This window comes from Syngnathus typhle, linkage group LG8 (assembly GCF_033458585.1).
Source record: "Syngnathus typhle isolate RoL2023-S1 ecotype Sweden linkage group LG8, RoL_Styp_1.0, whole genome shotgun sequence".
Classification (NCBI taxonomy): domain Eukaryota; kingdom Metazoa; phylum Chordata; class Actinopteri; order Syngnathiformes; family Syngnathidae; genus Syngnathus; species Syngnathus typhle.
In genome coordinates this window covers 14,622,038-14,693,659 of record NC_083745.1, presented here as the reverse complement: position 1 = coordinate 14,693,659, position 71,622 = coordinate 14,622,038, and the positions used below count along the sequence as shown (strand labels likewise).

At 46.1% G+C, this 71,622-nt stretch overlaps 2 protein-coding genes across 5 annotated transcripts; one reads left to right on the top strand and one right to left on the bottom strand.

Annotated features, from left to right (window-relative positions):
* Positions 1-38,760: 38,760 nt before the first annotated feature.
* On the top strand, positions 38,761-58,007 carry hectd2 (HECT domain containing 2). 4 transcript variants are annotated; one of them, XM_061284710.1, is made up of 22 exons: positions 38,764-39,172; positions 40,911-41,034; positions 42,050-42,188; positions 42,280-42,382; positions 42,445-42,534; positions 42,620-42,684; positions 42,774-42,819; positions 42,986-43,095; positions 43,188-43,336; positions 43,614-43,737; positions 43,802-43,898; positions 43,965-44,072; positions 44,199-44,331; positions 44,493-44,584; positions 45,456-45,520; positions 45,674-45,767; positions 46,832-46,906; positions 51,715-51,802; positions 53,210-53,316; positions 55,634-55,749; positions 56,343-56,486; positions 56,874-58,007. In XM_061284710.1, the coding sequence occupies exons 1-22, from the start codon at positions 39,107-39,109 to the stop codon at positions 56,992-56,994; spliced, it is 2,256 nt and encodes a 751-aa protein (XP_061140694.1). In that variant the 5' UTR covers positions 38,764-39,106; the 3' UTR covers positions 56,995-58,007. The 4 variants fall into 4 exon arrangements, with proteins under 4 accessions (XP_061140699.1, XP_061140695.1, XP_061140698.1 ...); XM_061284711.1 differs by lacking the exon at positions 46,832-46,906 and having other exon boundaries at positions 38,763-39,172; XM_061284714.1 differs by lacking the exon at positions 53,210-53,316 and having other exon boundaries at positions 38,763-39,172.
* Positions 58,008-59,857: 1,850 nt separating this feature from the next.
* LOC133157988 (protein phosphatase 1 regulatory subunit 3C-B-like) lies at positions 59,858-61,983 on the bottom strand. The gene is made up of 2 exons (XM_061284716.1): positions 61,811-61,983; positions 59,858-61,138 (listed from the first exon to the last, which is right to left on the bottom strand). The coding sequence occupies exons 1-2, from the start codon at positions 61,822-61,824 to the stop codon at positions 60,181-60,183; spliced, it is 972 nt and encodes a 323-aa protein (XP_061140700.1). The 5' UTR covers positions 61,825-61,983; the 3' UTR covers positions 59,858-60,180.
* Between the last annotated feature and the right edge of the window lie 9,639 nt (positions 61,984-71,622).

Here is a 71,622-nt window from a genome sequence, read left to right as displayed (position 1 = left end):
GATCTCTCCTCATACCCTTCTGGTTGTTCCATGTAGATCTTACAGTCTATGGGTGCGTTTAAATATGCGGTTTTCACATCCATTTGGTGTAAAATCACCTTTTCCTGCGCTGCTTTCTGCATCAGAACTCTAACACTGGTCATGTTAGCTGTAGGAGAAAATGTCTCCCCATAATCTACACCCATCTTCTGGCTATATCCCTTAGCAACATATCGGGCCTTGTACTTCTCAGAACCATCAACATCTGTTTTAATGGCATACACCCATCTACCCCCCACTGCTTTCTTGCCCTCTGGTCAGGGTAAATGTGTTGTTTTCTTTAAGTGAATGCATTTCCTCATCCATGGCTTTAACCCACTCTTTGGCCTTATCTGAGGCTACAGCTCCTAAAAATGACACAGGTATGTTAAACATTACACGATAACAGTAATCAATGTTACTCTGGACTTGATCAGTCTCTTCATCATCAGACACACATTTGGACACATAATCTGTGTATCTGTCTGGCTGCCTTCTCTCTCTGGTAGGGTAACGGCTCCCATCAGGCTCACGTTTGATCTCGGCTCTTTCTTGTTGTGGTTGGTGGTGGCTGACTTCAGGTTTTTGTTCTCCGAACACAAGATTTGGACTTCTTGGTTTGGTTCTTACAAAGTCATCATCCTCAGATGTGACAGTCTGTGTTTGTTGTTCTACACCTGATTTTGCCACAAACTTTACCAATCTGTGCTTTTGCACTTTCTTACTGACAGGGGAATACACAACGTATGCAGGACTGGTTTTATCATACCCAGTAAAAACACATTTTTCACACCTTGGATCAAGCTTTCTCTTGTCTTGTTTATAGGCATAACACTCTGAACCAAACCTCTGCATCCTAGACAAATTTGGTCTTCTTCCTGTCAACATCTGAATGGCTGTCTGCCCTGTTCTTTTGTTAAAACACCTGTTCCGGATCACAGCAGCAGTTTGGACTGCATAGGTCCATAGTTGTTTTGGCAAACCACTATCAATGAGCATACACCTTGCCATGTCAAAAAGTGTTCGCCAATTGCGCTCAGCAGTACCATTTTGATGAGGAGAGTACGGTGCTGATGTCTGATGTTTAATCACATTTTTAGTGAGCAAAGTCTGGTAATATTTACTTGTAAATTCAGTACCATTATCAGATCGGATACATTTTACTTTGCCATATGGGGCTACATCTGCCAGAAACCTTTCTGTAGCTTGGACAGTGTCACTTTTGTTCTTTAAGAAATACACAAAAACAGTGCTGGAAAAATCATCAGTAAATGAAACTGCATATCTGTAACCCTCTTTAGATTCTGGATGGATTGGCCCTGCCAAATCTGTGTGAACTAGTTCTAGAGGGGTCTTAGCCCTCACATCAGGATCTTTGTTCCTGGTTTGGAAAAACTTTCCTTTAGTACACACTTCACAATGTTGAGGTTTGCTTATTGACCCCTTAATTTTCATGCCATCAACAACATTTTGTAATTTCTGAATGTCTTTATAGTTGCAGTGTCCCAGTATCCAGTACCAGCGACAAACCTTTATCATCCAAAAACTGAATGAGTTCTGCATACGCTTCCTCATTCTTTCCAGCGTCTTGCTGTAGTTCGTCTTCTTCCTCGGTTGTGGGCTCGTTTAAGATAACGTCTTTCAAATCCTGCAATCGCAGGTGGCCCAAAAACTTTGCCTCCCATGATTCGTAATTCTTTTCATCACCGTCGAACATTAACTGCGACCAGCGGCTAGCAAAACTGTTCCTCTCTGCAGCCCGTCTGCTCATGGTGCTCACAGCGTGCTATCATCACCAGTACGTCGGTGGGAACATGCGGTGTTGGATTTACCTGGGCCCATAACCTGTTGGCAGAGTAGCCATACAGCAGCAGGTACTTGTGAGGAACCCAATCGCACCAAACTCAGTGGAATAAAATAAAGAAAGACGAGGAGGACGATCAACTCTGTTTGCACACCATTCTCTGCGACTACTGCGGCGACAGCTTGTAGGGACCCACTGTGCAGCATGCAGGAAGGCTTTTTATTAAACACGCCCACTTAACAGGTCATCACAGGTGGTTCCAATCACACAAAGCAAGATGCTGTCATAAGAAAATAACATGATTTAAACATGTTCTGACAAAACATACAATAGGAAAATGTATAATTGAGAGCATCTCTCAACATTTACGTTTAGCATCGATGCCAATAAATCGTAGAGCATTATATCGATTAATCGATGTGTATCGATGTATCGTTACACCCCTAGTCTTAACTAGGCTGGATGTAATTTTTTTTGTTGGCGTTGATTTCTCCGACTGCCGGGCAGAATAACATCCGGTTGTTCCCAAAGATGATATTTTTTCTGAAATAATCAAAGTCAAAGTCTGCTTTATTGTCAACGTCTTCACATGCCGAGACACACAAAGAGATCGAAATTACGTTTTCTCTATCCCACGGTGACAAGACATATTACACGATAGACATACAAGTAAACGACGCAATATAAAAAACAAGAAGGCACAAACAATAAATAATAAGAGTAATAATAAATAATAAATAAACAGATAACACAACAAATAAGAGCCAGTGTGCATACAGACATTAAAAGTACAGGACGCTACGCAGAACGGGGAAGCGAGTTCAGGATCCTGACAGCCTGGAGTATGAAGCTGTTTTAGAGTCTGGTGGTGCGGGAGCGCAGGCTTCTGTACCTCTTCCCAGAGGGCAGAAGCTCGAACAAAGAGTGAGCGGGGTGACTCACATCACTCACAATCGTGGTCGCCTTGCGGGTGAGATGGGAGGTGTAAATGTCCTTCAAGGAGGGGAGCGAAGCACCAATAATCTTACCAGCCGTGTTCACTATGCGCTGCAGGGTGTTAGGTCTAAATACCATCAGACATTTAACCACACGCTGGAAGGAAGAGGAGAAAAGAACCAGAACAGGTTTACTCGCGAGGAGAACGATAGAGAGAGGAAACTCAGTTACAATCTCCATCAATTATGAGTTCTCCCTCCACGTGCTCCTCTATTTAATGTTTTGGTTGCCCTGGTTACAGAGGCGTTGCTACACTAAAGGGAGGGAAGATTGTGTCTGTAGCAACGTTCATTAGCTAAGGAATGTAGTGTGGTGTGAATTAGCACTTCATTGTCTGCCCGTGACCCTCGCAGAGTTTGTCCATCTGTTCTTCTCCAGTTGTTGGCAGAGTAGTCCGCGAGTGAGATCAGATAACTTCAATTGCCGCTTTCCTGTGGAACAATGCAACTAAACCTTGGCTAGACTTTATCTACTTAGTAAATTAACACGCAATAACAATGAGTGACTTGTCCTAAACACTTGAACAAGACTTGAGTAAATATGGGATAACTTGTACGCAACCACTTCAAACTGTGTTTAACACTTAATAAAGAAAAACAGTTCTGATCAACAACAATCTATGAACCAAACCTACAGTTAACTAAAAGGAATGGAGTTTCTTTCAACCAAATAAGAACATTTCGCCGATGCAAATAAGCTCTGCTCATTGTTAGTGAAGGCCTCTTACAGGAACAAAAACACACAGATAACATGAGGACAGGAAGGACACATATGGCTGACAGGGATCAAAAGACATCCCTGTCATTAAAGAGAAAGAACCTAGATAAAAGGAAAGCCATAAACTCATAAATGACAAGGCTTTACTTAAATTATTCCAACAAGGGCCTTCAAGTTGTAGTCAGTGCAGCCGCCACCTCAAACAGCAATACAGCTGGAGAGGACGCTCTCAATGGTGCCACGGTAAAATGTAGTCATGACGGCCGGAGGAGCGCTCGCTCGCCTGAGTTTCCGCAGGAAGTACAGGTGGCGCTGGGCCTTCTTCGCCAGTGATGCGGTGTTGGTGGACCAGGAGAGATCCTCACTGATGTGCACCCCCAGGAACCTGGCGCTGCTCACTCTCTCCACCACAGCACCGTCGATGGTCAGCGGCAGGTGTCGGGTGAGACCCTTCCGGAAGTCAACAACAACCTCCTTGGTCTTGTCGACGTTCAGCAGGAGGTTGTTGTCCCTGCACCACGTGGTCAGAAGGTCAACCTCCAGCCTGTACTGAGTCTCGTCTCCCTTGGTGATGAGACCCACCAGAGTCGTGTCGTCAGCAAACTTCACTCTGCGGCTGTCGCTGTGGGTTGCAATGCAGTCATGCGTCAGGAGGGTGAAGAGTAGCGGACTGAGCACGCAGCCTTGGGGGGCCCCTGTGCTCAGCGTGATGCTGGCGGAGATCTTGTTGCCAACACGTACCACATGTGGCCTTTGACAGAGGAAGTCCAGTAGCCAGTTGCAGAGATAGGTACTGAGGCCCAGCTTGTCAAGTTTGCTGATGAGACGTTGTGGCACAATGGTGTTGAAGGCAGAACTGAAGTCCACTAACAGCAATGTCACATACGAGTCCCTTCTCTCCAGGTGGGTGAGGGCCGAGTGGAGGGCAGAGCAGATGGCATCATCAGAGCTTGGCTCGGTACGCAAACTTGAAGGGGTCAATGGTGGGGGGGAGAACGGAACGGATGTGCTCCATGACAAGCCGCTCAAAGCACTTAATGATGATGGGCGTAAGTGCCACGGGGCGGTAGTCATTGAAGCAGGACGGAGCAGGTTTCTTCGGCACAGGTACGATGGTGGCAGCTTTGAAACACGACGGGACAATGGCCTGCTGCAGGGAAGTGTTAAAGATGTCTGTGAAGACATTCGTCAGCTCACCAGCGCAGTCCTTCAGCGCTTGACCAGGGATGTTGTCAGGGCCCGCCGCCTTACGGATGTTGATAGCGGCAAGCGCCCTCCTCACGCTGTCGGCGGAGAGGCACAGGGGCAGCTCGTGTGAAGGGGGGGTGGCCTTCAGCGGGCAAGTGCTGTTCTGAGCGTCGAAGCGAGCAAAGAAGCAGTTAAGGTCATTGAGCAGACGGACGTCCCCTTCACAGCTCTGCGGTGCGGGCTTGTAGTCCGTGATGGTCTGAATGCCCTGCCAAAGTCCCTGCTGTCCTTGAAGTGGGCGGTAATTTTGCAAGAGAACGCCCTCTTTGCTCCTTTGATGCCCCGGGACAGGTCGGTCCTCGCAGTCCTCAAGCCAGCCTCATCCCCCGCTCCAAAGGCTTTGTCCCTGGCCCTCAGCAGCCTGAAGACAGTCCCCGTCAGCCATCGCTTCCGGTTAGCCCGAGTGACGATGGATTTTGAGTGAGTCACATCATCAATGCACTTCCTGATGTAGATGGAAACAGAGTCAGTATACTCCTCAATGTCTGTCCGATCGTCGCAAGTGGCAGCCCTCCTAAACATGTCCCAGTCAGTAGAGCCAAAGCAGTCACGAAGCGCATCAGAGGGACCCTCAGGCAACACCTGTACCCGCTTTCGAACCGGTCTGGATTCTCTCACCATTTGTCTGTATGCGGGCAAAAGCATAACAGTGATATGGTCAGAAAGGCCAAGATGGGGGAGGCCAAGTGTTTCCTTACTCAGTGCATCTGTGGCTTCCAAGGCGTACACAACTCTCTCGTCTCAAGGGTTCTCACTGAGATTGTCACTGTCATTGCTCACAGTGGCGCGTGAGAGCTTGTCCGCGATGTACATGTGTTTGCCTGGTGTGTATGTCACATTTAAATCATACCTCTGCAGTTGTAGAAGCATTCCTTGCACCCGTGCTGGTGCTTTGCTCAGTGGTTTGCGCATGATGACCTCCAAAGGTTTGTGATCAGACTGCACTGTTACTGTTCTGCCGTAGACATACTGGTGAATTCTCTTGGGAGCAAACACTATGGCAAGTACCGTTTTTTTCCATGTATAATGCGCCCCCGTGTATACTAATACGCACCCTAAAAATGGCATGTCGATGCTGGAAAAAAGCCTGTACCCATGTATAATACGCACCCAAATTTTGACTTTTTTTTTTTTTAAGTCCCAATGATCGTCACACACGCATCTGGGTGTGATGAAATTTGTCCTCTGCAATTTACCCATCCCCGTGTGATTTTGATCCATCCCTTGGGGGAGAGGGGAGCAGTGAGCAGCGCTCTGGAATCATTTGGTGATCTAACCCCCCAATTCCAAGTCAAGTCAAGTTTATTTGTATAGCCCCAAATCACAAGCAGTCTCAAAGGGCTTCACATAGACAGAAATTGACAATTATTCTCAAAGCATCCCCTGATCTTAAGCTCCCAAAAGGGCAAGGAAAAACTTAAAAACCCCTAGCAGGGGAAAATTCCAACCCTTAATACTGAGTGCCAAACAGGGAGGCAATGGGTCCCATTTTTATAGTCTTTGGTATGACCCGGCCGGGTTACTTAAGTCCGTAAACGTAAAATTATTTCAGAAAAAAGATCATCTTTGGGAACAACCGGATGTTATTCTGCCGGTCAGTATCACTGCGCATGCGCTAGCAAACTCGATAGCAAAGAAATGTTTCGGATTTGTGTAGGGTACATTGTGACAGCAAACGAGCAGGCGATCGAGCAAGCGTCTGATACGAGAGCATTGTGTTCGTATGGAGCGTGTTTGAAGTGAACAGCAGAGAAGAAAGCGCATCTGTAATGGTGGCCTCCGTATGATATCTGGATAAAAAAAATATATATATTGTACCCATGTATAATGAGCACCACAGATTTTAGGACAATAAATTAGTTAAATTTTGCGCATTATACATGAAAAAAAACGGTAATTTGGTCCACCTCTGCATTTACTCTGGACTTGATGAAACGCAGTGGACCAACACTAGCAGCTTACATGGCTCCCCAAACCATCGCTGACTTTGGGAACTTCACACTGGATTTCAAGCAACTTGGATTAAGCTCCTCTCCAGCCTTTCCCCAGACTCTGGCGCCTTGACTTCCAAATGAAATACAAAATTTCCTTTTGTGTGAAAAGAAGACTTTGGACCACTCTGCAACTGTCCAGTGCTTCTTTTTCATAGCCCAAATCAGACGTTTCTTCCGTTGTCTTGAGTTCAGAAGTGGCTTGACCATGGGAATACGCCTATTGTAGCCCATTTCTCAGACACGTCTGTGAACAGTGGCTTTTGATACCTTGACTCCAGCTTCAGTCCACTGTCTTTGAAGCTCCCCGAAATTCTGGAAGCGACTCTTCTTCACAATGCTCTTAAGGCAGCGGTCATCTCTCGTGGTTGTGCAGCGTTACCTGCCACATTTCCCCCTTCCAACAGACTTTTTGTGGATGTGTTTTGAAACGTCACTCTGTGAACAGTTTGCTCTTTGAGAAATTTGTGTGTTTTACCCTCCTGATGGTTAGGGACAATTTAGGGAGCGCGCTATCTGCGCCTCATGGCAAAAGCCATTGCCAATCACCTGTTATCCAATTTACTCACTGCGTGCTCGTTTGATTTCTTCAGATTTAAGAAAATGCTAAGACACTGAAGCAGAAATTAGACTTACACAGGTTGGTTGAGTTCAATCACAATTCTTGTTAAGAAAGCTCTGTTTTCAGGAAAGTACAATACAGCGCTGGGCCTTTCGTGCGACCATGCTCCAGAGCAGAAAGTCTCCATTCAGAAAAGGCAACGTTCAACGTTCTTTGCTCAGCTTATATTCAGTTGCACATGCCAGTGTGGGCCGAGTTTGATGGGTGATGAGTCAGGGTGTGTGGCAAGTTCGCATGAGATTTTGATTCCATGGGAGTGGGTGCTGGTTCGATGAGAGCTGGTTCCGTGGGGGTGGATGCTTATTATGGGCGATTCGGTGTGTGTGGGGGCTGTTGTCTTCCATCCCGTCTTTCGGCCTTGGCGATCACCTTTGGCCGGGTTCTTGGTTGTTTTTTCCTCCTGCCGCTCTTCCTCTGGCACCACTACTGGTTTTATCTCCAAGTGTCCTTCCTGTAAACCATCCTTGCACATACATCCACTTCGCCCACTGTCGCACACCGCCTATTCATCATTCTTTCAATTTTGTCATTTTGTACGGAATTATGTGAGCTTTTGGCTGTGACATCATCAATCTATTAATTTTCCCTGACTAGGCAAAGTTTGTACTCACCACTTACCATGTTTTTGTTTGTTTGTTCTTTTGATACTCCATGTATTTGCTTACGTCATCATATTCTTAGTTTAATCATACTTTCAACCATATATTTTCTTTGTTAGGCAAAATATTTCCCTCTGTCCAGAACGTTCAGTAGTAATCAAAAACTGGCGTCTAGCATTAGTCAAAACATAAGATACAATCAAGTACTGAACATTTTTAGACGACTTCGGCAGTGTCTGTGATTTAGAAATTCATCAGGCATGCATTAAACAGTTCCTTAAGGGTCATTAAGCTATTCAGGCAATGTATCAACAACATTTGTTATTTCAAAGTGCTCAGAAATATATATCAGATCATAAAGTTATAAAAACCTTTGTCATTACCACATAGACCAAAATGTCTAGTTATGTCTTCTTTATTGATTTGGTGTGTAGGTATAATTATATACATTTGATATAATTAGAAGTGTTTTTGTTTTTTTAATTGCATTACAGAAAATAAAGAACTTTATCACAACATTCTAATTTTCTGAGACAGTCCTGTATATGCAAAGAGCTCACGTAATTACATCGTTGCTTTTTGGTGAAGTGTATGAGTGTTCCGTCTGTACGGTTGGTCTTTGAACGCACCTGGCTTCAACGGCAGAACGCAAATGAACTTATAAATAAAATGAAATGAATCCTTTCTAAAACTTAAAATTGACTGACGTAAACGTGTGTCCATGTTTTTATTGAAAACAATATGGTGCTGACGCCGTACGGCATCTGTGTTTCACTTTCCAAACAAGGCGTGCGCGCTCCCGCAGCAGGGGAAACAAATCCTCGCGGGAGAAACAAATCTAGACACACACCGTGTGGCTTTATGCTCTGATGAACTATTGTAGTGTTGTCACTTATAGTGGGTTGCTTATTGATTGCTCTAACAATAACACACGGAGGCAAGGATGCAATACGAGCCGATCTTTACTGGGTGCTCCGTCACGACTACACACAAACCTCACCACACGATCCCTGAACCTCCATTACTGACAGACAAACACAGTCTAGCACTGAGTGCTCGATCCAATCTACCACACACCGGACCACACTCCTTCTAATCAGAAGGCATAGGGGCGTTGTTACTTAGCAGGTTCTGGGAGGAGTGATACAATTCTGCGTTCTTTTTTTTTTTTTTATTAACGCCTAACTAAACTATTTACTATGATGCTTTAAAACAAAATACCATCCTTCCAATGTACCGCTCTGTCCCCACGGGGGTCGCAGGCGTGCTGGGGCCTGTTAGGGTTTGCAGAATATCTTCATCGTATGATTATGTTGGAATGTAACCTTTAATAATTTAACTAGCTTGTCCTGTCTTAACAAAAGTAGTAGACCAAAGCGCTAAGATCTTTTCAACTTATTGACTAGCTGCAGAGGAAGCAATCAAAGTTGCTTTGTTTACAGAACGTCGTAAAAGGTCCCCTGCTATGCTTTGATCAGCAGGGGACCGTCTTCACCCTATCCTGTGTGTTCCCACACCCCCACTTTCAACCCCACTCTGTTTCTCTCAATAAATAAGCACCTGACGAGGCCTGAGTCAGACCTCCATTCGACCATCGCTGTAAGCACAGCTATGAATGGACTCTCCGCCTGCAGGTGTTTGAAATGACTTGCTTGACTCCAGTGTGGTTCTTGCAAAATAAGTTAGAGTGAGCACCACCCTAACATTTTGGTGCCGAAACCCGGGACCCTCATACCCGCCATCTTGCTGACGGAGGAGGACGTGCTGCATTGTCGACAAGCCAGCGTCCTTTAGGGGGACCTGGAAAAGAAAGTCCTGGGATGAGAATTTCTTCCCTGGGCCAGCATCTTAGGTCTGCCTTCGTCTGCCAGAGGTGGATTGACGGGTTCCGGCAATGCAACGGACCAGGGGTCAGGTAAGTTAGAAAATTGTGTGGTTGTGAAACGCGTAAAGGGTGCACGGGAGACAGCTTGGGTTCAAGTCCCAGAGGAAGGAACAGGCTAAGAAAAGCAGAGCTTCTTTTTCGTTCATCGAAGAAGTGTGTAGATTCTTCTTTGTCTGTTTTTCCAAGCTGAGGGATCTGGCTTGGGTTAGAGTCCCAGTGGAAGGAACGTGCTAAGAAACACGGAGCTTCTTTTTTGTTAGTCAAAGAAGAGTGTAGATTTTTCTTTGTACGTTTTTCCGGCCAAAGAACAGCTTGGGTTCAAGTCCCAGTGGAAGGAACGGGTGTCACGACTCGCCCCAATCATGTCCATATTGTGATAGTGTCTGTCTGTGTGCTCGCCCCTCCCCTCCTGTGTTCCAATGATCAGTGTGATCATTCTCACCTGCCTCTCATTTCCAGTCTTGTATTTTAAGTCCTGTCTCCGTGTCATTCCCCTGTCGGTTCATTGCTAATGTCACCCGGTCCCTTTGTCTCACATCTCGTTCAGTTTCTGTTGTTGGTTTGGTTGCAAGTTATGTCTGTTTACCGAGTCTGTCTGTAAGTTCCTGCAATAAACCCTGGTCCAAGCTGCACTTGGTCGCCCTGCTCCATCTTTCGCTCCCGATACGGACAGAATGAACCGACCAACACAGCGACCAGCGCTTGGACCCCCCTCAACCACCAGCTTCCGTTGTCCAAGCCAAGCCAAGCCAAAGCCAAGAAGCCAAAGCCAAGAAGCCAAAGCCAAGAAGCCAAAGCCAAGAAGCCAAAGCCAAGAAGCCAAAGCCAAGAAGCCAAAGCCAAGAAGCCAAAGCCAAGCGAAACCAAAGCCAAGCGAAACCAAAGCCAAGCAAAACCAAAGCCAAGCGAAACCAAAGCCAAGCCAAGCGAAACCAAAGCCAAGCCAAGCGAAACCAAAGCCAAGCCAAGCGAAACCAAAGCCAAGCCAAGCGAAACCGAGCCAAGCCAAGAGACCGAGCCAACCAAAGCCAAGCCAAGCGAAACCGAGCCAAGCCAAGAGACCGAGCCACGCCAAGCGACCGAGCCACGGCAAGCGACCGAGCCACGGCAAGCGACCGAGCCACGGCAAGCGACCGAGCCACGGCAAGCGACCGAGCCACGGCAAGCGACCGAGCCACGCCAACCGACCGAGCCACGCCAAGCGACCGAGCCACGCCAAGCGACCGAGCCACGCCAAGCGACCGAGCCACGCCAAGCGACCGAGCCACGCCAAGCGACCGAGCCACGCCAAGCGACCGAGCCACGGCAAGCGACCGAGCCACGCCAAGCGACCGAGCCACGGCAAGCGACCGAGCCACGCCAAGCGACCGAGCCACGCCAAGCGACCGAGCCACGCCAAGCGACCGAGCCACGCCAAGCGACCGAGCCACGCCAAGCGACCAAGCCAAGCGACCGAGCCACGCCAAGCGACCAAGCCAAGCGACCAAGCCAAGCGACCAAGCCAAGCGGCCAAGCGACCAAGCCAAGCGACCAAGCCAAGCGACCAAGCCAAGCGACCAAGCCAAGCGACCAAGCCAAGCGACCAAGCCAAGCGACCAAGCCAAGCGACCAAGCCAAGCGACCAAGCCAAGCGACCAAGCCAAGCGACCAAGCCAAGCGACCAAGCCAAGCGACCAAGCCAAGCGACCAAGCCAAGCGACCAAGCCAAGCGACCAAGCCAAGCGACCAAGCCAAGCGACCAAGCCAAGCGACCAAGCCAAGCGACCAAGCCAAGCGACCAAGCCAAGCGACCAAGCCAGGCCAAGAGACCAAGCCAGGCCAAGAGACCAAGCCAGGCCAAGAGACCAAGCCAGGCCAAGAGACCAAGCCAGGCCAAGAGACCAAGCCAGGACAAAAAACCAAGCCAGGACAAAAAACCAAGCCAAGCCAAGCCGCCTTCAGCTACGCATGACCAGCGGCCGACCCCCGACCCTGTCCCGACGGCGCGGATGCTACGGCCGCCACCAATCCAGGCGGCGTGGATCCAGCGGCCGACCCCCGACCCAGTCCGGACGGCGCGGATGCTGCGGCCGCCACCAATCCAGGCGGCGTGGATCAAGCGGCCGACCCCCGACCCAGTCCCGACGGCGCGGATGCTGCGGCCGCCACCAATCCAGGCGGCGTGGATCCAGCGGCCGACCCCCGACCCAGTCCCGACGGTGCAGATGCTGCGGCCGCCACCAATCCAGGCGGCGTGGATCCAGCGGCCGACTCCCGACCCAGTCCCGACCCAGTCCCGACGGCGCGGATGCTGCGGCCGCCACCAATCCAGGCGGCGTGGATCCAGCGGCCGACCCCCGGCCCTGTCCCGACGGCGCGGATTCTACGGCCGCCACCAGTCCAGGCGGCGTGGATCCAGCGGCCGACCCCCGACCCAGTCCCGACGGCGCGGATGCTGCGGCCCCCACCAGTCCAGGCGGCGTGGATCCAGCGGCCGTCACCCAGTCGGTCTTCGGAGGCGTGTGCAGTGCGGCTGCCTCCCCGTTCCCTCCCGCCCCTTCTTGGACAGTTTCTTTTTTTTTTTTCTTTTTGGGGACGTCAGGGGCCGTCCTTTGTGGGGGGGGTTCTGTCACGACTCGCCCCAATCATGTCCATATTGTGATAGTGTCTGTCCGTGTGTCTGTGTGCTCGCCCCTCCCCTCCTGTGTTCCAATGATCAGTGTGATCATTCTCACCTGCCTCTCATTTCCAGTCTTGTATTTAAGTCCTGTCTCCGTGTCACTCCCCTGTCGGTTCATTGCTAATGTCACCCGGTCCCTTTGTCTCACATCTCGTTCAGTTTCTGTTGTTGGTTTGGTTGCAAGTTATGTCTGTTTACCTAGTCTGTCTGTAAGTTCCTGCAATAAACCCTGGTCCAAGCTGCACTTGGTCGCCCTGCTCCATCTTTCGCTCCCGATCCTGACAACGGGCTAAGAAAAAACAGAGCTTCTTTTTCTTAATTGAAGAAAATTAAGGTTCGTTCTTCCAAGCTGTGTTGGAGGGTTTTACACCCATCTTGGATAGGCTTAGAAATAAAAATCGTTGGTGTTTGTGTGGTTGAGAGTGCGACTGGTAGGATAAATTGACTGCAGAGAGAATTTGGTGAAAGGTCAATTTAAACCTGCATTGAGGATCCTCAAATCAAAGAAAGACAAAATGTAAAAAAAATTACAAATTGTATAAACCTAAAATACCAAATTAAGATGGGAAATAAGAACGGTAAATCTCTAGCTCTTGAAGAAGATGAGAAGTTCATGGCGAGTAAATATCTTAATTGTATGCAATACATGCCGAAGTGGAAGAAAAAGTATGGAGTAGAAGGGAAGTTGAAAGTTGAAGTGTGGAAGATAGTGGTTGATGTTTTGGAGGAGATTGTAGATAGGATGACAAAGGGACAGAAAAAGAAATGGAAAGAGAGAGAGTTGAATTGTGCTAGAATGTGGTTGAAAGCTTCGCAAGAGAGAAGAGAACAAATTCAAGAGACAAAAAATGGAAAGATAAAAAGTGATGAGACCACCATTCAATTAAGATTTGGAAAAGAATTCTGGGTGCACAGTGGCATCCCATTCGATGATGCAGCTGAGAGTGCTTATCAGCAACATCTTAGAAATGTGCTCCTCACTGTTTCACCCCCCGACTTAGGCAACTGGGTGAGGAAACACTTGGTGGAAGCAGGCACTGCTTGCGTTGTGACGATTGAGAAAAGCAAATGTTCTGATGTATTTCATCTAGATGATGGTAATGATCTAGATGAAGATACAACAGTCTTCTTCCGAAGTTCTCAAAAGGGCAGAGGAAGAGTTAGAGACCAACAAGGCCGCAGGCCGCCATTCAATTCAAACTCCAGCTCGAATTTGGACTGTTGGAACTGTGGGAAACGGGGCCACTTGGCGAGAGTGTGTCGTCGTGTAAAACAATACCAATCAAAGGGTGGAGGAAGAGGCAGAGGAAAACCCAAATTTTCAACATGTCAAGCTTCCCCCCCCCTTTTTTGACCGCTCATGCTAATACAGAGACATTGTATGCTACATTTAATGGAAATTATTTATTGATTGTGTTGTAGGATTATACAAACTTCTATATGCAAGCTAAATCTGAGAGATTGAGTTCTTTGAATTTGAAAACAAGGAGAAAATTCGGATTAATTTGCAAGCAGTTTTTTTTGTGTTGAGTTTTTTTTGGATTGGTGGATTGTTCTATCGGGAACCTTGAGTTGGAAATGGTATATGAATGTTGTGTGGAGAGCTTGGATGAATTGGGACCAATGTGATAGAAAGACTCCTTTTTGGAGGCTGTGTGTGAGATGCAAATGAGCATTGATGACTGAATGCCCGACTGAAGGGAAAATACAGGTTGAATGGTTGAAGTTGTCGGAGACTGCTATGGACAAGTAGTTGAGCGACTTTCACTGCATGGCTTAGCGCCTTCATATCTCGTCGACCTAGTTGTTCCTTATGTTCCGTCTCGTAACCTTCGTTCGCAAAACGCTACCCTTTTAGTGGCACCGAGGGCCAAGAAAATGTCTGCAGGCTCTAGAGCATTTTCTATTCGGGCTCCAGAGCTTTGGAATGGCCTACCAATGGATATTAGAACTGCTACCTCAGTAGAAACATTTAAGACACGTCTAAAGACACATTTCTATGACATGGCCTTTAACTAACCTGTAGTGGCCGATTCGGCTGGAGTTTGTTTTCTCTCCCTCTCCACTCCCTCCCTCCCCGGCCGGGGAGGTGGTTAGGTGGCACCCATGCTGACAGCGGCTATCTGGATTCTCGTGGGTTAATTCAGGATGGGGGAACTGCAGCTCAACCTCCTCGTAGACACTGCCAGGACAATTGAGGGCTCCTTCGGCAGCCCTCTGCTCTGACATGGACATCCACTTTTTATTTCATTGATGTTCATGTTGTATCATTTGTGCCCTCTCTGCATCCATTCCAACCTGGTGATCCTGAAAGGGGGATCCTTCCATCTGTGGTCCCTTCTCAAGGTTTCTTATTTTCCCCCAGTAGGGGTTTTTAAGTTTTTCCTTGCCCTTTTGGGAGCTTAAGATCAGGGGATGCTTTAAGAATAATTGTCAATTTCTGTCTATGTGAAGCCCTTTGAGACTGCTTGTGATTTAGGGCTATACAAATAAACTTGACTTGACTTGACTTTGAAGGAAGAATGATTTTGAGTAAGTTAGATGCTAGAAAGGAAAGAAGAAAAAAAAAACGAATACAAACAAAAGAAAAATAAAGGTTGCTTTTGAGAAGAGTTGCAAAGAACAGACGAAGAACAGTCCTTGAACCGGCATTTGCGTTTGGCGGTCGTTGATGTGGTTCCAAGACCTGCGTCTTATCACAAGACTCTTGTGGTTTGTCATTTGTAACGTTTGGCTGTTGTGATCCTCCCAAACAGACATAAGTGATTTGTGCTTTTGTTGTTTGTTGTAATTGGTTAGTGGGAGGACTGCTGGAGCTTGCTCCTTCGGTGTCTCACCTGTGCCTTCCTGCCTTCTATTGTCTCCACTTAGACTGGACTGTGGAGGGGGGAGTGTGGTATTGTGGTGTGAAAAGGGTGTAGGAGCCGGCTCCTGTGGTGATTGATATTGTAATTTGATTGTGGGGAAGACTGATGTAAGTGTGGGGCTCTGGACTCTGCGGGTAGCTGTTTGCTGGGTTGGCGCAGGTGGGGGACGACGGCATTGATTGTCCCAGTACTGGCCAGGCTGGGATAAATCAGTATGAAAATGCCGGGCCCCCCCCTCTTGCTTCCCTTGCTGTGGCTGCGCGCGGAGTGGGATCGTACCCACTCCAGGGGTGTGCTGAGCGCGTGGTAGCAAGTGATATTGAAGCAGGGATGCCTAGGGAAGGTGTGACAATAGTTGCACAAAGGATAAAAGGCACTGAGGAAAGAAAAGAAAAAAAAGAAAAAGTACAACCAAAACATCAAAAAAATGATGAGGATGGCGTTTGCGCAGCGTTGTTTGTTGGTATTGTTTGTGTTAGAAAAATGTATATATATGTTATCATGCGTTCTCTAATCAATGCCTTACCGAAATATTACTGCATTATATGCTTGCTGTTTGGCCTTGCTGTTTTTATGATGTACCACGGAAGGACAGTTCCTTTCTAACAAAGACCACTTTGTTAGACAACATGCCTCATTGCTGTCTTGCACCCCAGATGAACCTCCAAGTGACCATTAAAGTCAGGGTTTCCTAACTATCTTGATCGTAGGATTAGGTTGGAATGTATATAACCAGTAATAAATAACTTAGTTTGTTGCATCCTACACAATGTCGTAAAACTTCCCTTGCTATGTTTTTACTTGAGGTCAAAGGTTTTCTCTTCTGTATCCAGTCCACTCAAACTCCTCTTCCCAGATGTCTTTATTAGTATGTAAACACCTAGTGATTTTTCCTTACGAGGCAAAGCCCACATGCTTTCCCCCTCCTTTCTTTAGGGGCTTGTCTCACACTGTGGGTAGGGCAAATCCAAATAAAAAGAGCGGGAGTGCCTACAGATATTTAGTGTGTGTGTGTAGAGATTGTATTAAGCTATCTGTACTGCACTCCTCGCGAGAAAAGACTTAATATTCTGTCTCACTTGTGGTTTGTTTGCTGTTGCTCTTCTCTTAATAGTTATTCAGTCATTGAAATAAACCTGACAGAAATTGGGGGCTCGTTCCGGGATCTCGACACGCCTTGAACGGTTCCAGCGGGCTCTTCGACGCAGGTGACAATCCTCGGCCGAGGTAAAACAAAAGCCCTTTGACGGGACTGTCTCGATCAGTCCGGCTGGACACCGGGAGGGTTGACGAGATCTTCCGAGGAAGAGAATCAGCAGACCGTGAGTAGGAATATTAATTCTACTAAATAGAAACAGTTAAATTCCGCAGGGGCGGATGTGGAGCCCCCTAGCTTTCAAGCTAGTTAAATTCTGCAGTAGGAGGGGCGGACTCCTCTGTTATTAAAAAAACAAAACAAAAAAACCTTGAGAATTCTAGACCCTATCAAGTACAACTAGAAACAGTTAAATTCTGCAGGGGCGGATGTGGAGCCCCCTAACGTTTTATGTTAGTTAAATTCCGCAGCAGGAGGGGCAGACTCCTCTGTTCTTAAAAAAAAAACGCGCGTGGTATGCTTGTGAACGGTTTGACTGAGAGTGATCTCATTTGAGCGCTCCTCTTAAATAGTAAGCGAAAGTCCCTACCCCGACATGAACTAAAATGCAAAGATTGGAAAATAATTGAAAGGCAGGATCCCAACCGATTAAAAAAAAGATTTCGATAAATGGGTTAAAAAATATAAATTTGAGGGACAACCAAATTATTAGGACTTAGAGGTGCCATAAACGAAACAACATAAATAAATCTTAAAGAAATTAAAGAAGGCATCTGATGATGTAGTGTTTTGGGAGAGAGAGAAAGGAAGAGAGAAAGAGAGGGAAAGAGAGAGAGCTCAGAAAGCACTGTATTGCAGGTAGGAAGATGATGAGACTGGGCCTAACAGTAGGCAGGCAAGAGAAAACCAAAATTTACAGAGTTAGAGAAGAAGGGAGAAGTCTAGAGAAAGTAGAGAAGCACGTAGAGAAAACACATGCTACAAATTCAAAACTAAAGATCATAGCGGGAGGAATACATAAATCATGCCCTCCATGCGGAAAAAGTAGTAATAGACAAACAAAAACGAAAACAAATGAAAGCTTCAAAACACACTTTTCTGGTAGATCAGGATAGTGACACTTTTTACCAAAATGCAGGCAGAGGACAGAAAGGCCAGAGAGGGCGAGCAATGTCTAAAGGAGGCTTTAGAGGCCGAGGAAGAGGAGTTGTGCAACCTCCAATAAAATGCTGGAATTGCGGAGAAAACGGTCACATGGCACGTGACTGCACAAATTAACAGAAACACTATGACTAGGCCAAAATCAAATCAGATCAGGTTTCCATGTAATGAAGTGGGAACCTGGCTGCCAAAATTAAGGAGAAAATTAGCTTAAATATAAGGAGATATTTATGTTAAAAGGATAAAGTAAGATAAAGAAACATTGAAGTTAAAATTTGCTAAATAAATAGAAAAGAATTACACGTAGTTTCTAAAAGTGAAATAGAGAATAAATCAGACAAGTAATACAAGCAAAAAGATGTTCTTAGTGCTTCTATGTGTTCTTATATGTTGTGCGTCATCCTTTTGTGCTGGTGTGTGTGTGCGTGTGCGCGCGGAGGATCCTCATGAATGGGTGTGTGTATGAGTGCGAGTGAGATGTGTGTTCTATGGAAGAAATCAGTAATGGAGAATGTTCTGGAGGCTGTTGAGCAATAATAGGGAAATTGAGAAGTGGACGATGATGTGTTTAAGTTTGTTGGAGAAACTAAGATGAGCAGTGTGTGGCAGTAGAGAAAATAAGACGTGTGTGGCAGAAAGTGACTAGAATGGTGGCTTGATAGGACGAGAATGAGACAGCAAATGTTGTGTAGAAGACTGAAAGATGTTGAAGGTGAACATGATAGGGGAGGGCAACAGCAGAGTTGGCCTGCCCTTTGAGAAGGTGAAACTGATAGGCGTGCCTGCGCTCACGCGTTGTCGCGGGGCTGTCCGCGTGGGCCTTTGCTATGCTCGTGTGGGCGGTGGGCCGGCATCATGGTTGTTGCAGGAAATGGCCAGCCTGTGACCAATCAACATTGATGCTGCCACCCCCCTCCCCCCCCCCCCCCTTCGCACGAGGGGTGCTGTGGCTGCAGGCGAAACAGGGACAGTGTGATTTTCTCAGAGAGTGATGCTTAAGGAAGATGTGACAATATTTGCATGAAGGATAAAAGGCACTGATGGGAAAACAAAAGTATAACCAAAACGTCAAAACAGAGGATGACGTTTGCGCAGCGTTGTTTGTTTGTATCGTTTGTGAGCTGTGTCTCTGCTGTAAGTTTTTGTGTTGTCTGTGTACTGTCAGTGTTATGTGTTGAAATTGGCTAATGTAGGTGCACAAAAGAATTGATTTGCACCGCAAAACAAAAGCAATTTTGAAAAGAAAATAAGAAGAAAAGAAAGGCAAGCAATTTTTTGTGGGCAGGAACTGGTCCACACTGCATTAATGCCTATCCCTGATGAAACCAAATTTGAGAGATGGAAGGAACTTGCTTTCTGGGATTGGATGAAGCAAAATGATTAAATAACAACATTTCAAAGCTAAATTTAGAAGAAATAGTCGATTGGTTGTGTAAGGACTACACAAGTTTTTACATTTGAGGTTAAGAGAGTGATTGAGTTAGTTACAGTTAAGAAACAACAACAATTGAATATTATATTAATTTACTGATGGTTAATTTGTTGATTTTTATCTTTTCCAATTAGTGGATTGGTTTGACACCTTGAGGAAGGAAAGATTAGGATGTGGAACACGGGTTGAGACAACCAGTTACACACGCAAAGCATGTGTGCACTGGGACACTGAGAAGCATTTTGAAAGGTGTGTCAAAATTAAATGAAGATGAAATCATATGTAGTAATACAACGCTTTACTACATATGGATTCTCTAAATCGTACAATTGAGTAAAATAAAACATACTTTTTGACTTTTGTTCAAATTACTAAGATTCTTGTGATAAACGATGAGAAACTGATTGAAAAGAAACTACAAGAAACTACAACTAAGCTAGTTGTGGAAGCAGTCCAATTGCCACGACAAATAGCTATGTGCACGTGTGCAGGGCACGCACGAGACTGATAAGGTGTCAAGAGGTAACAAGCTTGCGGACGGAACCGCATAGCTGCAGTGCAAAAGACGCTTCAAATTTTATACACACAAGAAGCGGATTGAATTACTGAAACATTTTTAAAGATGTGCAGCGACAAAGTCCATAGATTGAAATTCAATCATGGACAAAGAGAGGGGCAAGAGTAGAGAATGGCATCTATAAATGACCAGAAGACTGACCTATCCTCCAAAAAACCTATACAAGCGGGCAGCAATATTGAGCCATGGTTGTGTGTCGCATGGCTCAAGAGGAGGGATAATGGGGCAGTTCAGTCAGCTTTATACATCATGTGAATTTGATTCATATTCAAAACAGTTAAACAGTTATAAAAATTTTTTTTTTGAAGAGCTTGTTTAACATGCAATCCACAGGGTTATACTGCCTGGTCATTAAAGATGCATTCTCAAAATGGTTTGAATTGGCTTCCACAAAAACACTGAATGCCTTAACAGTGGCAAAAACGTTCTGTAAAGAAATAATACCGAGATATGGGATTTCGGAAATTAATTCTCGTGACAGAACTGGTATAAAGTGTGAAAATGTGCATGGGAAAAATGGAAGATCATGGACAAAATGTTTAGACCTGGTCAAACTGTACTAAATATTACAAGTACTGTGGGTTTAACCCCGTATGAAAAATTGTTTGGGCGACAATATAGATTACCATGTTTTAAAACCAAGTGGGAAACTAAGGATGATTCAAATTTGGCATTTACATTTTATATTTATAATTAATATTTTAAAGGCAAAAAGAACAAAGCACGTTCTCATTAAAAGCATTGAAAACAAAACGCTGGTGTTCTTCCACGGGGGAAGGGCCACATTGAATATTGATAATTACATCAACTGCCATTAAAATAGCAGAAAGGTCAGTTGAGGTGGTCCTTGCAAATTACAAAAGGGTAATTTCTTTTGAGGTAACGTTCAATCGGGAAAAAGTGACCCAAAGGGAGCCTTACCTCTTAGAGAAATGCCGGGAACAAGAAAATGGAACAATGACGTTATTGCATGTAAGGTGGCTATCTTTGTTGCCACTTTGTTAACTTCAGCAATATGGTATTTGTGGGAACTAAGTCATAATGAGTAGGGGAGAGATGAGTGAACAACTTATATTGATCACTCCAAAAAAATTATGCTGCATTGTAGCGATTTAAAAGATCAATTTGACCTTTGCAGGATGATCTGCTGTGTCAGATCTGGACTGCCATGAAAGTATGATGTTTATATGTGTACTTTGTCAACAACCGCTGTAGATGTTAAAGAATGGGATGAATATATCTAAAGTGAATGTGGATAATTTGTTTCAGGTAACTAGTATTAGAGTAAACTGCTAAACGAAGCAATTGATTGCTAATGGCAAAACAAGCTGTAAAGACAAACAAAATTTAATATGTCATATGTATGGGTTTGTGACCATTGCCTTATGTTGTACCGTCACCATTGATCAAAGATTGTGTGAAATCTATCACGTATATTGGATTATGAAATGTGTGACAGAGCATTCTTTATAGTAATATCCATTGAAGAAAGAAAAAAGAAGCCATTGCTTTCAGAGAATGTAGTCAAGCTAAATTGTATATGTATCAACATCCCAAGATCTGAAAAAAGGAAAAGCTGGTAAAAACCAAAATATCTTTGAATTTGACAGCCGACGATGATCTGACCGAAATTGATGCAATTGGTGTTCCCAGAGGAGTACCGGATAAGTGTAAGCTGGTGAATCAGATAGCAGCTGGTTTTGAATCCACCCTGTGTTGGTGGTGTACTCTTAACAAAAATGTCGACAGGATCAACTACATCCATTACAACGTGCAGAGGCTTGGAAATTGGACCGAGGCGGGTTTCAGGGCGGTCTACTCCCAACTGGCCGCGACTTCCCTCATGGCTTTCCAGAACCGAATGGCCCTTGATATGCTACTCTCAAAAGAGGGTGGTGTCTGCGCCATGTTTGGTGAGCAATGCTGCACATTCATTCCAAATAATACTGCCGCTGATGGAAGCCTGTCCCAGGCCCTTGAGGGCCTGAGGACCTTGAATGGGAAAATGAAGGAACGCAGTGGAGTGAACACGGAGGTTTGGAACGACTGGCTAAACGTGTTCAGACAGTACCGTACCCTGGTTTCCTCGGTCCTAGTCTCCCTTGCCGTTTTTTCTGCTGTTTTGACCTTGTGTGGATGATGTTGTATTCCGTGTCTCCGGTCTCTAATTAACAGGTTAATTACAACTGCTATCTCTCCAGCAGCTGAGACTTTTTCGTTGCTCCAAGGGGACGACTTTGCGACTGACGAGGGTTGTCGCTCTAGCGATGGCTCCATCTTTGAGGCTCCTCTGGTAAACCTGTCCGGTTTGTTTCCCGACTCTGACATTGATTATTAAGGCTCAATCTCCTCCCGGGTGTAAATTTGTTCTTATGAATTGTGTTCTCACGGCTGAAAATCTTTTTTGAAATGGCCGCTTTTAGGTGATAAGATGGACTCTGAGAACTTATGATAAACAGGAGGGAATTGTTAGAAAAATGTATATATATGTTATCATGCGTTCTCTAATCAATGCCTTACCGAAATATTACTGCATTATATGCTTGCTGTTTGGCCTTGCTGTTTTTATGATGTACCACGGAAGGACAGTTCCTTTCTAACAAAGACCACTTTGTTAGACAACATGCCTCATTGCTGTCTTGCACCCCAGATGAACCTCCAAGTGACCATTAAAGTCAGGGTTTCCTAACTATCTTGATCGTAGGATTAGGTTGGAATGTATATAACCAGTAATAAATAACTTAGTTTGTTGCATCCTACACAATGTCGTAAAACTTCCCTTGCTATGTTTTTACTTGAGGTCAAAGGTTTTCTCTTCTGTATCCAGTCCACTCAAACTCCTCTTCCCAGATGTCTTTATTAGTATGTAAACACCTAGTGATTTTTCCTTACGAGGCAAAGCCCACATGCTTTCCCCCTCCTTTCTTTAGGGGCTTGTCTCACACTGTGGGTAGGGCAAATCCAAATAAAAAGAGCGGGAGTGCCTACAGATATTTAGTGTGTGTGTGTAGAGATTGTATTAAGCTATCTGTACTGCACTCCTCGCGAGAAAAGACTTAATATTCTGTCTCACTTGTGGTTTGTTTGCTGTTGCTCTTCTCTTAATAGTTATTCAGTCATTGAAATAAACCTGACAGTTTGTGAGCTGTGTTTCTGCTGTTTTTGTGTTGTCTGTGTGTTGTGTTATGTGTTAAAAGGATGAAATTCGCTAATATAGGTGTACTAAAGAATTTATTCATCTGTAGTCTATCTGATTTGCACCGCAAAACAAAACCAATTTTGTTAAGATAGGAAGGAAAAATAAAAAAGCGACCAATTTGTTTATGGGCAGAAACTGGTCCACGCTCCTTTAATGACTAGCCTTGGTTAGACAAAATTTGAGAGATGGAAAGAACTTGCTTTCTGGAATTAAATGATGTACAATTATGAAATACCGACATTTCAAAGCTAAATCTAAAATTTGAGAATAAGAGAGCGATTGAGTTAGTTAAAGTTATGAAACTACAACAGTTAACTATTATATTACTTTACCAGCAGTTATTTAATTTTTTTTTTTTTTTTCGATTGGTGGATTGGGTTGTTACGTTGAGAAAGGAAAGGAAACGATACAAATGGGCAGCTGTATTGAGCCATGGTGTTGTCACGTGCCGTTGACACCTGGCTCAACAGGGGGGATGGAAGGGCAGTTCAGTCAGCTTTATACAACATATGAATTTGATTCATATTCAAAACGTTTATAAAAAAAAAATTGTAGAGCTTGTTTAACATGTGCTAAACACAATCCACAGGGTTATAATGCCTGGTCATAATAGATGCATTCTAAAAATGGATTGAATTGGCTTCAAAATAAACACTGAATGCCTTAACAGTGGCAAAAACGTTATGTAAAGAAATAATACCTTGTCAACAACTGCTGTAGATGTTAAAGGATGGAATCACTATCTCTAAAATGAATGTGGATAGTTTGTTTTAGGTGACTATAAGATTAACTGGTAAAATAAACAATTGATTGCTAATGGCAAAACAAGCTGCAAAGACAGGAAAAATAATGAATGTCATGTGTATGGGTTCACGACCAATTCTTTATGTTGTACCGTTGCCATTGATAAAAGATTGTGTGAAATCTGTCACGTCTACTGATTGTGAAATGTGCGACAGAGTGTTCTATATAATATCCGTTGAAGAAAAAAAAAAGAAAAAAGAAAAGAAACCATTGCTTTTAGAGAATGTAGTCAACCAAAATTGTATATGTACCGACATGCCAAGATCTGGGAAAAAGCTGGAAAAAACAAAAACATAATATCTTTAAATTTGAGAGGCGGCGATGATCTGACTGAAATTGATGCAATTAGAGTCCCCAGAGCAGTTCCTGATTAATAAGAATTAATTGACCAAATTGAAGCGGGATGGGAGTCCTCCATTTGGTGCTGGTGGACGATGAACAAGAACGTTGACAGGATAAATTACATCCATTGCAAAATGCAGAAATTGGGCAAACGGACACAAGCGGGACGAGGCAGTGCACGAACAGCTAGCCACGCCTTCCCTAATGTCAATCCAGAATCGCAATGCTCTTGTTATGTTGTTGTCTGGAAAAGGAAGGGTCTGCGCAATGTTCAGGGAACAATGCTGCACCTTCATCCAGAATGACACCGCCCCTGATGAGAGCCTGACGAAGGTGATTGCAAGCTTGCAATCCCTCAACACGAGGATGAAAGAGCACAACAAGTGGATGACTGCTTTTGGGAAGTATAAAGCCCTTGTGTCCTCAATTACTGCTATACTCATCTTGTGTGGATGTTGTTGTATTCCGTGTCTCCGTGCTCTGTTTAACCGTCTCATCACTACAGCAATATCGCCCATGTAAGACGAGATGGCCCGGGTATGCCTAATGTCTGAACGGCAGCATGTTGATGATAACGATGATGATGATGCAATTTATGCACTTGAGTTTACAGGGTTTTTCCCAGATCTGTGTTTCCGAATGATGATGTCGCAACATTTATCCTTTTTGGTGGAAATATTTGTGCTCATACTTGTGATCCGACAACTAAATATCAAGAGAAGTGGTTGTTTTTGGTAATGTAAAAATTGAGCAGATGTGTGATAAACAGGAGGGAAATGTTGGAATAATTTAAGTGAAGCCTTGGCCTGCCAGACCTGTAGGCCTTGTCTTTACGAGTTTATGGCTTTCCTTTTATCTACGTTCTTCCTCTTTAGTGACAGGGATGTCTTTTGATCCCTGTCAGCCATATGTATCCTTCCTGTCCTTATGTTATCTGTTTGTTTTTGTTCCTGTAAGAGGCCTTCACTAACAATGAGCAGAGCTTATTTGCATAGGCGAAATGTTCTTATTTGGTTGAAAGAAACTCCATTCCTTTTAGTTAACTGTAGGTTTGGTTCATAGATTGTTGTTGATCAGAACTGTTTTTCTTTGTTAAGTGTTAAACACAGTTTGAAGTAGTTGCGTACAAGTTATCCTATATTTACTCAATGTTTGTTTAAGGAACTGCATACCAGTTACCTTACATTTACTTAACATTTGTTTTAGTGTTTAGGACAAGTTACTTATTGTTATTGAGTGTTAATTTACTAAGTAGATAAAGTCTAGCAAAGGTCTAGTTGCATTGTTCCACAGGAAAGCTGCAATTGAAGTTAGGGTTAGGGTTAGGGTTTGAAGTGGTTGCGTACAAGTTATCTCATATTTACTCAAGTCTTGTTCAAGTGTTTAGGACAAGTCACTCATTGTTATTGAGTGTTAATTTACTAAGTAGATAAAGTCTAGCCAAGGTTTAGTTGCATTGTTCCACAGGAAAAGCGGCAATTCAAGTTATCTGATCTCACTCGCGGACGACTCGGCCAACAACTGGAGAAGAACAGATGGACAAACTCTGCGGGGGTCACGGGCCGACAATGAAGTGCTAGTTCACACCACACTACATTCCTTAGCTAATCAACGTTGCTACAGACACAATCTTCACTCCCTTTGGTGTAGCAACGCCTCTGTAACCAGGGCAACCAAAACAGTGATGAGAGGAGCAGAAGAAACATCTCAAATGACTAATGCAAAGGTTGCAGAAAAGGTGCTGTTTTTTGCTGTTTTCCGGACGTGCTGCTGTTCTTTCGGTGGCGGATCCAGATCGGGATTTGGTCAGCAAACTACTGCGGATACGGAAGCAAAGACCGAGGTCCAGATCACCCCAACGTTCTAGCTGAAGGTCCCAAGAAGGAGGGGGACGGAGCCTGCGTCGACTGGACCCTATAAATTGGTGGAGCTCATCTCACGTGCCGTCCGGCTGGCCGGCAAAGGAGATTCGTGGTATCATCTGTCCCAGTGCGGCCCAGTGAAGGGTTCCTGCAAGGAACCAGATCAGCCATCGACAGTCCCCGCCCCAGTTCATACAGAGGCAGAATAATCCTCTTCCCCCTTGGTGGCCAGGTAGTCCACCCTGAGCCACTGAAGACAACGACCATGCAGCAGACATTCCCAAGTTCTCCCCGGACGGAGCAGATCTGCGAAGGGGGTGAGAATCGTGCTCACCCTCCACCAGTGGGCGTGCCAAGCCCCCAACGACTGAACAATCCCGAGCAATTTTTATCTTGATTGATAACATTCTGGTCGCCTAAGGCAGAGGGACCGTGTAACTCTTTTCCTGCAATTAATCTGGCCGCAGGTTTTTAAATTACACACACAATTTGGACTGGAGTATTGAGGAAAAACCTCATCTTCACTAGAAGTTATTGCTTTCATTGTATTTTCTTACTTATGTTTGATTGATCGAGGTTGACATAATCATATGATAAAACAGGAGGGATATGTTAGGGTTTGCAGAATATCTTCATCGTATGATTATGTTGGAATGTAACCTGTAATAATTTAACTAGCTTGTCCTGTCTTAACAAAAGTAGTAGACCAAAGTGCTAAGATCTTTTCAACTTATTGACTAGCTGCAGAGGAAGCAATCAAAGTTGCTTTGTTTACAGAACGTCGTAAAAGGTCCCCTGCTATGCTTTGATCAGCAGGGGACTGTCTTCACCCTATCCTGTGTGTTCCCACACCCCCACTTTCAACCCCACTCTGTTTCTCTCAATAAATAAGCACCTGACTAGGCCTGAGTCAGACCTCCATTCGACCATCGCTGTAAGCACAGCTATGAATGGACTCTCCGCCTGCAGGTGTTTGAAATGACTTGCTTGACTCCAGTGTGGTTCTTGCAAAATAAGTTAGAGTGAGCACCACCCTAACAGGGCCTATCTCAGCCGTCATCGGGGAGTAAGCGGTGAACTCATAGCCAGCCAATCGCAGGGCACACAGAGACGAACAACCATCCGCACTTGCACTCACCCCTAGGGGCAATTTGGTGTGCTCAATTGGGATACCAAGCATGTTTTTGGGATGTGGGAGGAAACCAGAGTGCCTGGAGAAAACCCATGCGGACATAAGGAGAACATGCGAACTCCACACAGGGAGGACCGGAGGTGGAATCGAACCCGCATCCTCCTACCTGTGAGGCGGACGTGCTACCCAGTGCACCACCGACAACATACCTTTTTAGAAAATAACATTTAAAATACATAGAAGACCGGACCACACTCCGCCTACTCAGAAGGCATAGGGTAGTGAGTGTGAGCAGGGGCGGAGTATGATTTAGCAGGCTGTGGAGGAGTGTTGGATTTGGGCCATAATTTAGGGAGCGCGCTATCTGCTCCTCACGGCAAAAGCAAAAGGTGATAACAATCACCTGTTATCCAATTTACTCACTGCATGCTTGTTTGATTTCTTCAGATTTAGGAAAATGCTAAGACACTGTGTTAGAAAAATGTATATATATATATATATGTTATCATGCATTCTCTAATCAATGCCTTACTGCAATATTACTGCAATATATGCTTGCTGTTTGGCCTTGCTGTTTTTATGATGTACCACAGAAGGACAGTTCCTTTCTAACAAAGACCACTTTGTTAGACAACATGCCTCATTGCTGTCCTGCACCCCAGATGAACCTCCAAGTGACCATTAAAGTCAGGGTTTTCCTAACTATCTTTATCGTAGGATTAGGTTGGAATGTATATAACCAGTAATAAATAACTTAGCTTGTTGCATCCTACACAATGTCGTAAAACTTCCCTTGCTATGTTTTAACTAGAGGTCAAAGGTTTTTTCTTTTGTATCCAGTCCACTCAAACTCCTCTTCCCAGATGTTCTTATCAGTATGTATGTAAACATCTAGTGTCTCACACTGTGGGTAGGGCAAATCCAAATAAAAAGAGCGGGAGTGCCTACAGATTTTTAGTGTGTGTGTAGAGATTGTCTCAAGCTATCTGTACTGCACTCCTCGCGAGAAAAGACTTAATATTCTGTCTCACTTGTGGTTTGTTTGCTGTTGCTCTTCTATTCACTTATTCAGTCAGCGAAATAAACCTGATAGAAATTGGGGGCTCGTTCCGGGATCTCAACACGCCCTGAACGGTTCCAGCGGGCTCTTCGACGCAGGCGAAAATCCTCGGCCGAGGTAAACAAAAGCCCTTTGACGGGACTGTCTCGATCAGTCCGGCTGGACACCGGGAGGGTTGACGAGATCTTCCGAGGAAGAGAATCAGCAGACCGTGAGTAGGAATATTAATTCTACTAAATAGAAACAGTTAAATTCCGCAGGGGCGGATGTGGAGCCCCCTAGCTTTCAAGCTAGTTAAATTCTGCAGCAGGAGGGGCGGACTCCTCTGTTATTAAAAAAAACAAAACAAAAAAAACTTGAGAATTCTAGACCCTATCAAGTACAACTAGAAACAGTTAAATTCTGGCGGGGCGGATGTGGAGCCCCCTAACGTTTTATGTTAGTTAAATTCCGCAGCAGGAGGGGCAGACTCCTCTGTTCTTAAAAAAAAAAACGCGCGTGGTATGCTTGTGAACGGTTTGACTGAGAGTGATCTCATTTGAGCGCTCCTCTTAAATAGTAAGCGAAAGTCTCTATGCAAATGCAAAGATTGGAAAATAATTGAAAGGCAGGATCCCAACCGATTAAAAAAAGATTTCGATAAATGGGTTAAAAAATATAAATTTGAGGGACAACCAAATTATTAGGACTTAGAGGTGCCATAAACGAAACAACATAAATAAATCTTAAAGAAATTAAAGAAGGCATCTGATGATGTAGTGTTTTGGGAGAGAGAGAAAGAGAGAGAGAAAGAGAGAGAGAGAAAGAGAGAGGGAAAGAGAGAGAGCTCAGAAAGCACTGTATTGCAGGTAGGAAGATGATGAGACTGGGCCTAACAGTAGGCAGGCAAGAGAAAACCAAAATTTACAGAGTTAGAGAAGAAGGGAGAAGTCTAGAGAAAGTAGAGAAGCACGTAGAGAAAACACATGCTACAAATTCAAAACTAAAGATCATAGCGGGAGGAATACATAAATCACGCCCTCCATGCAGAAAGAGTAGTAATAGACAAACAAAAACGAAAACAAATGAAAGCTTCAAAAACACTTTTTTGGTAGACCAGGATAGTGACACTTTTTACCAAAATGCAGGCAGAGGACAGAAAGGCCAGAGAGGGCGAGCAATACCCAACAGCGAAGGCTTTAGAGGCCGAGGAAGAGGAGTTGTGCAACCTCCAATAGAATGCTGGAGTTGCGGGGAAAACGGTCACATGGCACGTGACTGCATAAATTACCAAAGACAGTTATAACTAGGCCAAAGTCAAATCAAATCAGGTTTCCATGTAATGAAGTGGGAACCTGGCTGCCAAAATTAAAGAGAAATTAGCTTATACACAACTTACACATACAATATACAGGAGATATTTGTGTTAAAAGGATAAAGTAATATAAAGTAACACTGAAGTTAAAATTTGCAAAATACACGGAAAGGAATTACACATAGTTTCTAAAAGTGAAATAGAGAATACCGTTTTTTTCCGTGTATAGTGCGCAAAATTTAACTAATTTATTGTCCTAAAATCTGGGGTGCGCATTATACATGGGTACAAAAAAAAAATTTTTTATTTTTTTATTTTTATTTTTTTTTATCTTTTTTAAAGAAAGTCATGGTACAACAAAACCAACAACAGGACTGACCGACAAAGTCGTGGAACAAAAAGACAGGGTGACATTACCAAAGACAGGAACAGAAAGCAAACAGACATCATGACAGTAACACATGCAATGATCCGACGGTGAGCGAGGGGCAGACAGGACTTAAATACAAAACACGTTACATCGATTGAGGTGACACAGGAAGAGAGGGGCGACGCGAACAGAAACTATGGCAACCTAGACACATAGCAAAACTGGGGACGAGACGTGACAAATCTCCCTCGAAATAAAACTTGAAATCACCTTTCTTCTTGTTTGTTGTCAATCGCGCATCGCATTCAGCCATCCTGCCCAACACACTTAGTAAAATTCATAATTGACGACACATCGTTTGATGCGATGGTGCAATCCTTGATGGTGTGTTACTGTCAAATATTGTTTGTTTTTTAATCTCCATCGCGGACCGGACGTCATACGGAGGCCGCCATTACAGATGCGCAGAACGGTTGCGCAAGACACGTCAGCTATATAAAAAGCGAGAGTTCAGTTCTCCACCTATTAGTTTCAATTCACAGTTTAATTAGCAGTTTCAATCAGCAAATAACAAAATGTGTATTACAGGGAATATTTTATTTCATAACACTTTGCCTTGTTCCTTTCGTCTCTGCTGTTCACTTCAAACACGCTCCATGCGACCGCAATGCTCTCGTATCAGACGCTTGCTCGATCACCTGCTCGTTTGCTGTCTGTCACAATGTACCCTACACAAATCCGAAACATTTGTTGCGGCTCCGAGTCACGACGAGGGGCAAGTTTTGGTTTCCAAGGGTGTTTTTATTCCTCTTCAACGTCTCTCCCATACAGAGCCGCCCTTTTCACGTCCGAAAGCCTTTTTCACATGCGCGCACGGAGCGCGGTGGTGGGTTTAGGGGCAGTCGGAGAAATCAACGCCAACAAAAAAAATTACATCCAGCCTAGTTAAGACCATACCAAAGACTATAAAAATGGGACCCATTGCCTCCCTGCGTGTGTGACGATCATTGGGACTTAAAAAAAAAAAAAAAAAATTTTTTAATTCATAAAAATTGTAAAAACATATTATACATGGGTACAGGCTTTTTTCCAGCATCAGCATGCCATTTTTAGGGTGCGTATTATACATGGGGGCGCACTATACACGGAAAAAAACGGTAAATCAGACAAGTAATACGAGCAAAAAAGTGTTCTTAGTGTTTCAATGTGTTCTTATATGTTGTGCGTCATCCTTTTGTGCTGGTGTGTGTGTGCGTGCGTGTACGCGCAGAGGATCCTCATGAATGGGTGTGTGTATGAGTGAGAGTGAGATGTGTGTTCTATGGAAGAAATCAGTAATGGAGAATGTTCTGGAGACTGTTGAGCAATACTAGGGAAATTGAGAAGTGGATGATGGTGTGTTTAAGTTGGTTGGAGAAACTGAGATGAGCAAGGTGTGTGCAATAGAGAAAATAAGGCGTGTGTGGCAGAGAGTTACGAGAACGGTGGCTTGATAGGATGGGAATAAGAGACAGCAAATGTTGTGTAGAAGACTGAAAGATGTTGAAGGTGAACATGATGGGGGAGGGCAACAGCAAAGTTGGCCTGCCCTTGAAACTGATAAGCGTGCCTGCGCTCGCGCGTTGTCGCGGGGCGGGGCTGTCCGCGTGGGCCTTTGCTATGCTCGTGTGGGCGGTGGGCCGGCATCATGGTTGTTGCAGGAAATGGCCAGCCTGTGACCAATCAACATTGATGCTGCGCCCCCCCCAGCTGCTGTGGCTGCAGGCGAAGCAGGGACAGTGTGATCTTCTCAGAGAGTGATGCTTAAGGAAGATGTGACAATATTTGCATGAAGGATAAAAGGCACTGATGAGAAAACAAAAGTATAACCAAAACGTCAAAACAGAGGATGACGTTTGCGCAGCGTTGTTTGTTTGTATTGTTTGTGAGCTGTGTCTCTGCTGTAAGTTTTTGTGTTGTCTGTGTGCTGTCAGTGTTACCGTTTTTTTCCGTGTATAGTGCGCCCCCATGTATAGTACGCACCCCTAAAAATGGCATGCTGATGCTGGAAAAAAGCTTGTACCCATGTATAATACGCACCCAATTTTTATGAATTTTTTTTTAAAAAAAATTTAATTTTATTTATTTATTTTTTAAGTCCCAATGATCGTCACACACGCAGGGAGGCAATGGGTCCCATTTTTATAGTCTTTGGTATGGTCTTAACTAGGCTGGATGTAATTTTCTTTGTTGGCGTTGATTTCTCCGACTGCCCGTAAACGCACCACCGCGCTCCGTGCGCATGGAGCGTGTTTGAAGTGAACAGCAGAGAAGAAAGGAACAAGGCAAAGTGTTGTGAAATAAAATATTACCTGTAATACGGATTTAGGTAGAGAACTGAACTCTCGCTCTTTATATAGCTGACGTGTCTTGCTCATCCGTTCTGCGCATCTGTAATGGCGGCCTCCGTATGATATCCGGTTTGCGTGTGTGCGAGAGCGAGAGAGAGAGAGCGCGCGAGAGAACGCTCAACCGTAGCGCGCCGCCGACCGCCCAACTGCACCGGGCTGGTCGATTATTGTGACAGAGCCGTCGCTGAAATTTAGAAGATATTTTTAAAGTCCTGATGTACTTTCTAAAATTTAAGTGGACCTCAGTGCGCACTGCGCAGGGAGCTTAATTTGGTGCGGTCGCGCAACCGCAGCGCGCCGGGCGCTCACTGTCGCATTGCTTAAAGAGCGCCTTTGTGTTTTAGGATGAACAGCAGAGACCAAAGGAACAAGGCAAAGTGTTGTGAAATAAAATATTACCTGTAATACGCATTTTGTTATTTGCTGATTGAAACTGCTAATTAAACTGTGAATTGAAACTAATAGGAAGAAAACAACTCTCGCTCTTTATATAGCTGACGTGTCTTGCGCATCCGTTCTGTGCATTTTATTTCACAACACTTTGCCTTTCTTCTCTGCTGTTCACTTCAAACACGCTCCATGCGACCGCAATGCTCTCGTATCAGACGCTTGCTCGATCACCTGCTCGTTTGCTGTCCCGTGCGCGCACGAAGCGCGGTGGTGCGTTTACGGGCAGTCGGAGAAATCAACGCCAACAAAAAAAATTACATCCAGCCTAGTTAAGACCATACCAAAGACTATAAAAATGGGACCCATTGCCTCCCTGCGTGTGTGACGATCATTGGGACTTAAAAAAAAAAAAAAAAAAATTTAAAAAAAAAAATAATTTTTTTTTTTTTTGTACCCATGTATAATGCGCACCCCAGATTTTAGGACAATAAATTAGTTAAATTTTGCGCACTATACACGTAAAAAAACGGTATGTGTTAAAATTGGCTAATGTAGGTGCACAAAAGAATTTGCTAGATTGTAGTCTATATGATTTGCACCGCAAAACAAAAGCAATTTTGTGAAAATAAGAAGAAAAGAATGGCAAGCAATTTTTTGTGGGTAGGAACTGGTCCACACTGCATTAATGCCTATCCCTGATGAAACCAAATTTGAGAGATGGAAAGAACTTGCTTTCTGGAATTGGATGAAGCAAAATTATTAAATAACATTTCAAAGCTAAATTTAGAAGAAATAGTCAATTGGTTGTGTAAAGACTGCACAAGTTTTTACATTTGAGGATAAGAGAGTTATTGAGTTAGTTAAAGTTAAGAAACAACAAGAATTGTCTATTATATTAATTTACTGGCGGTTATTTTGTTAGTTTTTATCTTTATCTTGATTGGTTTGACACCTGGAGGGAGGAAAGGTTAGGATGTGGAACACGGGTTGAGACAACCAGTTACACACGCAAAACGTGTGCACTGGGACAATGAGAAGCATTTTGAAAGGTGTGTCAAATTAAATGAAGATGAAATCATATGTAGTAATACAACGCTTTACTACATATGGATTCTCTAAATCGTACAATTGAGTAAAATAAAACATACTTTTTGACTTTTGTTCAAATTACTAAGATTCTTGTGATAAACGATGAGAAACTGAAAAGAAACTACAACTAAGCTAGTTGTGGAGGCAGTCCAATTGCCACGACAAATAGCTATGTGCACGTGTGCAGGGCACACACGAGACTGATAAGGTGTCAAGAGGTAACAAGCTTGCAGACGGAACCGCATAGCTGCAGTGCAAAAGACGCTTCAAATTTTATACACACAAGAAGCGGATTGAATTACTGAAACATTTTTAAAGATGTGCAGCGACAAAGTCCATAGACTGAAATTCAATCATGGACAAAAAGAGGGGCAAGAGTAGAGAATGGCATCTATAAATGACCAGAAGACAGACCTATCCTACCAAAAACCTATACAAATGGGCGGCAATATTGAGCCATGGTTGTATGTCACATGGCTCAAGAGGAGGGATAGTGGGGCAGGTCAGTCAGCTTTATACAACATACGGATTTGATTCATATTCAAAACATTTTCAAAAAAAATAAATAAATAAATAAAATAAAATAATTGTATAGCTTGTTTAACATGTGCTAAACACAATCCACAGGGTTATAATGCCTGGTCATAATAGATGCATTCTCAAAATGGTTTGATTTGGTTTAAACAAAAACACTGAATGCCTTAACAGTGGCAAAAACGTTATGTAAAAATAATAATAATAATAATACCGAGATATGGGATTTTGAAAATTAATTCTCATGACAGAACTGGTATAAAGTGTGAAAATGTGCATGGGAAAAATGGAAGATCATGGACAAAATGTTTAGACCTGGTCAAACTGTACATAAATATTACAAGTACTGTGGGTTTAACCCCGTATGAAAAATTGTTTGGGCGACAATATAGATTACCATGTTTTAAAACCAAGTGGGAAACTAAGGATGATTCAAATTTGGCATTTACATTTTATATTTATAATTAATATTTTAAAGGCAAAAAGAACAAAGCACGTTCTCATTAAGAGCAGTGAAAACAAAACACTGGTGTTCTTCCAAGGGGGAAGGGCCACATTGAATATTGATAATTACATCAACTGCCATTAAAATAGCAGAAAGGTCAGTTGAGGTGGTCCTAGCAAATTAAAAAAGCATAATTTCTTTTGAGGTAACGTTCAATCGGGAAAAAGTGACCCAAAGGGAGCCTTACCTCTTAGAGAAATGCCGGGAACAAGAAAATGGAACAATGACGTTATTGCATGTAAGGTGGCTATCTTTGTTGCCACTTTGTTAACTTCAGCAATATGGTATTTGTGGGAACTAAGTCATAATGAGTAGGGGAGAGATGAGTGAACAACTTATATTGATCACTCCCAAAAAAATTTTTTTTAATTATGCTGCATTGTAGCAATTTAAAAGATCAATTTGACCTTTGCAGGATGATCTGCTGTGTCAGATCTGGACTGCCATGAGAGTATGATGTTTATATGTATACTTTGTCAACAACCGCTGTAGATGTTAAAGAATGGGATGAATATATCTAAAGTGAATGTGGATAATTTGTTTCAGGTAACTAGTATAAGAATAAACTGCTAAACGAAACAATTGATTGCTAATGGCAAAACAAGCTGTAAAGACAATTGAATATGTCATGTGTATGGGTTTGCGACCATTGCTTTATGTTCTACCGTCACCATTGATCAAAGATCGTGTGAAGTCTATCACGTCGATTGGATTGTAAGATGTGTGACAGAGCATTCTATATAGCAATGTCCATTGAAGAAAGAAAAAAGAAGCCATTGCTTTCAGAGAATGTAGTCAAGCTAAATTGTATATGTATCAACATCCCAAGATCTGAAAAAAGAAAAGAAAAAAAAAAGCTGGTAAAAACCAAAATATCTTTGAATTTGACAGCCGATGATGATCTGACCGAAATTGATGCAATTGGTGTTCCCGGAGGAGTGCCGGATAAGTGTAAGCTGGTGAATCAGATAGCTGGTTTTGAATCCACCCTGTGTTGGTGGTGTACTCTTAACAAAAATGTTGACAGGATCAACTACATCCATTACAACGTGCAGAGGCTTGGAAATTGGACCGAGGCGGGTTTCAGGGCGGTCCACTCCCAACTGGCCGCGACTTCCCTCATGGCTTTCCAGAACCGAATGGCCCTTGACATGCTACTCTCAAAAGAGGGTGGTGTCTGCGCCATGTTTGGTGAGCAATGCTGCACATTTATTCCAAATGGTACTGCCGCTGATGGAAGCCTGTCCCAGGCCCTTGAGGGCCTGAGGACCTTGAATGGGAAAATGAAGGAACACAGGGGAGTGAACACGGAGGTTTGGAACGACTGGCTAAACGTGTTCGGAAAGTACCGTACCCTGGTGTCCTCGGTCCTAGTCTCCCTTGCCGTTTTTTCTGCTGTTTTGACCTTGTGTGGATGTTGTTGTATTCCGTGTCTACGGTCTCTAATTAACAGGTTAATTACAACTGCTATCTCTCCAGCAGCTGAGACTTTTCCGTTGCTCCAAGGGGAAGACTTTGCGACTGGCGAGGGTTGTCGCTCTGGCGATGGCTCCATCTTTGAAGCTCCTGTGGTAAACCTGTCCGATTTGTTTCCCGACTCTGACATTGATTATTAAGGTTCGATCTCCTCCCGGGTTTAAATTTGTTCTTATGAATTGTGATCCTACGGCTGAAAATCTTTTTGAAATGGCCGCTTTTAGGTGATAAGATGGTCTCTGAGAACTTATGATAAACAGGAGGGAATTGTTAGAAAAATGTATATATATATATATGTTATCATGCGTTCTCTAATCAATGCCTTACTGCAATATTACTGCAATATATGCTTGCTGTTTGGCCTTGCTGTTTTTATGATGTACCACAGAAGGACAGTTCCTTTCTAACAAAGACCACTTTGTTAGACAACATGCCTCATTGCTGTCCTGCACCCCAGATGAACCTCCAAGTGACCATTAAAGTCAGGGTTTTCCTAACTATCTTTATCGTAGGATTAGGTTGGGATGTATATAACCAGTAATAAATAACTTAGCTTGTTGCATCCTACACAATGTCGTAAAACCTCCCTTGCTATGTTTTAACTAGAGGTCAAAGGTTTTTTCTTTTGTATCCAGTCCACTCAAACTCCTCTTCCCAGATGTTCTTATCAGTATGTAAACATCTAGTGTCTCACACTGTGGGTAGGGCAAATCCAAATAAAAAGAGCGGGAGTGCCTACAGATTTTTAGTGTGTGTGTAGAGATTGTCTCAAGCTATCTGTACTGCACTCCTCGCGAGAAAAGACTTAATATTCTGTCTCACTTGTGGTTTGTTTGCTGTTGCGCTTCTATTCACTTATTCAGTCAGCAAAATAAACCTGACACACTGAAGCAGAAATTAGACTTACACGGGTTGGTTGAGTTCAATCACAATTCATGTTAAGAAAGCTCTGTTTTCAGGAAAGTACAATTGTCAGGTTTAATTTGCTGACTGAATAACTATTAAGAGAAGAGCGACAGCAAACAAACCACAAGTGAGACGGAATATTAATTCTTTTTCTCGCGAGGAGTGCAGTACAGATCGCTTACAACAATCTCACTACACTAACTATCTGTATGCACTCCTGCTCTTTTTATTTGGATTTGCCCTCCCCACAAAATGAGACAAGGCCCCTAAAGAGGAGGGGGAAAGCACGTGGGCTTTGTCTCGTAAGCAGAAAAATCACAAGGTGTTACATACTGATATGGAACAGTGTGAGGAGGAGTATGAGTGATCAGCAACCATTCTTTGTGTCTGTGATGAAATCAGGAAACATGAGTGATCACTTGTAGGTTCATTGGGGGGAGATAGCGATGAGGCATGTTGTTGATCAGATCAAAAGGGTCTTTGTTAAAAAGAAACTGTCTTGGTAGATGTCTTCATTTTGCTGAGTTGTCAGCTGCGACCTGTCTGACCCAACTGTAACCTCTCTCTTCTGTGGTACATCATAAAAACAGCAAGGCCAAACAGCAAGCATATATTGCAGTAATATTGCGGTAAAGCATTGATTAGAGAACGCATGATAACATATATAAACATTTTTCTAACAACAATACAGCGCTGGGCCCTTCAAGAGCAGAAAGTCTCCATTCAGAAAAGGCAACGTTCAAGGTTCTTTGGTCAGCTTATATTCAGTTGCACATGCCGGTGTGGGCCGAGTGTGATGGGTCTTTGGGGTGGGGCAAGTTCGCAGTAGAGTTTGATTCAATGGGAGTGGGTGCCATCCCGTCTTTCGGCCTTGGCGATCATCTTTGGCCGAGTCCTTGACTGTCTCCCTCTGGCACCTGCTGGTTTTATCTCCAAGTGACCTTCCTGTCATTCTGGTCCATTCTTACACTGTCGCACCTCATCCATTCGTCATTCTCTCAATTTTGTCATTTTGTACGGAATTATTTGAGCTTTTGGCTGTGACACCATCAATTTATTAATGTTCCCTGACTATGCAAAGTTTGTTCTTTTGATACTCCATGTCTTTGCTTACATCATTACATTCTTAGTTTAATCATGCTTCCAACCATATCTTTTCTTTGTTAGGCAAAATATTTCCCTTTGTGCAGAGCGTTCAGTACTAGTAATTGAAAAGCTGGCGTCTCGCATTAGGCGACATATGACGTTTAGTCAAAACACATAGTCAAAACACAAGATATAATCAAGTACTGAACGGTCAAGACGACTCCGGCCGTGTCCATGATTCAGAGAAAAAATATCAGGCATGCATTACACAGTTCCTTAAGGGTCATTAAGCTATTTAGGCGATGTATCAAAAAACATTTGTTATTTCAAAGTGCTCAGAAATATATTGGATCATAAAGTTATAAAAACCTTTGTCATTACCACCTATCAAAAATGTAGAGTTATGTCTTCTTTATTGATTTGGTGTGTAAGTATAATTATATGCTTAAAATGTTTCTTTTATTGATTTAATATGTGAATATACTTTTCTGTTTATGTAGTTTATTCAATGAGGTTTGAGCATATTTGTTTTCGTAGCTAGGCAGGACTTTTTGTATTTCGACCCCATTCCTTCAGGAGTGATACCCTTCTGCGTTCTGCAATCTTACCCGGACCTCGCTTTGCACCCACCCTAACGTGTCCTCCCCCGATCCAACTTTAGGCTTCTCCCCCTCCTCCAACATGGCGGCGGCACGCCACGGGTGTCTTCTGGCGACTTGTTGGATCGCGTTTGACCAACGAAGACTCGTTCGTGTGCCCAGTTGGGAGTTTTCTTTACTTTGATTCGCGTTTTGTTTATTTCCCTTTTTCCCTTGTGTTGACATGAAGAAGCTCCCGGATTGTCTGTGCGCGCGCACGTGTCGGCGGCGCGTGCGCGGCTACTGCGACAAAGTGGCGGCGGCGTCGAGAAGACGACAATGAGCGCTTGTGTCACTTTGGGAAGACATTTGCCGACTTTTGGCCGCTAGTGCCCGCAAAGCGACACCTAACGGAAGATGGACCGCGACAAACTGGGCTCTGTGACGAGCAGGGAGTACGACAAGCTGCCTCCCATTTCTGGCGTAAGAAAACCAACAGAACGAAAGCACGACACAACGCGCTTCTGATTGACACACTTCTCATCCTTCTTCTAAAAAAAAAAAACAAATGCAACAAAAATACGCGACGACGACGCTGAAGCAGATTTCCTGGAAATGGCAAAGGACAAGAATGTGCGATTTGCCTGCTTTCTCCTGCTGCCAAACGAGAACCACCGCAGTGGGCTGACTTGGTTTCAGTCATTTACATCTTCAAGGCGGAGTTTGCGTTCCAGATGCAACAATTCGGCAACAAGCATTGCATTTTGCAATCGATTAATCGTTTAGAGACTTCGTGTGACGTCAATGTGTCCAAATTCCAGCCTCTCAACAGGAAAGCATTTCTGACTGGTCATCGTCTATGAAAGTTGTCATTTTAGGCTATTTTTCTATTTGCAAACATCCGCTTTAGCTTTTTCTATTTTGCTCTTTGATTTTTTATTTTGTCCTCTTGCTTGTTCCTTTTCCTTTAGTCTTTTCTCTTTAGTCAGTTGTCGTTTTCTTCTTTTTGGGGTGATGATTGTGTGGCGCTAGATTTCTTTCTTCAATTGTGATGCACCTGACAAGCATTTGTTTGGAAGAAATTAGAAAGTTGACCATTGGCCCTACAAGGTTGACCATTTGTGTTTTTCTGTTTGTTGTGTGCGTGCCTTTTTTAAATTGTGTGTCTTTTGCCGTCCTCGTTCATTTGTGTACCCCCCTTTGACGAATTTCTCCTGTGCGTGTCTTCTGATGTCACTTGGTGGCAGAGTTTTTGTGCATGGCGTATGTCATTTTGGCTCGTCTTGTGTTTCTTCCTGTCGTGATGACAATTTAAATTTGGTTGATGTGTGTTTTGCCTCCTCGACCTGGCACTGTTCAGCATTGAGCACAGCGACTTGCCACTTGTTAAACCCTCGGTTCAAGTCATCTAGAAGAGTCAAAAAATACTACAGCAGGGTTCATGGCACAAATTTCAAGTTTTGTTTTTCCCTCACTCTATTTTCATGTACCTTAATTTTTGGACTATAAGTCGTGTTTTTTTTCATAGTTTGGGTGCGTGACTTATACTCGCAGGCCTCCTTGTTTTGAACGGCCCTCGACGCTGCGCCATTGTTGGCAGGCTCTTTGCGTTCGAGGCACTCGCTCGCACGCTTGGGCGCTGCCATGATGGCATTAGCATGCGTGGCGAGCGTCACGGATGATGTCACGGATCTTGTGTCAGCGCTCGGGAATGTGCACATCAATCGCACGCGCACATGCACGCACATTTTCTCCTGCGCTTACATCTGGATATGTCGTCAAAGCGCACGTGTGTGCTTGCTCTTGTTGGAGGTGAGCTGAACACGAAGTTTCTTCCGCGCGTGCCTTTGACCATTCGAGCGCCTCCCGTCTTAAATTCTCTGATTCGTGAAAAGAAGGTGATCCGCAAAAGTTTAATTTCTCTCCATGCTTGGCAAGCCTTGTTGTCACCATGCTCCTTGCAAGCGTTATCATTGTCACAGCCTGGGACTCTCCTTGCCGTTGAGACAGGGCATCACGCGGCCTTTTCACTTGTGCGACCGTAGATGTCCGCTCGTTCAAATTGGCTCCTAAAGCCAAAAAAAAGAGAACCCCGAGGCCAAAACAATGCTGATGACGTGCGACAAGGAGGAGGAAAAGCGAGACATCGGTGGTGATGATGTCACACAGGACGGTATTGCTAATAATGATGTCACGTGATAACGATGCCATGTTGTGGCAGGCCCCGGGCCGCAAGGCCAAGCCTCCGCTGCCGACTCCGGGGAGCCTCATCAACACACTCCACCACCGACAGCTTCAGCTCAGAGACGCCGACATGCCCACCGCGCCGCTCGACTTCAAGCACGGTCAGTCTGTCACTTTTTTCACTCAAGTCTCACCAAGGTTGTGTGTGTGTTGCGCTCGTGCACGTGTTTGCATCTAATGCGAGCGGGTGTCCCAAAGTGTTTTGTTTTTCCTGCTGCTAAAGCTTCAAAGCGACAGTGGTCATCAGATGTCGCTGTGATGGTGAAGGCCCAGTTGCTACGGTGACAGATGTCGAGCGAGGCTGCAAAACAAAGAACAGAAACCGGAAAGTGCATAGGTGGCTGCTGAGGACGGCGCCTCGCCCTTCTCAAAAGGAGAAGGAAGATTGATGACAAGTGAAATGGGCTGTCAATCGTCCTAGGCTTTTCTACCTCGGCCACTCCAAGCGCTTCTTACCGCGTCCTCTTTCACCTCCTGATGACGCGACATCAGGGCCGACCGCGGCTTCGGCATCTTGCTCAAGGATACGGCGACATAGTTATAATGGGCAGAGATCAGCACCTTGCCCCCTCCTCATGCAGGAAGGCCCGACCTGAGGTGTTTGTATTTTTCTGCAAAATCCCAGTTGAGCTCAAAAGAGGAAGCTGGTCCATCATTTGATTGGCGTGCGTGCCTGCGCCTCTCTGAGTGCTAAAGAAAAATAGAATGACTTTATTGTCATTGTACAACTGATATACAACGAAATTAAGCTATTCTACCAGTGGGAGGCTGCTGCCATGAAAGGCGCTGCCAGGCGCCATCGGAAGCAATTCAGGGTTCAGTGTCTTGCTCAAGGACACTTCGACATGGTCATCTGGGATGAGGATTGAACAAGTCGTGCTCGATGACGTTTGCCATTCCTCTTCCTTGCCAGCGTCCACAATGCAGCTCCTACGTTACCTTGGCGACACAAAGAGGCTCATTATCAACCGAAGCGTGTGTGTGTGCGCATTGCTGCAGGTTCTCTGACGCAATGACATAGAATGGACGTGCTTCCTATTGATCATGTAAAATTTCAAGTGATGATTTGGAATCGAGAACCCTGAAGGTTTTGTGCATGTGTGTGTGACGCATCAGTGTGCGAGCTTCCGCCGATTGGCAGCCTGGCGCGTCCCAAGCAGCGAGCGACCATCGACACGCTGCCCCCGGAGGTCAAAGCGCCCTTCCCGTGTGACCCTGTTATTCCACTGCGCACCAAGACCACCAAAGACTTCCTGTGAGACAGTGCCGACACACACAAACACACACACGACCAAGCACATTGTGATGAGTACACGTGCACGCTCACAAGTACGTGTGGTCGTCAGCAAGGAGATGGAACGGGCAATGCTGTCGGGCGACTGGCGTGAAGTACGAGACTTCTACCTGACCACCTTTGACTCGTTCATTGAACTCAACGCCGCCTTCAAGGTAAGACACAACCTCCCTGCCGCAGCTCTTTGTTCGACCTCAATCTCCGCCCCCTGCCCCAGCGGGAGGCCAACGCCTCCTTCGACACCACTGAAGACTCGGGCCTCGACGCCAAATTCGTCAACGCTGTGTATGACTCATTGCTCCAAACGGTGAGTCATCACACGCACCCATGCACACCCACGAGAGCGCCACTTCCTGTCACAGGCTCACGTGGTCATCTGGGCACGCGTGCAGCCTCAAGACATTCAGAAGTCTGTGCTGAAGGGGATCATCAACAGTCTCCTGAGAGAGTGGAAAGGGTGAGAGGACGACCTCCATGACATCATCCGTCCTGCCTACGCGAGACCCAAAGGCAGTTTTCTTTTTCTCTCTTCCACGACGAGCTCAGGCCCCGGACTAAAGATGACCTGCGCGCTTACTTCATCCTGGTTCAGGTGGGCGGATGCTGTCGCTGTGACATCTCTCTGCGGCGGCCGCCGCTGCTGCTGCTGCTCTTGTTGCGTTTCAGCCAATTACGCTGCAGGTTTTGTGGCAGGGAGGGGTGGGTGCCATGCCGCCACCATTCATTTTCTCTTCTGCCTCTTCTTTGGATGTTGACAGAACCCTCAGTATTCCAGCACCAGCACCTACGTGATCTACGCTCACCTGTTGAGGCAGATGGCTGCCCTGTCTGAGGCCGATCATCACTTCCTGGTGCACTGGCTGAAGAAGTAAGCACTACGGTGGTGCCGGTGGCCCGTCACATCAACAATGACGACGGCGTGACTCAGAGTGCTGTGACGACCAAGCGTGTGCCTGTCAGGTTGCCGGGCCAGCAGTTCCGTCATCCAGTGGAGTGCCTGCTGCAGTTCATCTCCACTCGCCTTTTTCCTGCCGAGCCCGACGAGGTGCCACCCGCCTCCAAGTGCTCCTGGTGGATCCCGTCGGCCACCAAAGTACTCGCCCTCTTCAGTGAGTGCGTCCGTAGCCGTAGAAATGCGCATTAGACGTCTTAAATTCATGGGGAGGTTTTTTGAACATCCATAGTTGATGGTCTCAGTCTGAATTCTGCGAGACCTCCATGAAGGCAAAATTGCAAAATGTGGCCTGAAACGGCAGCAATTGCTTCGCGCTTTGGAGGAGAGCAGAAAAGGAGAAATCTTTCCTATTTTAGTTTTAGACAGTTGTTGCAAGAGGAGTTTGTGTACGTTGTTTTTCCACCACCCGCTTGCTCGCTTATGTGCTTCAGACGCGGCCAACAGCGTGTCGTCGCCGCCCGTCATGCCATTCGCAGACTTCTACAACCTCACGCTGGAGCACATCGACTTCATGGAAGAGTACCGCACCTGGCAACACTACGGCAACTCCAGCAGGTGACTTGGCTCGGCCCGGCTGGGCTCTCCCGGCGTCGGTGCCCGGCTGACCCCTTCCCCTCAGGTTCTCCTTTTGCCAGTTTCCCTTCATTCTGTCGGCGGCGCTAAAGAGGGCCATCATCCAGAAGGACTCTGAGCAGCAGATGATCAGCCGGGCCAGGGTGAGCGCGTCTGTTTGCCCTGCTTTTGCTCTGGCTGGCGTTGTTGAGCATGCACGTATGTCGCAGCAAAGCCTGGTGAGCAAAGTGTCTCGGCGTCAGCGCGTGGACATGAACCTCCTCTTCCTCAACATCAGAGTGCGACGGGCGCAGCTCCTGGCCGACTCGCTGGATGAGGTCAGGGCCCCCTTTTTGATTTTGCATTTGTTTTTATATGGCTAGGCAGGCCAAAGCCTGAGCGCTCTGGTCCGCTCGCCTTTGATGTCCGGTTTGAATGGAAGGAATGTGACGGTCCGTCTTCAGTTGAGCAGGAAGCGCTGTGACCTGAAGAAGAAGCTGCGGGTGACCTTTGTGGGAGAGGCAGGCCTGGACATGGGCGGCCTGACCAAGGAGTGGTTCCTGCTGTTGGTGCGACGCATCTTCCACGAGGACTACGGTGAGTGGGATGAGCGCCCCTTTTCTTTGTTGTTGGTTTTCCAGGTCCTATTCATCTTGCCCTCTTGACATCTTTTTTCCCTTCACTTTTGGCTCCTCTTCCGCCTCTGTGTTCTTTCCATCCTGCCAATTTGGCGACGTTCATGCTGGCGTGTGCGTCAGGCATGTTCATGTACATAAAGGAGTCTCGCTGCCACTGGTTCAGCGGCTGGAAGGGGGACAACAACTACTCGGAGTTTCAGCTCATTGGGACCGTATCCTTCATGTGCAATCTTGTTTTCTGTGTACAGCGTGGTCTTCCTCACGTCAATGTTTCTGCGCACATGTGTGCACACACACACACGCACACACACACACACACAGGGCTCGAAGCTTATTTTTTGCCCAAGTTGCCCTCGGGCAAGTTGGAGAAAATTTTACTTGCCCGAAACAAAATTTTACTTGCCCGAATTTTTTTGGAGTGGATTTTTACTTGCCCGACACATTTTTGCAATAAAAAAGACAACACTATAAGTTTTGCCTTCATATGCCTTCGTATCCGCCAACCGGAAACAAGCTCTGCTGGTGCGCAGGCGCAGAAGAGCCAGGGACGAGTGAGGGAGCATGCATTTAATTACGAAGCGCTTTGCCGTTATCAATGTATTGCAGACTTACACGAGAAACTAACCGCTCCCTAGAAAACAAAATGTCGGACCAGAAGCGGCAGAAGTTGCGAGAAATTATGCACAAAATCGTGTTTTTACAGCTTGAAAACATGGTATTATGGCAGGGCAAGTTCGGGCAAGTGAGGAAAAATTTCTACTTGCCCCTCTGCCATCGCTACTTGCCCCGGGCAATCGGGCAATCGTTAGTTTCGAGCCCTGACACATCTTGCGTGCGTGCGTTCGTTTGGTCGAGGAAGGAATGAAGGCATTGTGGGCCGCGTGTGCGTATTCTTGTGCCAGGAGCTCACTGATATTGGTCACTGCCGTCTGGTCACCGTGGAGACAGCAGCGCTGGCGTCATGGTGCTGATGTGTAACGAGGGAGAGGAGGGCAACTTCTTGTATGAGCCGTTTAGTATTGCCACAGCTTTATAAATCCGTTTTGGGAAGAGTGCGTGCGTGGTTGTCCTTAACGTTCTCAGCTGATGGGCTTGGCGGTGTACAACAGTATCGCTTTGGACATCCATTTCCCCCTCTACTGTTACAGGTGTGTGTGCGTGCGTGTGTGCCTGTGTGGCTGTGTGCCACTTGAGTAGTTGCCTAAAAGTGAAAATCTTGAAGCAGATACTGGCTTGTCATCAACTTCAAGTTGTCATCATGGTGCTTTGTGCTGATGCCAGCTGGCGGTGTCTCCTCACAGGAAGCTGCTGACGCCACCCACTGATCCATGTGACCAGAATGCCCTGATTGGCACGGCAACCGCCACTTTGGATGACATGCAGCAGATCATGCCGGTACGCAGTTGGCGAGGGTGACAGTCACTCTGACACGTCACGGACACTTTTGCAGACTTGATTTCGCCCGCCTCATTGCATCTTCAGCTCTGTTAATTCACATCGTGCACTTGCACATGATTTTGAGTGGAGGTGTTGCAGGTTGCTTTCACACAAGCAAAACCACACCGTTGCGCTTTTATTTTTGGAAGGAAGAACTGGATGCTCAGCCCTGTGATGGCAAAATATACATTTGAGCAAGTAGCCTGACATGTCCGCCCGGGGAAGAGGAAACGTCCCGTTCGCCACTACCTCCAGAGTTAAGTTAAAGTTAAGTTAAAGTCCCAATGATCGTCACACACACATCTGAGTGTGGTGAAATTTGTCCTCTGCATTTAACCCATTCCTGTGTGATTTTAATCCTTCCCCTGGGGGAGAGGGGAGCAGTGAGCAGCAGTGGTGCCGCGCTCGGGAATCATTTGGTGATTTAACCCCCCAATTCCAACCCTTAATGCTGAGTGCCAAGCAGGGAGGCAATGGGTCTCATTTTTTTTTTGTCTTTGGTATGACCCGGCCGGGGTTTGAACCCACAACCTTCCAGTCTCAGGGCGGACACTCTACCACTAGGCCACTGAGCTGGGGGAGACAAAGTTAAACTTTTCACGCGACACACTAACTCTTGTGTCAAGGTGAACCGCACACTTTTCATGTGCGTGTTGTGCGTGTCTTTTTGTTAAAGTTAGCAAGAGGCAGAGAACGAGTGTGTGTGTCTGTGTGTGTGTGTGTGTGTGTGTGTGTGTGTGTGTGTGTGTGTGTGTGTGTGTGTGTGTGTGTGTGTGTGTGTGTGTGTGTGTGTGTGTGTGTGTGTGTGTGTGTGTGTGTGTGTGTGTGTGTGCGCACGCGCGCGCGCATTACGGATTCTACATACTAATTAGAATATGGTCGACACAAACTTGAATACAAAACGTTCAACGAATGCCTTTTTGGAAAATGAGCCATACAATGTGTTTTGAATGTCATTATTCACTTGATATGACGTACTATACCTATCGCACGCGTATGTGTGTATGTGTGTGTGTACACAGGAGCTGGCTCACGGTTTGCAGGAGCTGCTCAATTTTGACGGCAATGTGGAAGAAGTCATGTGCCTCACTTTCCAGGTTGTCACCAATTACCTGATGCACCTTCACATGCAAAACGTGTTTTTCTGTCATTCCATCAATCGAATCAGTTCATTGGTTGAGTTCAAAGGTGACGCTTGGAAGAGGTGCACTTCTCCTTGATTGAAAACCCTTCGGTTACCTCCTTGGCAAGATGTCATTTGTTTTTGAAAGTCTGCTTTCATGAATGGCTGCAGAAATACCGGCGACGGGTCTGAATTTGAAAATTTCCAGCGTTTGGTCCATATTAAGCTAAACAAAATCAAAATACCGTATTTTGCGCCCTATTAGGCGCACCGGGTTATAAGGCGCACCTTCAATGAACGGCCCATTTTAAAACTTTGTCCATATATAAGGCGCACCGGACTATAAGGCGCATAAAATAGAAGCTTTACTGCAACAAACTGAGGTTAACTAGGGTTGCGGTATGCACCCACTAGCCAATAACCAACGAGCCCTCTGTAAACAATCACGTTTCTCAAACCATCTCCTATAAAATGATTGGAACTGACTAAAGTTTGATCTAACGCATTGGTACTACTTACCTATGTTTCCCTTCCATATCGAGCCGTAGATTTACTCGAAACATTAACAGAGCAGCCTATTTTGACATGAAATAGCCTTGCACGTATAGCAGCTATTGTTATAGCATTAGCCATCCGCATCTTCCTATGAGCCTCAGCTCGCAATCTCCCATGAGCCTCAGCAAAGTGTAAGCAATCGCATTTCTCAAACAATCTCCTATAAAATGATCAGAACTGACAAAAGTTTGATCTAAAGCATTGGTACTACTTACCTATGTTTCCCTTCCATATCGATCCGTAGATTTACTCGAAACATTAACAGAGCAGCCTATTTTGTCATGAAATAGCCTCGCGCGTATAGCAGCTATCGTTATAGCATTAGCCATCCGCAATTTCCTATGAGCCTCAGCTCGCAATCTCCCATGAGCCTCAGCAAAGTGTAAACAATCGCGTTTCTCAAACGATCTCCTATAAAATGATCAGAACTGACTAAAGTTCGATCTAACGCATTGGTACTACTTACCTATGTTTCCCTTCCATATTGATCCGTAGATTTACTCGAAACATTAACGGAGCAGCCTATTTTGAAATGAAATAGCCTCGCTGGTACAACAGCTATCGTTATAGCATTAGCCATCCGCAATTTCCCATGAGCCTCAACAAAGTGTAAACAATCGCGTTTCTCAAACAATCTCCTATAAAATGATCAGAACTGATTAAAGTTCGATCTAACGCATTGGTACTACTTACCTATGTTTCCCTTCCATATCGATCCGTAGATTTACTCAAAACATTAACGGAGCAGCCTATTTTGAAATGAAATAGCCTCGCGGGTACAACAGCTATTCGGTGACGCCCCCTGACTACAGTTACCGTAATGTTGGGAGGCGATGCGACCTTGTAATTTACTAGTCGTACTAAAACATTTTGGCAGAGCACTGTGTACAACCAGTATGGATCAACAAATTCATCAATTGATCCATATATAAGGCGCAATACGGTAGTCAAGTTATTGGCGAATGGATGAGTTGCGCACAAAACAACAATAACTGTGAAGCGATGCCCACAACATCCTGTGAATGGCCTTTAAATAAGGAAAAAAAAGAAAGTATCCTGTGAAACGCTTTCACCGATGTGCAGACGATAACATCAAGTGTAATGTGAACATAGTCAGCAATTAGCGGTAACAAATTCATAATTGTATTGAAAGGAAAGGAGCAGCACACTTCTAAAAATAAAAAAAAAGGCCCCTTCTATCTAAAAAAAAAAAAAAAAAATCCCCTTCTAAACAAAAGTCGCACCAAAGTGGAGGCAAACCTTGAGAGGAGCGTGTGCGCGTGGTCGCGTTCTAAAATCTTTTTAGTTTTGTGGCCCTTTGCTGCAGACATAACTAGGCTCTTGGATGAGACCGATCGTCCTCACCAGTGTCACGGCGACAAACATTTATTAGCACCACAACTAATGTCTTCGAAGTCAGCCAGGCAAGGACAACAACAAGCCCGCACACACACCGTTATTCAACTTACTCGTAAACACAAGCATGCTAACAAAGCAGCTGGTAATTAATTATGCGAATGTCTTGAACTTATACTCTGTAACAATGAGCGGTTACTGTTTTTTTCCATGTATAATGCGCCCCCATGTATAATACGCACCCTAAAAATGGCATGTCGATGCTGGACAAAAGCCTGTACCCATGTATAATACGCACCCAAATTTTTACTAAACGTAAAATTATTTCAGAAAAAAGATCGTCTTTGGGAACAACCGGATGTTATTCTGCCCGTCAGTATCACTGCGCATGCGCTAGCAAACTCAATCGCGAAGAAATGTTTCGGATTTGTGTAAGGTACATTGTGACAGCAAACGACCAGGTGATCGAGCAAGCGTCTGATACGAGAGCATTGTGTTCGTATGGAGCGTGTTTGAAGTGAACAGCAGAGAAGAAAGCGCATCTGTAATGGCGGCCTCCGTATCATCATCAAAAAGAATTTATTTATTTATTTTTTTGTTCCCATGTATAATGCGCACCCCAGATTTTAGGAGAATAAATTACCTTTTTTTTCCGTGTATAGTGCGCCCCCATGTATAGTACGCACCCCTAAAAATGGCATGCTGATGCTGGAAAAAAGCTTGTACCCATGTATAATACGCACCCAATTTTTATGAATTTTTTTTTAAAAAAAATTTATTTTTTATTTTTTATTTTTTTTTAAGTCCCAATGATCGTCACACACGCAGGGAGGCAATGGGTCCCATTTTTATAGTCTTTGGTATGGTCTTAACTAGGCTGGATGTAATTTTTTTTGTTGGCGTTGATTTCTCCGACTGCCCGTAAACGCACCACCGCGCTCCGTGCACGCACGGGACAGCAAACGAGCAGGTGATCGAGCAAGCGTCTGATACTAGAGCATTGCGGTCGCATGGAGCGTGTTTGAAGTGAACAGCAGAGACGAAAGGAACAAGGCAAAGTGTTGTGAAATAAAATATTACCTGTAATACGGATTTAGGTAGAGAACTGAACTCTCACTCTTTATATAGCTGACGTGTCTTGCGCATCCGTTCTGCGCATCTGTAATGGCGGCCTCCGTATGATATCCGGTTTGCATGTGTGCGCGTGTGCGTGTGTGCGAGAGCGAGAGAGAGCGAGAGAGAGAGCGCGAGAGAGAACTCTCAACCGTAGCACGCCGCCGACCGCCCAACTGCACTGCGCTGGTAGCATTATTGTGACAGAGCCGTCGCTGGAATTTAGAAGATATTTTTAAAGTCCTGATGTACTTTCTAAAATTTAAGTGGACCTCAGTGCGCACTGCGCAGGGAGCTTAATTTGGTGCGGTCGCGCAACCGCAGCGCGCCGGGCGCTCACTGTCGCATTGCTTAAAGAGCGCCTTTGTGTTTTAGGATGAACAGCAGAGACCAAAGGAACAAGGCAAAGTGTTGTGAAATAAAATTTTACCTGTAATACGCATTTTGTTATTTGCTGATTGAAACTGCTAATTAAACTGTGAATTGAAACTAATAGGAAGAAAACAACTCTCGCTCTTAATATAGCTGACGTGTCTTGCGCATCTGTTCTGCGCATCTGTAATGGCGGCCTCCGTATGACGTCCGGTCCGCGATGGAGATTAAAAACAAACAATATTTGACAATAACACACCCTCAAGGATTGCACCATCGCATCAAACGATGTGTCGTCAATTATGTATTTTACTGACTAAGTGTGTTGGCCAGGATGGCTGAATGCGATGCGCGATTGACAACAAACAAGAAGAAAGGTGAGTTTTATTTCGGGGGAGATTTGTCACGTCTCGTCCCCAGTTTTGCTGTGTGTCTAGGTTGCCATAGTTTCTGTTCGCGTCGCCCCTCTCTTCCTGTGTCACCTCAATCGATGTAACGTGTTTTGTATTTAAGTCCTGTCTGCCCCTCGCTCACCGTTGGATCATTGCATGTGTTACTGTCATTCTGTTCCTGTCTTTGGTAATGTCACCCTGTCTTTTTGTTCCACGACTTTGTCGGTCAGTCCTGTTGTTGGTTTTGTTGTACCATGACTTTCTTTAAAAAAAAAAAAAAATTAGAAAAAATTGTACCCATGTATAATACGCACCCCAGATTTTAGGACAATAAATTAGGTAAATTTCACGCACTATACACGGAAAAAAACGGTAGTTAAATTTTGCGCATTATACATGGGAAAAAACGGTACTAGTGATGTCTGAACGCAGTCAGAAGAAATAAGTTATGCTCGCAATCAGGCTAACAGGCTGTTACATTAGCGTGCTAATCTATATCGTGTGATTGTTTTGCTTATCACAGTGACGACAAGTGTACCATGTGAAGTCAGCTTTGCTCGCCAACAGACTAATTGGCAGGAACGCTAACAAAAGAGAAAATATGCTATCTAAAGCTAAAAACCTGAACAGGCTGTCGAGCAGGCCAACAAGCATGCTAAAAATACAATTATTGATGATAATTAAAATATTCTCCTTGACAAACAAGCTAGTGAACATGCTAGTAAACAATAACAGAATACACAATAAGCAAACGAAACAGGCTAATGAACAAGCTTAGACATATTGACGGTAAGGACAGCGTATCGAGAGTGCTAACAAAATTGCCAACAATCTGCCAAAGTTACTAGCAAACAGGATAATGAGCGTGCTAATAAGAAGCATAACAAAGCGCCTAATGAATTAGCTAATTATGTCTGAACCTTAAAAGCTTCCACTGTTTCTCACCATACTAGCGATAAAAAGTAAGTTAACCCGTCGGGCCGGTGCCTTGCAGGTGTCGCAGGAGGAACTGGGCGTGGTCAAGTTGTACAACCTGAAGCCAGGAGGAGACAAGATTCCTGTCACCAAACACAACCGTAAAGGTACCGGAAAGCTGTCTTTGTCCTCATCTCTGTGTGTGGTGACCGGCGAAACAATTCCAATGTACGGGACTCTTGGCACAAGTAAACCCACCCGCGTGCCAATGTATGGGGCACTTGGCACGAGTACTAAACCGACCCACGTGCCACGCCCTTAGTAAACGGGAGGAGACGAGGCACGCTCTCTCTCGCCTGCAGTATGTTGGCTTTCTGCACTTGCTGTGCCTTTCTAGCTTCCTTTCTCCAGACTCCCATATCATGTACCGTTTTTTCCGTGTATAATGCGCGAAATTTAACTATAATTTATTGTCCTAAAATCTGGGGTGCGCATTATACATGGGTACAATTTTTTTTTAACTTTTTTTTTTTTGTTTGTTTTTTTTTTTTAAGAAAATCATGGTACAACAAAACCAACAACAGGACTGACGGACAAAGTCGTGGAACAAAAAGACAGGGTGACATTACCAAAGACAGAACGATGCGCAGAACGGATGCGCAAGACACGTCAGCTATATAAAGAGCGAGAGTTGTTTTCTTCCTATTAGTTTCAATTCACAGTTTAATTAGCAGTTTCAATCAGCAAATAACAAAATGCGTATTACAGGTAATATTTTATTTCACAACACTTTGCCTTGTTCCTTTCGTCTCTGCTGTTCACTTCAAACACGCTCCATACGAACGCAATGCTCTCGTATCAGACGCTCGCTCGATCACCTGCTCGTTTGCTGTCACAATGTACCCTACACAAATCCGAAACATTTGTTGCGGCTCCGAGTCACGACGAGGGGCAAGTTTTGGTTTCCGAGGGTGTTTTTATTCCTCTTCAACGTCTCTCCCATACAGAGGCGCCTTTTTCACGTCCGCACGCTTTTTTCACATGTCCGCACTGAACGCGGTGGTGCCTTCATGGGCAGTCGGAGAAATCAACGCCAACAAAAGAAAATACATCCAGCCTAGTTAAGACTATAAAAATGAGACCCATTGCCTCCCTGCGTGTGTGACGATCCTTGGGACTTAAAAAGAAAAAAAAATTAAAAGAATTTTTTTTTTTTTTTTAAATTGGGTGCGTATTAGACATGGGTACAGGCTTTTTTCTAGCATCAACATGCCATTTTTAGGGTGCGTATTATACATGGGGGCGCATTATACACGGAAAAAAACGGTATGCTTTTCTTTGTTTTGCACATTCGCGCTCCATGCCAAAGGCAGCCTCGCGTTCCCATGTGCTTGGCTGACCGCTTTTCCTTGCCGTCCGTCTTTTTGAGTGTGTGCGGCCGGCTGGCTCTCATGTGGCCCGTGTTGTTTGCCACCACCGTCCTTCTCATGTCGCTCCTCCTTTGTGGCTGCAATTGACGTTGTTCATCAGTTGGGCTCGGTGGCTCCCGCTGCCATTCTTCTTATTGTTGTCAGAGTACGTGCAGCTGTACGTGGACTTCTTGCTGAACAAATCCATTTCCAAGCAGTTTGCCGCCTTCTACCATGGCTTCCACAGCGTTTGCGCCTCCGACGCCCTCATGGTGAGTTGGATAATGTGTGTGTTGCGCGCCGGCTACGCACACCTGTTAACATATTAATGCCCCAAAATCTGGTAAAACACTCACGCATACAACATGGGAAATGAAATGCCACGCCACACGTTCTGAGTGCATAGCACCTTTTCCATATTTGCTTCACGTTACAGCAGTGGTTCTTAACCTGGGTGCGGTCGAACCCTGGGGGTTCGGTGAGTTGGTTTCAGAGCCTCCACTGCAGAGGTCCGAACACACCTGATTTATATATCCGCATATCTGAACTGGTCTCACAAAGGCAAAAGCAGAAGTCACACTGATTTGCTGGTACGTCATTTGTTGTGAATTCATGCATTGTTTGGGTTTATTCTTTGAACTATGTGATGTTTATGCACCGCTCATTTTGTCCACCAGTAAAAACATCTCTCTTGGAAAAAAAAAAAAAAATTCACTTAAGAGGGCTTTGGTGAATGCGCATATGAAACTGGTGGGGTTCGGTACCTCCAACAAGGTTAAGAACCACTGCGTTACCGTATTTTACATGCGACATGCACGCATGATACACTGACTCTAGGGCAGGGGTGTCCAAACTACGGCCCGCGGGCCAACTGCGGCCCGCGGACCAGTTTTTATTGGCCTGCAGAAAATTTTGAAAACATAATTGAATATGGCCCGCACAAGAAGCTTGAGCTCAACTCTGTTGCACTTCTCAGTTTCAACACTAGATAGAGCCCGCCACACAAATGGAATCAAGCGAAGAAAAACTTTTACTGCGAGTCCCCAGAAACGCAAAATAGCAAGTGAGTGTCGAATATTTCAAACATGTTGGGAAAATGAGTATTTCTTCAAAGAAATCAACAGAAAGTGTGTCTGTTTGATTTGTAATGAAGATGTTGCTGTGATGAAAGAGTATAATGTCCGCGCATTTACTCCCGGGAGCCGTGTCAGAAAACTCGGTGCACACTCACAAGTGCGTGTGCGTACTCAGTAGTAATTTCAAGTGTTGGCTGTGACGTCAATATTCTCGTTATTCGCGTGCTGAGTTTTCAGATACAGTTTTACGCTAATGCCACCCACAAACCTTCCCCTGGAATCCTTCCATTAAAATGAGTGGCCCGAAGAAATGAAAGGTGCACACTGAGTTCCGAATGTTAAAAAAGAGTGGACAATTTGGCTCGACCTACGTGTGTGAGAAGACGTTCAGCCACATGAACGTCAACAAAGCCCGTCACAGATCTAGGTTAACGGACCGACACCTCGGCTCTATCCTATAAATTACCACAACAAATTTTACTCCAGACTATGAGGCACTAGCAAAAAAGGGAAACCAACAATACTATTGATTTCTTTATTACTTTATTTAGATGTATTCTTTCACTGATTCTTCAAGATGATGAATTTGGTCAGAATGTTTGCCTTTGGATGTGATTTCGCCTCATTAGATAAACATATTTCATAAATCTGACCTGTAGGCGCTGAAGTGATGGAAAATGTTATTCATCATAACAGTGTCATATATTTAATAAGAATCACTGATAGTAATTTTTGGGTGAAACCTTTTTTTAATGCTGTTAATAAATGTATTTGTTTTCAAAAAGCTTTTTTTATTATCCATGCTTTAGTATCTACTAAAAGTAAAAACCTTTTATGCAATGACCTTTACATGTCATTTATATTACTTCACACAAACACTACATCCATCTGCTCCTGGATCGGCCCCCCGGTCAAAATTTAGAACCCAATTCAGCCTGCAAGTCAAAAAGTTTGGCCACCCCTGCTCTATGGCGTGCATGTTAAAGTGCGTCGCTCGTCTCCCGGTGGCAGACTAAAATGATATCACGTGACCTGCCGATGGTGTTGCATAACTTCATGTGAACCGAGCGAGTCACTCCGCTCTTTTTGTCTGACACCTCTGAGCCTCACTTAAGTCATCTCAGCTGTCTAAATGAGATCAGGATTCGTTTGGTGACCTTGTCCGTCTCCTTCCATCCAAACACATTGCCTGAGTGCCCGTGTGTGTCTTTAGACGGGCGCTTGTAACTCCTTCCACAGAACGTTGGGACATCCTGGATATGTCAACTTCCTGCTTTCTCTTTTGCACACAGCACACGACTTGTTTTCTTTGGGGACAACGGCATGGTGCCTTTCGCCTTTAATGTTGAGTTGATTGATTTGATGATGTCACACAGACCCACCAACTCAGACTTGCAAGTCGAGGAAAAGATGACGTGGTCGAGAATAACGAGATGCGCTTGAGTCGCGGTTGACATGCAGCTGACATTCTGCTGATATGCGGCTGACACGCGGTTTCCCATTCTTGCGGCAGCTGCTTCGTCCGGAGGAAGTGGAGATGCTGGTGTGCGGCAGTCCTCAGCTGGACATGAGCGCTCTGCAGAAAGCTGCGCACTACAAAGGATATGGCAAGAGCGACGCCACCATCAGGTGACACGTGCGCGCGCATTAAGTACAGCCAATTTTCGAATTGCCGCCAATTTGTTTTCATGTCAGGTCGAGGCACGCTGCTAAGACACATGATTAGGGTTGGCCTTGGGGCAGAACGCTGAGGCTCTGTCAGAAAAGTATCTCGTCCCAATTAAGCCCCTTCGAGTCGGCAAGCTCTGTGCGACAGACTTGCAAGTGCTCTGAATGTTGTAAGACAAAAAAGTGACTTTCCGTAACGCAAATAAACATCACGTGCTTACAAAGCTAAACAAGGCTTGCCTGCGCTTCCCCCAAACATTTGTATTTCTGTCTTGATTGATGTTTTCATGTCAGAACAAGAGAAACCCAGCGTGCCTTTAAATGCGGTTAAAGCTCAACAAGTTGGCCATCCTCCTGGCTAGCATCAAGTAGCGACAAAGCTGACTTTTATTTGTCTGTTGAGTTGGCGGAGATCTGTTTTCATGTCAGGGCAGGACGATGCCAACAAATCCTTGCCAAAGCAATAAATTAACATGGAGCCACCGCACGTAGATGAGATAGGATGAGGTGCACTTGTGAACATCGTAGCTTTGCTTGTGTGTGCGCTCGCGTAGGACTTTCTGGGATGTGGTGCTGTCATTCCCCGTGGATCTTCAAAAGAAGCTGCTTCACTTTGTAACAGGAAGCGACCGTGTCCCTGTGGGGGGGATGGCCGACCTCAACTTCAAAATCTCCAGGCTGGACGTCCCCACCGACTGGTACGAGCGCCGTCAATATGAAGGCATGCGACGACAGGTCACCTTGGGGAAATGTGAAGGCATATGGTGGGAGCTCATCTCGGGCAAATGACTTCATTCATGCTGGCGCACGCACGGAAACGCTTTGCAATTGCTGCTCATCGGCCAAAAGCGGCTGCATGTGCGCGCGTCTGGGCAAACTGCCATGTCAGGTGGTTTGAGCGCGCTATCGTGACAATTCTTTCCGAAACCTGACGGCTCGGAAGAGCGTTTAGGTATAGCTGCCAAACAGAAAGTCTGTTGACGCTGATGTTAGCGTTGACACAGACGAGCTCCTCTTTGCGGGCAACCGCATTGTCAGAGGTGTGACCGCTGCATCTAAGTCTGTTTGCGCTTGTGTGTCCTCAGGCTCCCCGTGTCGCACACCTGTTTCAACCAGATCTGCTTGCCCCCGTATCGCACCAGGAAGGAGCTCAAACATAAGCTCATCATCGCCATCTCCAACGCGGAGGGCTTCGGCCTTGAGTGATCCTGACGCCTCTGCTTGGGCACTCACCACTTTAGCCTCTCCAAGTGCACTTGTAGTTCAACAGACTATTTTGCTTTTTCTGAACAAGATCATACTCAAGCACCCGAACAAGCTAGCGTGTCGCAGTACCGCTGTGGTCCTCAAGTAGAAGCGGTGAGTCAGAAGATGCAGGTAGAACTTTGAGACATGCTGAGCAAGTTAGCAGCTATTTTATGAAATGTTTTATTTCAGATGTTTGACATTGTGGCATGTTTCGACACCGCTGCAGCAAAAGTTTTTTGATGGCTGTGCTAGTTTTAGCCTTAGCTTAGCAATAGACAGAGCAGGAAGTGTCACTGACGCAAAAAGAAGCCGACAACTTGGCAACAAGAAGCCTCCAAAGTCTCCAAAATGTTTGATTACAACCCGACCGCGAGAACAAGACGACAGGCAACTAGCGACAAGAAGGTGACAACGGCTAACTGATGACGAGAAACCGATGACTTAAACACAACCAGTTCCTGAAAAATAGCAGCTGACAAGACGGTACACTTCCGCCCTGACTACCAGTGCCGAAACTGGACGCCTAGAAGCCGATGACTCCAACCTGGAGACGACTATTAAGAGCCTGACCGCAAGAACTTGAAGACTGTTTGTCGATGTCTGACATAACGGTGTGTAGAAGAGGAAAAAGCTGCAGCATTCAGAGCCTTTTGATTAACAGGTGTTTGAGCAACAGCTACAACACTGCCACGTGTTAGCTTTAGCATTAGCTCAGGGAGGAAAGGGTCAGCAACCCACCCCCTAAAGACAAGCTCTCAAAGCTCCTTTGTACATGTTGACACCCCCAACTTGAGTTGAGGGTGTCAAGCTGGCAACTCAAAGATTTTTTTTTGTTTGTTGTCAGCAAAGAGGATATGGGGTTGCGTTGAGACTAGCGTGCCATTGCTTTTTGTGTGCTGGTGTAGTTGTCGTTGATGTGAAAGTTTGACATTAAAGGTCTTGCGTGAAGCTTCCTCTCGCCCGCACCAGAACAGGCGTTGGTGATATACATATGCAAGTGTGCTAAGTTTTTCTCCGGGCCGCAAGTGAAGTGACTTTCTGTCACGTTTTTTATATCATCAGGAACATATCAAGAATTTGGTATGAATTTGGTGTGAAGCGCTCGCAAGTGGAAAAGTGTTTGACGAGGGAAAGAGCCTTTCCAAAGAGCGTTGAGTCGGTGCAGCACCACTCCAGCAATTTGGCGACGTACAATGAGGTTACGCTGGGCCAAGGTCAAAGTGTTAAGCCGGCACAGCTCACACTATTCACACGACGACCAAGTTGTTGGGTGGAATCTCAGATTCTTCTTCTTTGTATTTCAGCGCCCCCCAGCCCCCCACGCCGTGTCGCGCGCATTCAAAGTAGGTCATGGCCAGCTTAGTCATTGAATAACTCGGAGGCCTGGCACGACACTCTTATCTTCTTTGATAGTACGGGCCGCGCCCCGACACGCACGACGACCTCGTGCTTACCTTTTTTGTTCATTGATCTGTTTTTGGCTGGGGTGGGCGGGGCCAAGGTGCTCAGTTCCTATTGGTGGGCTGAGTTAACATTGTTTTACTTAGCCTCCATTAAGAAGCCTCCATCCCAGGGCCCCATTCCAGGGCCTCCATGCAAAGTCCTTTTTTTGTTTGTCCTCAGCCTGTTTGAAAACAAACTTGCCCAACTGAAAACCTGGCCATGATGGCGGTCGTGCATGGCTCCACGCATTTCTCCTCATGGCTGCGACGCCACACGGTTGCCCTAAACCATCTTGAGCCAACTTGAGTCGCACGTCTGCACACATCCCAACTTGAACGTAGTCATTTCCTGTGAGTCACAAAAAAATTGGTGTGGCGGCGCATCCCGTCTGGCAGAGGTGCCGATTATCAAATGGAGTCGTATGTATGCGCCAGCCAGGCTGATCGGGCTTTTTTTTACCAACCCCTTTAACCTGCAACACCCCCCTGGAACTTGCACATGCACTTGTACACAAACATAGGCACTCATGCTCACAACACGCTCGTGTGCGTTGGATGTGTCAATCATCTTTCCATTCAATTGTCCAGGCATGTCCACAAGTGCCCTTTGCGCGTTTGTGCGACATCAGGGTGGGGAAATGGTTTTGACATCTTCCCTGTTTCGACAGACCTTTGACAATTCTCTCACACACACACACACACACACATGTGTTTGCATGCAACACCAGACCTGCTTGTTTTTTTAGCATTGTGTGTGTGTGTGCGCGCGCGCGTTTGTGTGGGTGGATGTGTGAGCACGCATGTGACCCTATTGTGCATCTGACATGTCTGCAATGTAACAAGCCACGCAGGTTTTTTGAGCCCTTGCGTGTATTATTGCGGCCATGAGTCGTCAGGAATGTAGCAGGAAGTGCTGATCCCGCCGGAGGTTTTTCCTCAGTCTGGATGATGTGTCCAAAATGGAGCTGCCAGCTTTTCTTTCAGAGCGAGCGAGTGGTCGTGTGGCTGCCTTGCGCCTACACCAGACGGCAAACCACAGTTAAGTTTCTCACTTTGGTCTTGTTCACAATGTGCGCAGTCTAACTTAATCCCTGGCCGTCCGGTCACTCGTTCATGTCTTGAAAGGAAAAGTCCACCTCCAAATTTCCTTGACAACACTCTGTTCTTTGCCAGGACACGGCAGTCTGACTAGTGTGACTAAATCCGGCCGCGGGGAATCAATTTGTTGCTCACTGTCGACGGAAAATGACGTTGTGGTCACTCGGTTCTCAGGCCACGACCGATGGCCGCTCCGCTTGCAAAGTTTGACCTTGACTTTCCCTTTAAGGTGGTGTTGCAGTTTTGAGAATGGGCCAAGGATGGAGAGCGGAACACTCCAGCACGGAAATGACAAGCTAACTTTTATTTCAAACAGCACGAGTTCCTTTGCCAAAAGAAAATTAAACTCATGATTGGCAGCCTCGCACACGCACGCACACACACACACACACACACACACACAGTGTCTGTGCAATTCACAAAGATGTGTGGGACCGCTGCACAAGTACCACAAGCATGTGAAGCAATAAGAAACATTCACTCTCTAATGACATCATCAGCAGGTGACACGCCCAGACCCCCCCCCCTCCCCCAAAAAAACATCCGGCTCTCTCTTGCTCCCCTTCAATATGAAGGATGTAACGTCTGCCAGCGCAGCAGCCGGTCACCAGTAGGGCACGGCGGGGTCCACATGGTTCCAGCTTTGCCAGCCCGGGAAGAAGCCGCTGCACATGCGAGGGCTTTCCAACAGCTCCAGATCCTGCACTGGCAACTTGATGCTGCTTGGTTTTGTGTGCTCGGTGGGAGGCAGCGAGGAAACGCTGCCGGTCCAGCCCGCGTGCTTGACGACGTAGTTCTTGCCATCGTTATTGTCCCAGAAGGTCCGATCTCGGACCTCGAAGCGGACGCAGAACTCCACTCGATTCTGCGGGGGGATGTCGGCAGGAAGGTCCAGAACAAAGGCAAATGTGTCCGTGTCGTGGGCGCCGTAGACGTTGTTCATGAAGGTGCAGTCCACCTCCACAAAGCTGGCCCACGAGTCAAAGGTCACCCGCAAGCGCACCGACTTCTCAAAGCCGACGTTGCGCACCTTGACTGTGCCGGTGAGCGAACGCTCCTGCAGCGAGCAGTTCTCCAAGCAGACAGAGTTCCGGATCAGACGGTTCCGGAAGTCCAGGTAGTCTGCTGAGGGCTGCTTAAAGTCCAGTGCCAGGTTGCACGCAGAGTTGATCTTCAGTTCCATGGCGGCGGTCTCCAGGTCGCTCATGTCGAACTGCAGCTCGCTGACGCGTTCCTCCTCATTCTTGGAGAAAATGCGCACGGCGGTGAGCGACATTCCCTTGGAGTCAGCGAACACCACCTTCTTCTTCTGGCCTTTGCTGCTCCAGCTATCCTTGTGCAATGCCGTCTGCTGCTGGCTACTGAGGCAGGGCCTGAGCGTGGCGGTTGCGGTGGCTGCTCGGTCCCGCTGGCCTCGGCTCTTGGTTTGGTGGAGAGAAGCCTCGTAGGATCTCAGGAAGCCCCTGAGAGGGGGAGAAGAGTGGCCCACGTAGAACCGCATGGCCGCGTCCATGGGCATGACTGAGCCGGGCATCGCCGACGGACTGAAAGACGGCAGAAGTCTGCAGGAAGAGAGTGCTGGCTGAGCATCGCACTTACAAGCCAAGCCGCCACACCGACTCATGATCGTCACATCGCTTTGGATAAAAGAAGAAATGGCACAACTGCAAGTTGTCCATTTCAATCCTCCAACAACTTGAAGTCAATGTCAAATTACTTTTTTATCTTATTTGACAGGCGGTAAGAAAAGAAAAACACAACCCAAATCGGTGTCAATTATCCGTCAAGCAGGTCAACAAAAGTTGAATGAATTTGTCAACCGCGGCCCTTCGAAATGCTGCTGCCTCGACCAGTGTTTTTTTAAAATTCTTTTGTTTTCAATAAGCAACATCATTAACTCCCCCACCCCCCCACCCCCCTTCGTGGATTGTCATCATCTGGATGCTCCACAACTTCTCTTCAAACTTTGAGATAACACGGAATTTTTACTCATTTGATTCCTTCTCGTGTTCAAATCTGAGTCCGAGGTAACAAACACTTGTTGTAGTTCAGCCGTTGCGTGCTTGGCACGTCCAGTGCTAAAGTCAGCAATTCACTTGACATGAAGTTGAAAGAAGTTGCTTTGCTAAAGACCGAGAAGTGAGGGGGGAGGGACAGCTGTCAAACTTTGGCCCTGAAAGCGGAAGCGACGTGACGAGTCTGACGACTGGCGCAGGACATTTTGCAGCTCTCACCTGGCGGCACTCATGGAAAACAAAGGCTCTGATCCCAGCGCTCCAACAAAAGTCTGCTTCTACAACATTTCCTGGCTGCCGACCCTCGTCTTGTTCTTCTTCGTCCTCCTCATTGGGGCGTGACTTGCCTGAGTGGCGAGCGGTTCCGCTCAGCTGTCTTTCAAGCGTCGAATGCTTCCCGCACCGGCCAATCGCGACGGAGCGGGCGGGCCGGCGGGCCAATGAGGGTCGGTGCTGGCTTTGGACGAGGCGTGTCCCATGTCAGTTCGCTCCATGAGCAAGATGGCGTCCAGATAGCTTGCGCCAAAGACAGCTTGTGCTAGCTGCCGGCCAACTCTCCTGCCTCAGTGGCGTACACTAGTGCAGCAGAAGTGCGCAAGTCGAACGACGAGAGCGCAGTAGTGGAAGCCGTTCGAGTAACATTTTTCCATTTCTGTCACTCGCAGTCTCACAATCAAACCTACGGGTAATTTTGGAATGCTCAATCGGCCTAGCATGCATGTTTTGGCATGTGGGAGGAAAGTGAAAGGCCTGGTGGAAACCCACGCAGACACTGGGAGAACATGCAAACCTCACACAGGAATTAACTGCATGTAAAATATTTCAGCTGCACGGGTGAGACATTATTTCCTCACCTGCTACGTGTCCCATTGTGAATGTTAAGAAACCACAGTCCCGACGTTGCACTCGTGTTAACTCAAAGGACGTTCTTGATTCAATACATACAGAAAGAAAGAACAGTTTGTGAATTCTCAACCCGCATGATAATAAAAACAGAATCAATGGTGGTGGATGAGGCCATTTTGCTCAAGTTGTCCTGACACTTGTTGATTTTGGAGACACACAGGCAGGCAGGCAAGCAGTCGGGCGCAATACCAACAGAGACGCAAACTGCAGTACAATTCACATAGTGTGCGTCCCCGGCTGCAAAGAGGGTTCACTTCAGGTCAACAAACGTACGCAAATTCACTCATTCACCCTTCGTCCCGTTTTCACTTATGTTGGGCTTTCTCACACCCACCGTTTTGGTGCAATCGGGCTGGGGTGTAAAGTCGAGATTTTCATCGTTGCCTCACAACAACCGCGGCCTCGACGAGGTCACCGGCATGGTGAGACAACTGTAAAAGTTAAGTGAGTGATAAAAATGAAGATAAAACAACTTCAGACCATCGGAGGATTGACCAACAGGCTGAACCTTCGCATCATGGCCTCCTTGAAAGGAGTGGGGCGTCTGACCTCAGCGGCGTCCCAACATGAGAAGGGTCATTTGAACACGCCGAATAGCCAATGGATGACTTTGTTGTTACGCCTTCGAACGCCGTGGACACGCAGCGGACACAGTGCGGGCTTGAGTCTCACGTCGTTCACGTCCAAGTCAAACTCAGACAAGATTTCTAATTCATCTCCACTTCTATTTTTTGTCTGTTTGTATGGCCGTGTTTTTGCTCGTTTCCAACAAGAAAAGTTGGCGTTCATTGTTATTTTTGGAAAAGATGTTTGGTGTGTCCTTCAACCAAATTGTAACTATATTTGAATATATTTATTATATATTTGAAGTTTTGTGTTGCTTTTTCGAATGTGTGCCTTGATCTGTTTTATATGTTCATCCAACAAAACAAAACTTGAACGTTTGTATGCTGTGTTTCTGCTACATAAAGTTTGCAACAACAAAAAACAGACAAGATTTCTCAACTCGTGTGGCATAATTGCGCCCCCTACTGGCATGACTGCATACGTCGCCCACCATTGTTGGGAGACATTTTGTTGCCGCAAATCGCCTCGTTTAAGCGTTTGATCACATATATGGAGCAGAGTGCGAGTGCGAATGGTTGTTCGTCTCTGTGTGCCTTGCGATTGGCTATCAACCAGTTCAGGGTGTCCCCCACCTACTGCCCGATGACTGCTGGGACAGGCTCCAGCACGCCTGCGACACCCGTGGGGGGGACAAGCGGTACAGGTAATGGATGGTTGATCTGGTCTAGTGTTGGAAAGTGAGTGAACGATCCGTTCAAAAAGAACGACTCATTTCAGTGAACGGGAATGAAAGAATCACTTCCTAAAGTGATTCGTTCTTTTTTTTTCTTTTTTTCTTTTTTTTTTTCAACGTTTTACCAGGTAAGCAAATTGAGAACACTTTCTCATTTACAATGGCGACCTGGAGGCAAGGTGTGTGAAGTGTCTTGCCCAAGGACACAACGACATGTGACTGTGACAGAGCTGGGATCGAACTGCCAACCCTCCGGTTATTAAACGACCCACTCTACTGCCTGAGCCACAGCCGCCATACAACTTCAACCAGTAGGTGTCGGTAATGCCCATTGAAGCTGGTGCCACCTCGCCGTAAAACAAAACGAAGAAGGAAATGACGTAACTTCCCCTTCACGAACGAGTCGTGAATTGCATTTCCCGTTCACCAACGAACGAATCTGTGAGTGAACGAATCACTCAGTGAGTGAATCACTCACACCATCAATTACAATCCAACAGATACAAAATTAAAACATCAATGTCGGCATAAATTGTGTCGGTTTGCAATAGCATACAGGCAATGCTGTCTGTCACTCACTCGTGAATCTTCGCGAACGACCATCAGCAGCGCCAGCGAGCGTTAGATGGAGGAGGGATTTTGGGAGTCAGTGACGTAATTTCCCGTTCACGAACGCGTCAGTGACGCAACTTCCTGTTCACGACCGGGAGACTGGTGCCAACGGATCAGTGTTTAAGTGTTGTATTATAGAAAGAAATGTGTTACCGTTTTTTTCCGTGTATAGTGCGCAAAATTTAACTAATTTATTGTCCTAAAATCTGGGGTGCGCATTATGTGTTGTCACACACGCAGGGAGGCAATGGGTCCCATTTTTATAGTCTTTGGTATGGTCTTAACTAGGCTGGATGTAATTTTTTTTGTTGGCGTTGATTTCTCCGACTGCCCGTAAACGCACCACCGCGCTTCGTGCGCGCACGGGACAGCAAACGAGCAGGTGATCGAGCAAGCGTCTGATACGAGAGCATTGCGGTCGCATGGAGCGTGTTTGAAGTGAACAGCAGAGAAGAAAGGCAAAGTGTTGTGAAATAAAATGCACAGAACGGATGCGCAAGACACGTCAGCTATATAAAGAGCGAGAGTTGTTTTCTTCCTATTAGTTTCAATTCACAGTTTAATTAGCAGTTTCAATCAGCAAATAACAAAATGCGTATTACAGGTAATATTTTATTTCACAACACTTTGCCTTGTTCCTTTGGTCTCTGCTGTTCATCCTAAAACACAAAGGCGCTCTTTAAGCAATGCGACAGTGAGCGCCCGGCGCGCTGCGGTTGCGCGACCGCACCAAATTAAGCTCCCTGCGCAGTGCGCAGTGAGGTCCACTTAAATTTTAGAAAGTACATCAGGACTTTAAAAATATCTTCTAAATTTCAGCGACGGCTCTGTCACAATAATCGACCAGCCCGGTGCAGTTGGGCGGTCGGCGGCGCGCTACGGTTGAGCGTTCTCTCGCACGCTCTCTCTCTCGCTCTCTCTCGCTCTCGCACACACGCAAACCGGATATCATACGGAGGCCGCCATTACAGATGCGCAGAACGGATGAGCAAGACACGTCAGCTATATAAAGAGCGAGAGTTCAGTTCTCTACCTAAATCCGTATTACAGGTAATATTTTATTTCACAACACTTTGCCTTGTTCCTTTCTTCTCTGCTGTTCACTTCAAACACGCTCCATGCGCACGGAGCGCGGTGGTGCGTTTACGGGCAGTCGGAGAAATCAACGCCAACAAAAAAATTACATCCAGCCTAGTTAAGACCATACCAAAGACTATAAAAATGGGACCCATTGCCTCCCTGCGTGTGTGACGATCATTGGGACTTAAAAAAAAAAAAAAAAAAATTAAATTTTTTTTTAAAAAAAATTCATAAAAATTGGGTGCGTATTATACATGGGTACAAGCTTTTTTCCAGCATCAGCATGCCATTTTTAGGGGTGCGTACTATACATGGGGGCGCACTATACACGGAAAAAAAACGGTAGATATATAATAATTTTGGGGGGGTGTAGTTGTATTGTTTGATGTGTATGGGTTGTTTCCATCCATCCGCTTATCCGGGGTCGGGTTGCGGGGACAGCAGCTTCAGGAGGGACTCCCAGACTTCCCTCTCCCCAGCCACCTCATCCAGTTCATCCCGGGGGATCCCAAGGCGTTCCCAGGCCAGCTGAGAGACATAGTCTCTCCAGCGCGTCCTGGGTCGTCCCCGGGGTCTCCTATCGGTGGGACATGCACGGAACACCTCTCCAAGGAGGCATCCAGGAGGCATCCTGATGAAATGCCCGAGCCACCTCATCTGGCTCCTCTCAACGTGGAGGAGTAGCGACTCTACTCCCAGTCTCTCCCAGATGACCGAGCTTCTCACCCTATCTCTAAGGGAGAGCCCGGACATCCTGCGGAAAAAAATCATTTTGGCCGCTTGTATCCGGGATCTCGTTCTTTCGGTCATGACCCATAGCTCGTGACCATAGGTGAGGGTAGGAGCGTAAATCGACCGGTAAATTGAGAGTTTCGCCTTTTGGCTCAGCTCTCTCTTTACCACGACGGACCGGTACAGAGTCCGGATTACTGTCGACGTTGCACCGATCCGCCTGTCGATCCCGCGCTCCATCCTCCCGTCACTCGTGAACAAGACCCCAAGATACTTAAACTCCTCGATCCGGAGAGGGTATTCCACCCTTTTTCGATCGAGGACCATGGACTCGGTTTTGGAGGTGCTGACCCTCATCCCGACCGCTTCACACTCGGCTGCGAACCGCTCCAGTGAGAGCTGGAGATCACGGCCTGAAGAAGCCAACAGCATCGCGTCGTCTGCAAAAAGCAGAGACGCGATGCTCAGGTCCCCAAACCGGACCCCCTCAACGCCTGCGCCTAGAAATTCTGTCCATAAAAATTATGAACAGAATCAGTGACAAAGGGCAGCCTTGGCGGAGTCCAACCCTCACTGGGAACGAATCCGACTTACTACCTGAAATGCGGACCAAACTCTGGCATCGGTGATACAGGGACCGAACCGCCCTTATCAGTTGGCTCGGTACTCCGTACTCCCGAAGCACCCCCCACAGAATCTCCAGAGGGACACGGTCGAACACCTTCTCCAAGTCCACAAAACACATGTGGACATGTGGGGGAACTCCCATGCACCCTCGAGGATCCTGCTGAGGGTGAAGAGCTGGTCCACTGTTCCACTGCCAGGACGAAAGCCACACTGTTCCTCCTGAATCCGAGGTTCGACCTCCCGACGGTCCCTCCTCTCCAGCACCCCTGAATAGACCTTACCAGGGAGGCTGAGAAGTGTAATTCCCCTGTAATTGGAACACACCCTCCGGTCTCCTTTCTTAAAGAGGGGAACCACCATCCCAGTCTGCCAATCCAGAGGCACTGTCCCCGATGTACACGCAATGTTGTAGAGGCGTGTCAGCCATGACAGCCCCACAACATTCAGAGCCCTTAAGAACTCCGGGCGGATCTCATCTCATCAGCAGAGTTTTTTAACTACCTCAGTGACTTCGACCCCAGAGATTGGAGAGTCTGCCTCAGAGTCCCCAGGCCCTGCTTCCACAATGGAAGGCGTGTCGGTGGAATTGAGGAGGTCTTCGAAGTATTCTCCCCACCGACACACGACGTCCCGAGTCGAGGTCAGGAGCACGCCATCCCCACTGTAAACAGTGTTGACGTTGCACTGCTTCCCCCTCCTGAGACGTCGGATGGTAGACCAGAATTTCCTCGAAGCCATCCGGAAGTCATTCTCCATGGCCTCGCCAAACTCCTCCCACATCCGGGTTTTTGCCTCAGAAACCGCAGAAGCCGCGTTCCGCTTGGCCATCCGGTACCTGTCAGCTGCCTCCGGAGTCCCGCAGGCCAAAACGGCCCGATAGGACTCCTTCTTCAGCTTGACGGCATCCCTTACCGCCGGTGTCCACCAGCGGGTTCGAGGATTGCCGCCACGACAGGCACCAATGACCTTACGGCAAGGGTGGCCAAACTTTTTGACTTGCGGGCCGAATTGGGTTCTAAATTTTGACCGGGGGGCCGATCCAGGAGCAGATGGATGTAGTGTTTGTGTGAAGTAATATAAATGACATGTAAAGGTCATTGCATAAAAGGTTTTTACTTTTAGTAGATACTAAAGCAGGGGTCTCAAACTCAATTTACCCGGGGGCCGCTGGACGTAGATTCTGGGTGAGGCTGGGCCGCAGCAGGTTTTTCACAAGAAAAGCTCTTACAAAAACATTCCAGTGTTATCAAATGTCTTTGTTTATTCATCCTTTTTTGTCTTAGAAAATTTAAATAAATTAACAACTCATAAGAAAAAAATAAATCAGTAAGAAATAAAATGATAACAATAATAATTCAGCAGATATAGAAGACTGAATAAACCAAATATAGTTGCTGACTAGAGAAATGTAATTATTATTCAGATTCAAATGTCTGTATTAAAAGCTCTTTAATCTGTAACTTTCTGAACATGAATGGAACATTGAACATAAACTGTTATGAACATGGCTTCTTCTGCCTACTTCTTACTGCTAGAGACCTGGCAGCGCTTCCTCTTGCATAGCCGAGCCACATTTGGCTTAAGGGAGGTATTTCTCATACTCCTCAGCATGTCTAGTTGTGTAATGACGTCTCAAGTTGTATTCTTTGTGCACTGCAACTTTCTCTGTGCAAATAAAACACGTCGGGATGCCCCTGCGCTCAACAAAGAAATATTGCACTTCCCACTTCTCCTGAAATTGTCTGTGCTCATCACCAACCTTTCTCTTCACTGCAGGCTTTGAACAAGACATGTTTGGGGCTTTTGTAATATTATTTAGTTCTACTTGATGTCACTGTCGCGTTTCAGTTTCTGTGTTTTTCGGCGCTTCCGCATCCGGTCACATTGTCGCGCGTTCGCAATCATAGACATAATAAAAGGGTATACCCCGCTGGGGGTGCTGCGCGGCGAGAAATGCGGCCGCCATCTTGGTCAGATGACCATTCCAATCGCTAATTCTGTTGTCACGAGCCTGAGCTACGGGAGCCCACAGGTGTTAAAAACATAAAACCCCCAGATGCATGTGAGAAAGAATGCGCGGGCCGCATTAACACAAAGATTTTATTTCAGGCAGGGGGCCGCAAAACATTGTCCTGAGTGTTGTGTGCTCACCTTATACCTTTATTAGGTGATGCACTCTGAATTTAATCAGGACCCGAACCGATGTCTTTAATCACTTTTATTCATGAAACAGAGGGCCATCAACTTGCCGCTCTGTCTGCATATTCATTTTTTCCTGAACGTCACTCTTTCACTACGTCATCACGTAGGCCCACAGTACAATATCAGTACATGACACTGAGGGCTGCTTTACAAGGATTGGCTCTAAGGGCTGGGTCGGTCGGGCTGGGGTGCGAAGCGGGGCTGGGCGCGTCCGCGGCTGGGGGAGCGGCCGCCCTGTCGCTCGCCCCGTCGGATCAGGCGGTTTCGTGCGCGCTGTTAGTTCGGTGGGGGTCCAGGCGTGCGTCGGTCAGGCGCCGGTGCTTTCTCGTTGGCTTCCCGGGCGGGCGGTGGGTCGCGGGGTCTGCGCCGGGTGTCGGGCGAAAGCCCGCCCCGCCCTGCCCCCTTCCCGCAGGCCACCCGGTGTGGGTCGCGGGGGGCGCTTGGTGGCTCCGGCGCGCGTTCCCCGGCGAGCGCAGTCGCCGGCCGTCGGTGAAGGCGGTGTCGCGGTGTCGGGTGGCGGGCGCGGAGGCGTCTTTGGACGCGCAGCGGGCCCTTCCCGCGGATCATCTCAGCCGAGGCCGCCCGTCGGGGCCCCGCGGCGGTGCGGACGGCTCTGCCGGAGGTGGGAGTTGAAGCTCTTCCTGACAGGGGCCAGTCATTCCCAGCAGACCCTCACAGAGCGTTTGGGTCTGCCAGGTCGGACCTGCATCTTCCCCCACCATCGGAGCCAACCCACCACCAGGTGGTGATCAATTGACAGCTCCGCCCCTCTCTTCGCCCGAGTGTCCAAAACATGCGGCCGCAAATCCGATGACACGACGACAAAGTCGATCATCGAACTGCTGCCTAGGGTGTCCTGGTGCCAAGTGCACACATGGACACCCTTATGTTTGAACATGGTGTTCATTATAGAAAATCCGTGTCGAGCACAGAAGTCCAATAATAGAACACTGGTCGGGTTTAGATCGGGGGGGCCGTTCCTCCCAATCACGCCCTTCCAGGTCTCACTGTCATTGCCCACGTGAGCATTGAAGTCACCCAGTAGAACGATGGAGTCCCCAGAAAGAGCGCTCTCCAGCACTTCCTCCAGGGACTCCAAGAAGGGTGGGTACTCTGAGCTGTCGTTTGGTGCATAGACACAAACAACAGTCAGGACCCGTCCCCCCACCCGAAGGCGGAGTGAGGCTACCCTCTCGTTCACCGGGGTGAACCCCAATGTGCAGGCGCCCAGCTGGGGGGCAATAAGTATACCCACACCTGCTCGACGTCTCTCACAGTGGGGCAACTCCAGAGTGGAAGAGAGTCCAGCCCCTCTCGAGAGGGCTTGTACCGGAACCCAAACTGTGCGTGGAGGCAAGTCCGACTATATCTAGATTTGCCCCGGCAACAACTCGACACGAAAAGACATCGGTACATCCAAAAACCTTCCCCCAACCATTTTATGGTTTTCGTCTACAATTTGGACCTATTTGTCTCATCCTAAATCATGCCCAAGGCATGCTACTTAAGGTTACATTAACTAGGAAAGCTCAACCTAATTTAATAGCAAATTCCTCCCTGACAGCAATCTGAGGCCTCTCAGGAACCACATTTGACCAAGATCGAATCCCCCAACCCCATTAACTGATTGACGCCGTCCGCACACCCCCCTTCGGTAATATATCACCAACGCCATCAATTTGGAGAGGAAAAGTTTGCTGTGGCCCGTTAGAAGCCCCAAAATGTTGCCGGACCGCCGTCGAAAAAACCCCGCCAATCTAATGACGAGGAAAAAGAGGGAGGCCCATTCTACACCCCCGGAGGCGCCTCTATCCTGGCGAGAGTCAGGTGAAGGGAGCTCCGGCAGCCACTGCAGTGACATTAATTAGGGCCTTTTTCTGTTTAGCTTTAAGAGAGATGTCTAGTGAAAAGGCGAGGACATACCATTATTTAATAGCAAGGGAGCTCCGGCACACACCACATTTCACAAAGCGTAGCATGAGCCCCAAACACAGCAACAAGCAGAACCATGACCCTCAAATACAAATCGCTCAACATGCAATGTTGTATCGTAAACATGCCACGGGGTAAGCAAATGAGGTCACATAATAAAGTAAATAACATGGCAAAAAACAACGAGGTAACACAGTGAGGTATATAAAAACGAATCGTCAAAGCATGCAAGAACATTAAACCCGTCGTTGCGCTGCCCCCCTTGCATGCACAAGTGCGTGCAGATATGAAATCCAGTCCACTGAGCCGTCAGTGGGAAATAGCACTAGTAGTAGACGGCACTGTCCCGGGCCGGCTGTACGTTCAATGTCCTCCTGTTGCTTATGGCTGTTGAATCCCGTGCAAGGCCCCGGTCAGCAGCCAGGCGACCTATGACAAGCTAAACCTACTGTCTGTATCAAGTGACGTTAACAGTGCAAACATGTGAAGTTATAATGGCAAAGGCCGCAGCCCAGGCCGGACGTCCTTCCGGCCCCGACGGCCACCGCTGGCGGGGCAACACAACCCGATAGCTGCAGTGTTTCCAGCCCCCCAAATAATACTTTGGCGGTGATGGGGCAACGAGGAAAAAGCTGTGTCA

Coding starts and splice junctions, on each gene's coding strand:
- hectd2 (XM_061284710.1), top strand. CDS start 39,107: ATGGACCGCGACAAACTGGGCTCTGTGACGAGCAGGGAGTACGACAAG. Junction 43,337..43,613: donor CAAAGTACTCGCCCTCTTCA/GTGAGTGCGTCC, acceptor TATGTGCTTCAG/ACGCGGCCAACAGCGTGTCG. Junction 43,899..43,964: donor AGATGATCAGCCGGGCCAGG/GTGAGCGCGTCT, acceptor CGTATGTCGCAG/CAAAGCCTGGTGAGCAAAGT.